Below are 67,354 nucleotides of genomic sequence, written 5' to 3'. Positions count from 1 at the left end.
GCTCGGGTGGGCTGCGATCTTACTGCTGCGGTCACAACGATGCCGGCTTCGTACATGTTTCTGGGTTCATTCCGAGGCACAAGGACGCCTTGGGCGACTGTCCTTGGCATGGTGGTGGCGGCCTCCTCCTTCGCCGGAGGTGGTCGGCTGGTTGCTGGGGTGGCGGATCACGAGATCCATCTACTTCGACGATGAAGATCTAGTCGACGACGAGCTAGCGGTGAAGGGGCCAGCGGTGAAAACCGCGCCTTGACATCGTTCTTGGCGGATGATGGCGACGGCTAATGGCGCCGTTCCCTTGCGAAGGCATCATCTTTGCTGGCCTCTACGCTGGCTCTTGCCGAGTTGGGGACTAGCGGTTGTCGGTGAAAACCGTGCCACGATTGGCGGGTGATGGCGGCGTTAAGCATCACTTCCTTCTTGAAGGCATCATCGTCGCAGTCTGCGGCTACTCACTCGTGCTGCTCCGGGGGAAACCCTAGATCTGGATCTCCCGGATCGGATGATGACGGTGCTTCCTGCGTCGTTCTACCTCTTGGGGCATCATTTTTGGAGCAGCGGCTGGATGGAGGTGGATCTTTGGTGGAGTGGTGTTCATCTACCACGTTAACGTCGATGATTCTCGGCGCCGTGGAGCTGCAGGGTATCGAAGATGGGCGCGGACCACAGGACACGTGCAGGATGGTGGAGCTGTCTGGCGTCATGGTGACATCGACGGCAGGTCTGGCAAGGTCAATGCTGTGATCCCTCTTAAGATGGGTGCGAGGAAGACGATGGTAGCGATTTCTGTGGCATGTGTGTTGGCGTGCGCTGAGAGTCTGCTTGACTGGATGTGCTTCTCACCTGCTATTGGGCGACTTGGGAAGGTATTTGGTTGTTTGGATGATGTGGGTTGTGTATTGTCACCCCTTCATCCCTCTGTAGGTTTAGCGAGGTGGCTTCGAGTTTGATCTTTTGTATTGCTCTTGTAAGATGTTGCGAATAATCTAATAAAAAAGCCGTGTGCATCCCTTGGGTGCAGAAGCTGGGGCAATTTTTTCCCATTTCGAAAAAAATCCCGTGGGTGGACAGTAGTTAGATCACCGAGATTCGAGAGAAGAATACATGACGCGTACCCAAACTTGGTAGCCTTGCCCACCTCCATCATCGTACTCAGGAATACGTATTCTACGGTAATTAAAGGCGGTTACAAGGCCCATCTACGGTCACTCGTGCGGTGTAGAGCAACGTACTCGCTGACGTGGCGAGTTGTGGACCCCAAATGACAGATACCAAATGGGTCCAGCCGCGCAATATTTGTAAAAAGCCCCCAAACCAACTATTGTTTCTAACTATAGGTCCCTCCTCAACTCCATCCCCTTCTTCCGGCTCCTCTCCCCTGCATCTGCCCCACCGGTGGAGCCCCGTCTCGCTGCCTCCGACCGGACACGCACCGGAAATGGCCAGCCACCGCTCCAAGTCACCCGGACATGCACCGCCGCTCAGGCCCTGCCTCCGACCCGCGGGCTCCACGCCAGCCACAAACAAACGCCCCAGTCCAGCGGCAGTTGGCCAACTTTCCCGTGCGCCGCGACGATCCCCGTCGTCCGTCGGATCCCGCAGGCGCGCCCCATGCTCTTCGCAGCCCTCCCCATCTGTCAGCGGGAGCTCACCGCAGGCCAATGATACGTCCATTTTGCATCACTATTTTATATCATAATTTGCTGTTATTCATTGATATATTTCATATTTGGAGATGATACTTATGTTATTTCATCTATTTTGCATGTTTCATGATTATTTGGGGATCGCGCACCGGAGCCAGGATTCTGCTGGAAAAAGCACCGTCAGATTGCAATATTTTGGAAGATCAACAGTTGACGGAAATTATATGAAAAATCCTATTTTTTCAGATGACGAAGGGAGCCAGAAGGGGGAGCTGAGGAGGGCCGCCATGGGCCCCCCTCACAGGCCGGCGCGGACCTTGCCCTGGCCGCGCCGCCCTGTGAGGAGGGGGCCCACAGCCCCCTCTCGCCTCCTTTTCTTCGCACACGCCTTCGTCCCGAAAACCTAAGCTCCAGGGGTACATCGAAAAGAGCCACAGCCGCCTCTGCGGGGCGGAGAACACCAGAGAGAAAAGAGCTCTCCGGCAGGCTGAGATCTGCCGGGGAAATTCCCTCCCGAAGGGGGAAATCGACGCCATCGTCACCGTCATCGAGCTGGACATCATCTCCATCACCATCACCATCATCTTCATCATCATCACCGCCGTCTCCACCGCTGCACCTCGTCACCGCTGTAACAATTTGGGTTTGATCTTGATTGTTTGATAGGGGAAACTCTCCCGGTGTTGATTTCTACTTGTTATTGATGCTATTGAGTGAAACCATTGAACCAAGGTTTATGTTCAGATTGTTATTCATTATCATATCACCTCTGATCATGTTCCATATGATGTCTCGTGAGTAGTTCGTTTAGTTCTTGAGGACATGGGTGAAGTCTAAATGTTAGTAGTGAAGTATGGTTGAGTAATATTCAATGTTATGATATTTAAGTTGTGGTGTTATTCTTCTAGTGGTGTCGTGTGAACGTCGACTACACGACACTTCACCTTTATGGGCCTAGGGGAGTGCATCTTGTACTCGTTTGCCAATTGCGTGGTTGCCGGAGTGATAGAAATCTGAACCCCCGTTGGTATATCGATGCAGGAGGGATAGCAGGATCTCAGAGTTTAAGGCTGTGGTTAGATTTATCTTAATTACTTTCTTGTAGTTGCGGATGCTTGCAAGGGGTATAATCACAAGTATGTATTAGTCCTAGGAAGGGCGGTACATTAGCATAGGTTCACCCACACAACACTTATCAAAACAATGAAGATTAATTAGCCGTATGTAGCGAAAGCACTAGACTAAAATCCCGTGTGTCCTCGAGAACGTTTGGTCATTATAAGTAAACAAACCGGCTTGTCCTTTGTGCTAAAACGGATTGGGCCACTCGCTGAAATTATTACTCTCGCACTTTACTTACTCGTACTTTATTCATCTGTTACATCAAAACCCCCTGAATACTTGTCTGTGAGCATTTACAGTGAATCCTTCATCGAAACTGCTTGTCAACACCTTCTGCTCCTCGTTGGGATCGACATTCTTACTTATCGAAGATATTGCGATACACCCCCTATACTTGTGGGTCATCAAGACTATTTTCTAGCGCCGTTGCTCGGGGAGTGAAGCGTTATTGGTAAGTAGAATTGGTAAGGGAAATTTCTACTTGTTTGTGCTGATTTTATTTCTGCCTGTCTGCTATAATTCATTATGGAGAGATCTTCTCTTGAGTGTTTATTTGGGAAATCTACTACTACCGCAAAGGTAGTGGATGAGGCTCCGAGTAAGGAAGAAATACCATACAAAATACCTATGAAAATTATTGAACGTGTAGTGGATAACCGTTATACAGGGGATGGAACTGTCCACCCCGGAGATCATTTACTTGTTCTTACATGAATTATGCGGTTTATTCAAGTGTGCAGGTATTGCTATGGATTAAGTGAGGAAGAAACTATTCTCCGTATCGTGTCTGCAGTAAGCGACGCATTGGTATAAATTATTGGATAATGGGGATTCTCTTGAATGGAATGATATTGTGCCCCGGTTTTATTCTAAGTTCTATCCTCCAAGTGAGATTCACAAAGATCGGAATCGCATATATAATTTTTGGCCTCATGAAGGAGAAAGTATTGCCCAAGCTTGGGGAGATTGAAGTCTTTAATGCTCAAATGCCCCATTCATGAGCTTCCTCGTAATATTATTATTGATAATTTCTATGCAAGACTTTCTTTTCAAGACAAGACCTTGCTGGATACTTCTTGTTCTGGATCATTTACACGCAACAGGGAAGAGTTTAAAAGGGACCTTCTTAATCGGATCCAAGAAAATACTGAAGGATGGGAGAACGATAAGGATAGAGAATCAGGTATAAATTATGATTATAAATGCATTGAAGCTTTTATGGATACTGATAAATTTCGTAATATGAGTGCTACTTATGGTCTTGATTCTCAAGTTGCTGCAAATCTTGATAAGGCTTTTGCTTCTCATTATGAATTGCCTAAGAAGAACTTTGATAAGTATCATGAACCGTATAAAGATAAAATTGATTCATCTATAAATAAATGTGTTGTAGTTGAAACTGTTGATCATGTTGTTCCTGAAGCTTATATTGAAAAAACTCCTTTCCCTGCTAAAATGAAGGAGTACCCTGTTATAAATAGTGCGGTTCATAAAAGTGAAAAGAAACCTATAGAACCTGAAGAACAAATAAAAGTTGAACCTGCTATTGCAATTATTAAAGATCTTGTGACTGAAAATGTAGAGGATGGTCATATATTTTCTGTGAAGATGCCTCTAATATTGTTTCACATTCTAATAAGTCTAGGAAAGCTAGTGTTCCTATGCTATCTGTTAGAATTGGTGATCATTGTTATTATGATTTATGTGATATTGGTGCAAGTATTAGTGCTATTCCTTATGAGCTTTACACGGAGATTATGCACGAAATTGGTTCTTGTGAACTTGAAGATATTGATGTGGTTATTCGGCTGGCTAATAGAGAAACTATCTCTCCAATTGGTATTATTCGAGATGTGGAAGTTCTATGTGGTAAGATTAAATATCCTGGCTGACTTTTTGGTACTTGGTTCTGCTGCTAGTAAATATTGTCCTATCATTTTTGGTAGACCTTTTCTAAATACTTGTGGAGCTATTATAGATTGCAAGAAAGAGAAAATTTTGACTAAATTTGTTGGTGAATCTTATGAGTTTAACTTCTCTAAATTTACCAAAACCCCTTATAAAATTGATTCACCTAATAGTGATTTTAAAGTTGAACAGTGTGCATCTATTGCTCTTGCTCCTAGTAATCCTTTGCAGCAACATTTGGAGAATAGTGAGAGTGAAGTTTTTAGGGAAGAAAGAGATGAACTTGATGAAATTTTCCTTCGTCAACCTATTCTTAAGCATGATTTACCGGTGGAAGATCCGGGTACAACACCACCACCAAAGGAAGATCCTGTCTTTGATTTAAAACCATTGCACGATAATCTTAAATATGCTTATATTGATGATAAGAAAATATATCCTGTTATTATTAGTTCTAAGCTTTCGAGTTTGAAGAAGAAAGGTTATTGGAAATACTGAAGAAACACCGAGGTGCTATTGGCTACACTCTTGATGACTTGAAGGGGATTTCTCCCTCTATTTGCCAACACGCCATTAATATGGAAGATGATGCGAAGCTCGTTGTTGAACCTCGGCGTCGTCTAATTCCTAAGATGAAGGATGTGGTAAGAAATGAGGTATTAAGACTCCTTGAAGCTGGTATTATATATCCTATTGCCGATAGTAGATGGGTTAGTCCTGTGCATTGTGTTCCTAAGAAAGGAGGAATGACTGTTGTGCCTAATGATAATGATGAGCTCATCCCTCAAAGAGTAGTTGTAGGGTATAGAATGTGCATTGATTATCGGAAAGTTAATAAGGTTACTAAGAAAGATCATTACCCTTTGCCTTTTATTGATCAAATGTTAGAAAGGTTATCTAAAAATACTCATTTTTGCTTTCTTGATGGTTATTCTGGATTTTCACAAATTGCTGTTAAAACTAAAGATCAAGAGAAAACCACTTTCACTTGTCCCTATGGAACTTATGCTTATAGACGTATGCCTTTTGGTTTATGTAATGCTCCTGCTACTTTTCAAAGATGCATGTCTGCTATTTTTCATGGCTTTTGTGAGAGTATTGTAGAGGTATTCATGGACGATTTTTCCGTCTATGGAAATTCTTTTGATAATTGCTTGCGAAATCTTGATAAAGTTTTGCGAGAGATGTGAAGAAACTAACCTTGTTCTTAATTGGGAGAAATGCCACTTTATGGTTAATGAAGGAATTGTATTGGGACATAAAATTTCCGAGAGAGGTATTGAAGTTGATAGAGCTAAAGTTGAAGCAATCGAGAAGATGCCCTATCCTAGGGATGTTAAAGGTATTCGTAGTGTTCTTGGTCATGCTTGGGTTTTATAGGAGATTTATTAAAGATTTTTCTAAGATTTCAAAGCCTCTTACTAATCTTCTTCAAAAAGATGTACCTTTTGTTTTTGATGATGATTGTAAGGAAGCTTTTGAAACTCTAAAGAAAGCCTTAACAACTGCCCCTATAGTTGAACCTCCTGATTGGAACTTACCATTTGAAATTATGTGCGATGCTAGTGATTTTCTTGTAGGCGCTGTTCTTGGACAGCGAGTAGATAAAAAACTGAATGTTATTCATTATGCTAGTAAAACTCTTGATGCTTGCTCAAAGAAATTATGCTACAACTGAAAAAGAATTGTTAGTCTGTAGTCTTTGCTTGTGATAAGTTTAGATCTTATATTGTTGATTCAAAAGTTACAATTCATACTGATCATGCTTGCAATTAGATATCTTATGACAAAGAAAGATGCTAAGCCGAGACTTATTAGATGGGTACTTCTTTTACAAGAATTTGACTTACATATTGTAGATAGGAAAGGTGTCGATAATCCTGTTGCTGATAATTTGTCTAGATTGGAAAATATTGCTTATGATCCTGTTCCTGTTAATGATAGTTTTCCAAATGAACAACTGGCTGTAATAAAGGTGAGCTCGCGAGACAGTCCTTGGTATGCTGATTATGCTAACTTTATTGTTTCCAAGTACATGCCTCCAACCTTTTCAGCTCAGCAAAGGAGGAAATTCTTTTATGACTTGAGGCATTATTTTTGGGATGACCCACACTTATATAAAGAAGGAGTGAATGGTATTCTACGAAGGTGTGTTCCCGAATATGAACAACAAGAGATATTGAGTAAATGTCATGGTAGTGCTTATGGAGGACATCACGCCGGAGATAGAACCGCGCAAAAGGTTCTACAATCAGGTTTTTATTGGCCAACTCTCTTCAAAGATGCAAGGAAGTTTATTTTATCTTGTGATGAATGTCAAAGGGTTGGTAATATCTCCAGACGCAATGGAATGCCTATGAATTATACTCTTGTTATTGAACCGTTTGATTGTTGGGGATTTGACTTCATGGGACCTTTTCCCTCTTCAGAAGGTAACACTCATATACTTGTTGCTTGTTGATTATGTTACTAAATGGGTGGAAGCCATACCTACAAAAAGTGCTTGATGGTGAGACCTCTTTAAGAATGCTTTTAGACATTATTTTTCCTAGATTTGGAGTGCCTAGATATATTATGACGAGATGGAGGTTCTCATTTTATTCATGGTGGTTTTAGAAAAACTCTTGCTAAATATGGTATTAATCATAGAATTGCTTCCGCTTATCATCCTCAAACTAGTGGGCAAGTAGAACTATCAAATAGAGAAATTAAATCTATCTTGCAAAAGACTCGTTAATAAAACTAGAAAGAATTGGGCTAGTAAATTGAAGGAAGCACTATGGGCTTATAGAACTGCTTATAAAAACCCCATGGGAATGTCACCTTATAAAATGGTTTATGGAAAAGCTTGTCATTTACCTTTAGAACTAGAGCATAAAGCTTATTGGGCTGTTAGAGAACTAAATAAAGATCCTAAACTAGCCAGTAATAAGAGGTTGCTGCAATTAAGTTCTCTAGATGAATGGAGAAGTGAAGCTTATGAAAATGCTAAACTCTTTAAAGAGAAAGTTAAGAAATGGCATGATAGAAGGATTATCAAAAGAGAGTTTAAAATTGGGGATAAAGTCCTATTGTATTGGTCTCGTCTCAGATTCTTTGCAGGGAAATTACTCTCGAAATGGGAAGGACCATATGTTGTTGAGGAGGTGTATCGTTCGGGAGCAATTAAAATTAGTTCTCTCCAAGGCAATGCCACGCAAGTGGTGAATGGACAAAGACTCAAGCATTATATCTCAGGTGATTCTTATAATGTAGATGTTGATGTTATTCGAGTGGAAACACCGGACGCTTTCATCAAAGATCAAATTGACAGTCCGCGTAACTCGACTTTGAATAGGTAATAGTACAGGTAATAAAAAGTTCGCGATTTACTTTCCGAACAATGTTTTTGCTGTTTTTGGAAACATGAAAAATTACGAGATCGAAACGGAGTGGAGGAGACGCACGAGGGCGTGTCCCCATAGGCCGGCGCGGGCCCCAGCCTGGCCGCGCCGCCCTATGAGGACACCGCCTCGTCGCCCCTCTCCGACTCTGGTTCGACCTGGTACTTTCCGTTTGTTGTGAAATTTTTTGCTATATAATCCCCCGGACCCCTGGAGGTCCGTATATCGTTTTCTCGACATGTTTTGTTTCGAGCTGTTTCTGCCAGGATTTGCTTCAGATCTAGAGGTGTCATGTCTTCGTCAGAAACTCCGAAGGACAGCTCCTGCAAGGACTTTGACAACTTGTACATGGACGAGCTGAGGATACATCCCAAGGAGTTGCTGCTCGTTGATGGGGAGCTGCAGATCAAAGATGTCCAGGGTCCTAAAGGAGAAGGAAGCTTGGAAGACAGGATGGAGAAGCTAGAGCAAGAGGTCTTCAACTACAAGAAGATGGCCGAGCGTGAAGTGGATATCTTCCACAAGATTGTGTCTGAACTCATTGCTGAACACGAGAAGGAAATTGCAAGGCTATGGGGCGACATCCTCTCACTTCACGACACCACCAACAAACTCCAAGCTCAACTCTATGACGTTCAGAATCAGAACTGTGAGTATGAAAATAGGTTTAAACACATAAGCCATGCTGCTAGTTTCAGGATTCCCGAGACCAAGATGTCATTTGTCGATGGAGAGCCTCTTCCTTGGAAGTCTGATGATGGGAGTTCATCACCACCATCGCCAAAGGAGTAATTCATCATCGGTATTGGCATCCCCTTGGTTTGTTCCAAGCTTGGGGGAGTGCCGCGGTATCACATCATCACTACCTTTTACTTTTTACTATTAAGTAGTGTCATATCATGAGTAGGGAAGTTATCATATAAGATGGGTTGCGGTATGGAAGTATCTCTCCTTTAGTTGGTTGTCTATGTATCCCTTGGTGTGAGTTATCGTTATGAAATATTAATGAGAAGTCTTATCATTTACATATTGCACACCTTATTTTAGTTTGCAATTTCTATTATATGATTGATCTTGATTTTAGTATTTGGTACCACTTTGGGAGCATTGAGTAAATCTATTTGGTTTTGGCAAACTTAGCATTGGTCAATAGCAACAACACCTTGTGGTTTAAGTAGAAAAGAGAAATACATATAGTTGTTTCATTGTCTTCCTTTCTTGTTAGCTCATAGCTTATTATTCTGAAGTTAAAATTGTTTGTGCTTGCAAGAAAGATGCATGATTATGTCTATCACATGTATATTTGTTTGTTTCCCTCAACTCTTATGCTTGCTAATTAACCTTGCTAGCCAAAGACACATGCTGAGAGGGAATGCTTCTCGTGCATCCAAACCTGAACCCAAACTTATGCCATTTGTGTCCACCATATCTACCTATCGCATGGTATTTTCTCGCCATTCCAAGTAAATACTTCATGTGCTACCTTTAAACAATTCAAAATTTATTACTTCTTATTTGTGTCAATGTTTTATAGCTCATGAGGAAGTATGTGGTGTTTTATCTTTCGGTCTTGTTAGGCAGCTTCCACTAACGGACTAGTGGCTTCATCCACTTATCCTATAATTTTGCGAAAAGAGTCGGCAACGGGGTTCCCAGCCCCAATTAATCAACTTTCATTAATAATTCTCTTCACATGTTTTGCCCTGATTCATCGGTAAGCAACTTAATTTTGCAATAGACACTCCTCCATGGTATGAGATTGTTGGAAGGCACCCGAGGATTCGGTTAGCCATGGCTTGTGTAAGCAAAGGTTGGGGGAGTGTCATCCTTAAATAAACTAAAGTACATGTGTAAACAAAAGAGAAGAGGGATGATCTACCTTGCTGGTAGAGATAACGTCCTTCATGGGAGCCGCTCTTTGGAGGTCTGTTTGGCAAGGGGGTTAGAGTACCCGCTACCAGTCGTTGACAACAACAAACTCCTCTCAAAACTTTACTTTTATTCTCTTTATATGATTTCAAAACTGAAAAATCTCTAGCACATGATTTAATCCCTGCTTCCCTCTGCGAAGGGCCTGTCTTTTACTTTATGTTGAGTCAGTAAACCTATTTCCCTCCATCTCAAGCAAGCATTTGAGTTGTTGTGATCAAACCATTACATTGTGATTTGCTTCATCATGTCTTTACTCTTCCTTGTTTAGTACAAGTTTTATCTGAATGAATATAGTTTTGAAAGTTATCAATGATCATTATGATTGAGTATGCAGGATGAGCCACATAATCTTTAACATGAGAGCGCTGCTCAATAGATAAGTATAATCTGTTAACTGTTCTCTGACCAAGAACGAAGTTTGCCATCACCAACTATGATTTCTTATGCACCTTTATTTGTGATTACCTTATACTTGTTTCAAGTTGAGTTATATGAGGAAGTTGTTTACTAGAATGTCTTGTGTGAATGAATATGATGCTTCTTGTCCGTATTTTATTTATCGACTCTTCACTCCATAAACATGTGGTCCTGTTTACCGAGTTCAGTTTCGCTTGGGGACAAGCGAAGTCTAAGCTTGGGGGGAGTTGATACGTCCATTTTGCATCACTATTTTATATCATAATTTGCTGTTATTCATTGATATATTTCATATTTGGAGATGATACTTATGTTATTTCATATATTTTGCATGTTTCATGATTATTTGGGGATCGCGCACCGGAGCCAGGATTCTGCTGGAAAAAGCACCGTCAGATTGCAATATTTCGGAAGATCAACAGTTGACGGAAATTATATGAAAAATCCTATTTTTCCAGATGATGAAGGGAGCCAGAAGGGGGAGCTGAGGAGGGCCTCCATGGGCCCCCCTCACAGGCCGGCGCGGGCCCTGCCCTGGCCGCGCCGCCCTGTGAGGAGGGGGCCTACAGCCCCCTCTCGCCTCCTTTTCTTCGCACACGCCTTCGTCCCGAAAACCTAAGCTCCAGGGGTACGTCAAAAAGAGCCACAGGCGCCTCTGCGGGGCGGAGAACACCAGAGAGAAAAGAGCTCTCCGGCAGGCTGAGATCTGCCGGGAAATTCCCTCCCGGAGGGGGAAATCGACGCCATCGTCACCGTCATCGAGCTGGACATCATCTCCATCACCATCACCATCATCTTCATCATCATCACCGCCGTCTCCACCGCTGCACCTCGTCACTGCTGTAACAATTTGGGTTTGATCTTGATTGTTTGATAGGGGAAACTCTCCCGGTGTTGATTTCTACTTGTTATTGATGCTATTGAGTGAAACCGTTGAACCAAGGTTTATGTTCAGATTGTTATTCATTATCATATCGCCTCTGATCATGTTCCATATGATGTCTCGTGAGTAGTTCGTTTAGTTCTTGAGGACATGGGTGAAGTCTAAATGTTAGTAGTGAAGTATGGTTGAGTAATATTCAATATTATGATATTTAAGTTGTGGTGTTATTCTTCTAGTGGTGTCGTGTGAACGTCGACTACACGACACTTCACCTTTATGGGCCTAGGGGAGTGCATCTTGTACTCGTTTGCCAATTGCGGGGTTGCCGGAGTGACGAAACTCGAGCCCCCGTTGGTATATCGATGCGGGAGGGATAGCGAGGATCTCGAGTTTAAGGCTGTGGTTAGATTTATCTTAATTACTTTCTTGTAGTTGCGGATGCTTGCAAGGGGTATAATCACAAGTATGTATTAGTCCTAGGAAGGGCGGTACATTAGCATAGGTTCACCCACACAACACTTATCAAAACAATGAAGATTAATTAGCCGTATGTAGCGAAAGCACTAGACTAAAATCCCGTGTGTCCTCGAGAACGTTTGGTCATTATAAGTAAACAAACCGGCTTATCCTTTGTGCTAAAAAGGATTGGGCCACTCGCTGCAATTATTACTCTCGCACTTTACTTACTCGTACTTTATTCATCCGTTACATCAAAACCCCTGAATACTTGTCTGTGAGCATTTACAGTAAATCCTTCATCGAAACTGCTTGTCAACACCTTCTGCTCCTTGTTGGGATCGACATTCTTACTTATCGAAGATACTGCGATACACCCCCTATACTTGTGGGTCATCAGCCACCGCTCCAATTCACCGCCGGGTCGACCAATAGGCTCCGGAGAGACCGCTACCGCGATGTAGGGCCCCTTCCTGCGGCGGGCCATCGTCGGCACCGATGCAGGGGAATAGGAGGCCGGCCAGACGAAGCAGCGGAGCGTCACCGGATTCTAGGCTCCCGCTGGAGGCGCGTGGTTAGGATTCTCTTTTATCTAGAGGAAGTGAGGAGGGACCTTCATTTGGAAAAAAAGAAAATTTAGGGTTATATTTGCAAAACAAAATCAATCGGGCACATGACAGACAGGGTCCACCACATGCCACCTCAGCCAGTACACTGCTCTGCACCGCACCAATAGATGGGTCTTGTAACCGTCTTTAGTTACCGTAGAATGTGGATTTTCGACCGTCCAAGCGACAGAACATAGCATAGCACGTGTCACAGGTGCCCTCAATCTTCTATAATGTGTCAAATGTGTCAAAGTAGCAAAAAATAGTTCGTTTGCAACAAAATCTATTTCTACTTAAAATCTCACTTTCGCTTCTATAATATTCCAAAGTAGCAAAAAATGGTTCGTTTGCAGCAAAAATTATTTGTACTTGAAATCTCACTTTTGCTTTCATAATATACTGAAGTAGCAAAAAAGATTGGCAAAATATATTTTCAATTAAAATTCCACTTTTGCTTCTTCCAAAGTAGCAAAAATTTGTTGGCTTGCAGATAAAACATATTTCCACTTAAAATCTCATGTTTGCTTCCATAATGTACTAAAGTAGCACAAAATTGTTTAGCAAAATCTATTTCCAATTAGTATCTCAATTTTGCTTTCATAAAAGCATGAGCATAGCAAAACCAATCCGATTTTAGCGAAAAAAAAGGTCCACCCACAAAACACAAAAGTCCTCACCGGAATCCTCGTCGGAGACATCGATTGTAGCAAAAATTTTAAACTATTGTGGCAAAATTACATAATAATCGTAGCAAAATCGGAGTTCGACGGAAGTATGGCCGGAGACATAGCAGCAACAATTTTACAGTATTATAGTAAAAATACAGAACAATTGTAGGAAAAATATATATTTCGCCGGATATATCATAGCAAACTATTTGTACTATTTTCGCGAAACGGGAGAACAATTGTAGCAAAAAAATGTACTCCTAGCAAAAAATGTCCACATGAGCATCGTTAGCTCTAGCAGTTGAACACGTGCTTGTATGACACCACGCAGCACTAAGAGCATCTCCACAGGCGCGCTATATCGCGGCGCGCTAAACCTCTGATTCTGCGCGCTGTAAACAGCTAGCGCGCGCTGGGCCGTATTTTCCCCCGCCGGACGCGGCAAAATGCAGCGCGTGCGCGGGCGGAAAAAATCGTCCTCCGCCGGGCGCGGCAAAATACAGCGCGCGCGGGCGCGGAAAACAGTTTTTTATACTATTTTGCAATCACAAAGATCAAATAATCACACATAATTCATGAAACAAATAATGTACCATAATTTAAGTGGACACAAAGTGCAACATACATCACATAGTTCAAGAACGACACACAAAATGACGTAGTTCAACAATGACACACGACATATGGTTCAAATGGACAAAGTGGAACACATATCACAAATGCATATCACACTTCCGCATTTTCCAAGTCAACAGCTTCTTCTTCTTCCTCGTCATCTTGGGTTGAAGGAGGAATAGTAGCATTCATGGAAGACACGAAGCCTCCCGGTGGTGCTCCCATACTCCCATACACACCACTCACCGAGCCTCCCATGGTCCCTCCAAAGACTCCTCCATAGCTTGGTCCTCCCATGCCGGCCATGCCTCCATAGCCTCCCATGCCGGCCATGGGCATGCTTCCCATGCCGGCCATGGGCATGCTTCCCATGCCGGCCATGCCTCCCATGGTGGGCATGGGCATGCTTCCCATGCCGGCCATGCCTCCCATGCCTCCTCCAAACGTCGGCATGCCTCCTCCAAACATGCCTCCTCCAAACATGCCGGTAGTGGAAGTGTTCATGTTGGCTACCAACAATCTCTTTTTGGCCAACACTTCATCGCGAAGAAGGTTGATGTACTCCTTTTGCCTCTCATCCATAGGGAAGTATCCATCAAGAAAAGCTTCCTCTCCTCCTCCGCTAGGCGTGCATGCTCCTCGGAGGCTTGCCTCTTCTCCTCCAAAGCCAACTTCTTCTCCTCGTTGGCGGCAATCCTCTCCTCCAAAGCGGCTCTCCTAGCTTCAATAGCATCCATAGCCTCTTTCTCCAAGTTTCGTTGCATCTTTCTATCTTCATTTGCTTGCAACCTTGCATTTGCAATCCTTTCCATGGCCATGGCAATGTCATCATCTCCGGCCTTCTTTCCCTTCATTTCCTTGGCGGTCTTCCTACCATGCACATTCCTCCGCCCATTGTTGACGGAGTGAGGAGTGGAGCTTCTCTTCTTCCCTTCATCACTTGAATCATCATCATCGATGATTGTTGCATCACCGGTAGCATGGGCCGCCATAGCTGCCGCATCCAACTTGCCACGCGTCTTCCACTTCTCTTCATTCCCTAGCACGTCATAGCAATGATGCAAGGTGAATGGCTTGCCAAGAATCTTGTTGCCTTTCTTGTTCTTCTTTCCCACATCCCTAAACAATCCTTGAGCCATGGAGTTCTACACATATGCGGAAAAGAAAATAGATTAGCTATATGAAGTAGAACCGTATTCTTCTCATATGAGCCATATGGTGAACATAGTAGAATGACTTACCCTATCATTCTCATTAGTGCCACTTGGATTGAGAACATCGATGTTGGCTTGCACGCCCGCCCATTTTTGGCAATCGGTGTTGATGCTGGACCAACGGGACCGAAGTGAGCGCATGGTTCGCTCGTTCCCACTTGTGTGTGTTGAAGTAGTCCGTCATCCTCATCCAATGTGTTTCTCTTGTTTGATCGGTACCGGTTGTTGGATCCATTCCAATTGTCAACCACGTCTTGCAAAGCAACTTGTCCTCCGCTATGGTGTAGTTGGCGGACCGACCGGGAGGCCGAGGTTCAATCAACCCTTCTCCTTCCTCGTCTACATCCTCATATTCCTCCTCTCCATCGGCGGCTTCTTCATGCATGAACGAGGATCCAACATTCATTGCCTCCATGAATGCCGCATCATCGACTCTACATTGCAATGAAATTCATCACTTCCCGGCTAGGTATGCATCTAAAGTAGAATTTGGACAAAAAGTAGTGTTTTTTTTACCCCTCGGGCATTTCATCGTGCACCGTATGTGCGCCCGGCGGAGGAGGAGGAGGAGGCGCCTGGTTCGTCGTCGTCGTCGGAGGAGGAGGCGCCTGGTTCGTCGTCGTCGGAGGAGGCTGCGGCCGGCGGGGGACGGGCGCCTTCGCTTTCTTCGGCGGCGCGACGGAGGCGGGACCGATGTGCGGCCGTTTGCTCGACGACGCCTTTCCCCTCCTCGGCGCGGGCCGCGCGCCCGCGCCCTGCGCGGCCATCTGCGCGGCGGCAGCGCCTGCGTGCAGTGCCCCGCGCGGCGGGATGAAGAGGGCGCGCGCAGCAACCGTTGCGTTGCCGCCGTCGGCGCCGCCGCTAGGGTTTGGCGGTGGTGCGGCGGAAGTGGTGGCGGCGGAGGGTGGGACGGAGTAGGGAGGGCTGCCCGAGGGGTCCTCCATCGTCGGGATTTCACCGGCGGCGCGCGGAGACGACGGATTGGGCGCTCGGGCGGCGAGGCGGAAGAGGAAGTTTCAGCGCGGGGGATTTTTCGCGCTTGGACGAGCGATGCCACGCGCTATAGCCGACGCGCCAGATATGCCGCTCCGGATTGTGCAAAACGCCGCGCGCCCTAAAATTTTTACAGCGCCGCGCCGTTTACCGCGCCTGCTGGAGCGCCACATTCTCTCCCGCGCGCGCTATATCGGACGTTTTTATGCCGCGCGGCCTATATAGCGCGCCTGTTGGAGATGCTCGGAGCCACTAACAGAGGAGGTCGAGGCGGAGCTCGACGCAGCGCGTGGAGCACGGCTTAGGCACGTCAACGGCGCGGCTGCTACAGGTGGTGGAGGTCGGGAGAGGTGGCGGCCGGCGCGGGGCAGACGAGGACACGAGGCAGAGATGGGAGGGCCGGCGGCGCGCGAGGGACTAGGTGGCGGCAGATATCCGGCGGCGAACATCTCCACACGAGGGCAGCACATCTCCATGAGGTGGGAAGAGGGGAGCAGCGGTAGGTCCGCCTCCTCCTTGTCTCGTATAGGCGGAACAGGGTCTCGCCGGACCGCACCTCCGCCGTGCGGCCGCAGATAGAGAAGGGCCTCGTGACAGGAGGGGCGAGATCCAGGGCTACTACTCCAGCAGGCATGGCCATGCCAGATGGGTGTGCGGCGGCGGCGCACGCGGGCTGCAGAGGGGCGGCGGTGGGCGAGCTGCAGTTGGGCAGCGGTGGGGGAGTGCGGCGGCACGAGCTGCGGGGGCCGGCGACGTCGCGCGCGGAGGTGCGCTGCGTAGTTGTCACTTCTCAGTTTCTCACGATGCAAGGACACGCGGAAGAAACGCGCTCGATCCCTGGGGGAGATGCAGCGTTTTGCGTTCGCAAACTGCTTCCAAATTCCAATGCAGGGAGTACTGCTTCGCAAACAATTTCCCCACCTCTGCTCGTGTGGTGTTTTTGCAATCGGATCTTCGAAAAAGCTCTAGTCTGCCGCGCTTGTTTGAGTCACGTCGCAACCAAGGGCGGTATTGGTGATGGCAGAGACAACCATTCGCGTACTGTGCTACTGCTAGGTAAAGGTAATTCGGCCGATGCAGCGCTGTAAATCACGTTGTCCCGGCAACCCCACGTCTCACACGTATTACCATTCCATCTACGTACGTCGCCGGCCGGCGTCAATCATCTGTGGCACGGATGCCTGCCCGCAAAATGTTGAATGCTGAGATCGGGTGCTAGGGTTATTCCTCATGTAGGTACCTGTCTAGCTAGTAACGCCTTGTGGAACGAAATGAAACCACATCCCTAGAGTTTCAGCATTTAATAGCGATATGTGAGCATAAGCCACTGAAATTCTAGCATCCACACAGTGAAGTTCAAAGCCCATCTACACAGGTCCCCGAAAGATATACAACGACAGAGATTACTACGGTAGTGTACTACAACAAAAAGAAGAAAAAGGGAAAGATACACAGATGTGCGGAGTTCACTTAAAATTCACGATGACGTGCTTCGGATCCTCCCTTAGCTGGCTGGAGACCTGCTCCATCAATCGTTCCTCGGAAGCCTCCAGTCTAATTTCCTTGAGGCTTGTGAGAACTGATAGCCCGGAGATTTTGCCCAGCTTTCTGCACCAATCAATTTGTAGTAGCTCGAGCCTAGACATTACGTCTTCTTCAAACATCACCGATTCAAGGTTCAGTAAGCGATAAAGCTCCAGCACCAGGAGACTCGGGAAAGCCGAGTTTTGGAAATGGAGCTGTTTCCCCATGAATGAGATCTCCTTCAGGCGTAGAACTGCAAGATTTGGTAGCACCCCAAGGGCTTGTATGGCATCATCTTGCTCCAAATTGCTATCCTCCAGCAACAACTTGCAGAGATTCTGAAGCTGATGGATCCAATCCATTACCCTGACGAGCTTGCCGTACAGCTTGAGGCTCTCAAGCCAGCTTGGTGGCGATAAACCCTCACCCGGACAACCATCTAACTCATCATCCCATGATTTCCCTCTCACTGAAAGAGATCGAAGATGATGGTGATCAGCAATGGCAGACCAGAACTCCATGCTGTTTTTGCTGTTGATACCAACCACTCCAAGCTTACGCAGTTCAGTAAGCTCTCTAAACTCTTTTACAGTGGCATTCCCCTCAACATAGGCACCATCTAGTTTGTGCAGGGCATTCAGCTGACCAATTCCTCTAGGAACTTTAGCACCACGCAGCTTGTTGTTATAAAGCTCATAGCGGAACAGATTGAGTACATCACGCCTTGTCAAACCACCAGCAAAAACTTGTGGTCTCAATAAAACAGGAACCGCAGTCATCCACAGGCAACAGGAGTTCCGATGCTCATGAACATAGCGACTATACGCATTGTGTATGTCACGCTCGGGGCTGTCTTCCAAATAATAAGAAGATGCACGAAGGTTCTGTAGCATCCCAAGATTGGTGATTGTTCTTGGCAACTCAAATATTCGTGTACCTCTAATATCAAGTGTTTGGAGGTGCCGCAAATTCCCCAAAGAATTAGGCAGACAGTATATATTCCAACATCCTCGTAGAGAAAGGTACTTAAGGTGATGGAGCTGTCCGACACGGTCAAGATGGTGATCTCTCAACCCTAGTGTGTCTTCCAAATCGAGCACTCGGAGAAACCTCATATTCTCGGAGATGAAAAACGGTCTCCAGTCTCCAAACACGGTCAGTGACCGTACGTGAGACAAGTCCAGCACACCCGGCAATGCATCTCCATCCCTTTTCCAGTTGCTGCCTATGACAAGATGGCGTATTGGACCTTGTGTGCTACTCAAACAACATCCATCCTCCAATTTAAAGACAAGGTTTTCCTCTCTCGCCTTTGAGATGCATATTTCCCGGATGATATCATGAAGTTGGCAAGAACTAATTTTGCCATTGTAATCATTTACATCTTCCCCTGGCAGGATCATACTCCTATCCAAAAGCTCTTCAAAATACCTACGACCGAGCTGCTCAGCAGTAATGCCATGAATATCTCGTGAGTATCCCTCTGCAATCCACCGCCTCACTAGACGATCCAACCTAATTACTTGATCTTCTTGAAATATTGATAGGTACAGGAAAGCTGACTTGAGATAATATGGCAAACCATCGTAGCTCCTCATAAGAACTGTCTTTATTGTCCTAAGTTCAGGATTGATCTCTAGTTCAGCACTAATACGGTCATTCATCATTCTCCATTCAACAGCAGTTTTTGGCTTAGTGGCTAGAAATCCACCTATGGTTGATATTGCAAGGGGAAGACCGTCACACTTCTTCAGTATAATCTGTGCTTGCTCCATCATTGCGGGGGCTAAATCAACTTTTTCAGTCTTGTCCTTGAATACCTACAATGAATATAATTTTACAAAGAGAAGTACTTTGATTAAATACTAGTTGTTGCTTAATTAAGACTATCAAATACTAGACTTGTTTGTGCTAGCTTCTGGCTTCGAACTGAAAGAGATTTAGCATATTTAATACGATATTATGTGAAGTAAAACTCGTGTTTATGTACAAGATACTAGGGTGTAAACATTAATTTCTTCCTTGAAACATGTCTCGCTAAACTTATAATCTTGAATTGAGAGAATTTTAAAGCATATTTAAGAGAATTTTAAAGCATATTACGTGAATTAAAACGCATATGAGAATGAAGAATGGATGCAAGTTACTAAAGTACCTTCTTTGTGAAGAGATCAAGTGCAGCACCACCTTTCAGACCTTCAAGACTGTACATGTTCTTGCATACTGTTGAACAGTGTTCAGCAATATTTCTTTCTCTTGTGGTGATTATGATCCTTCCAGCACTATCCAAACACCCTTTCACCAAATCCCATTCATAAATGGATGATATATCATCAAGAACAATAAGGCAATTTTGTGTTTTTAATAGCCGAGCTAATTCCACCTTCAACTCTTGAATTTTCATCAGTGATATTTCTTTAGTTGATGTTGCTCCAGCAGTATCTTCTTGAATACTTTTTTGAAGCTGCAAAGCCAAATCTCTAAGGAGTACCTCAGGGTTAAAAGGACGCAATGCAGTGACCCATGCATGCTTCCAGACAGAAAGATCTTGGCTTCGGTAGATGCTTCGGACAAGAGTGGTTTTTCCCAGACCACCCATTCCCCAAACTGAGATCACCTTACAACTTTGATTGTTATCGGGTTGACCAATTAATTTGATGACATTAGATTTCTCTGTTTCTCGCCCAGTGAGAACTCCATCAACCAGTGCCAGTGTACTGCTGCGATTAAACTTCTTTGTAGCAGTTGAATTAAAAACTTTATTGCCACCTGCAGGCTTAGGTCGTTCATCTTCCTGTTGTATTTCATTGGTTGGCATTCCTTCATGCACAGCCTGAACAAACAGCATATATTAGAAGCTTTGTACTTGTACTCTACACACTAGAAAAAAAAGTTTCACTTTTCAATCCTGAACTGTTGCGAAAGGTCACATTTGAACTTCTTAACTTTAATTTTTAACTATCCAATCAGTTTTATTTAAACCCTTGACTCTATCCCAAGCATCTCGATTTGAAACTTAGCAAACTTGTGGCATCACTTTTTAATGTTAGCATCTTGCGGTGTCAGACCTTTTACGTACAAAACAGCAGAAAAAAGGGAATACTTTTTTGATAAATCTAGAAGTAGAACTCTTAAAGTTTTGGGGAAATAAAAAAGTTAGCAAATATTAGCGATTTCAAAGTTGCAGACTATATATATCTCTGAATAATGATACCGGTTTCAGAGTTCAAGGTTGAAAACTAAACTTTTGCATTAGTTGAGGTTTAGAAGTGGACATTTATATGCTGTTGATTTTAAAGGACATGCTGTTAACTGTGCCCACCAAATTGCCTTTTTTAGATGATGACCCAAAAACCTTTGTATATAATTGCATAGCTCCAACTCAACTTCAACTGCCATGTCTTGTTAAATGATTTCTCTGGCCCCACAAAATTATTGTCTTTGACAAGGATAGTGTCAACCTTCAGAAATTTTGAGTATTAATACCTTCACAAATTTTTGATCGGGCACTTGAAAATCATAGATATGATTGTTTTCCTCAAAAAATACTTTGACTTATACATTTTTTATTTCATAATATATTTTCATTAAGTTAATGGAGAAAATTGTACTTCAAAGACCATGCCAATATCCAAAATGATTGGGAGGAAAAACTAGCATGCAAGGAAAAATGAGAACTCCAAGTGCATTGAATAATATGGTATTGTTTCGAAATATTTCCATCGTGAATGTTTTGGTTCAAATGGACCGAACTGGACACCTAGTCCAAAATATAAATTCTTTAAGATATTCAAAGTCATAATTAAATAATTGACATCATACATTGGGTCGTGTATTCATAAGTACATGAATATCATTATTTGTATTACAGTATTACTACGGTGACTCTCTCTTAGCATCTTTCCTAGGCTATAGTATATATTTATAGACAAAAATCCCGATGCATTGTACTCCCTTCGTTCCAAATTTAAAATAAAAACACCAGTTCATGTTAATTTTGATGAGTCTTCAAATTTCTCAACTGAATATGTCAATATTTTTGCACACCAAATTTACTAGGTAAAGTTCTGGCACGCATAGTGTGCTTTTGTGTGAGGATAAAGGGAACACACTCCATTCATTTATAGAAGTGCATATAATTCACAGGCATGTATTAAAAAAAAAGAACTTCGCTCGGCTGGAGAAGTGCAACCTTCAGTTTCTCTTCCACGTTAGTAAGCCTTGCTTCGTTAGTAGGAAACATCACCATACTAGCACTGGACATGCTGTTCTCCTTTGTATTCTGCAATTGGATGTGAAATGAAGAGAAAAATATATCATCTATATAGCAAACGGAACAAATGGATAACACAAGATATACCAGAAATTACCTTCTTGTGGAAAAGATAAATAGTTTGATCACATGACAACTGCCTGAGCTCCGACACTTGGTACGGTTTCCCGGTGCACAAGCTTGCCATTTCAACATTCTGCGTCGAAACAATGATTCTACTTTGTTTCTTGTTGTTGGGGAAGTATTTTTTGATGCAATGCCACTCTTCTATGGTTGATAGGTCATTTATCACAATCAGGTAACTATTGCTATGCAACTGTGCACTAAACACACTGATTAAATCACTTTGATCTATCTTCTCCATCTTTGCAAAACTATTAGCCCCGACATTTGTTATACTTTCTTGCTTTCCGACCTCATCATGAGATTTTTCATAGAATTGCCTCACCAAGCTCCGGAGGAACTCTTGCGGATTGAAAGGATACATCAACCTAACCCACGCACACAATCCAAACTTTTTTAATACCTTTGGATCGTCATAAAGCTCCTGGATGGCGGACGTCTTCCCATGATCACCGCTTGTTCCCCACAACGCAATAACCCTAAGATCCTCCTCCTTGCTGGTGATCAGCTGGTGGAGATTCACCTCTGTTTTTTCCTGCTCCTGAGTGGCAAGTGTTGCTTCGTTGATGCCAAGCATTGCAGCACTAGCAATGTTGGCCTGTTTTTTGGCCGCGGTAGCCTTGGAGTCAGAGTTATCTTTGCGGTCCTTGATGAGGCGGTAGCGCAGGTTCCTGTTGCTCACGTCCTCCACCTTGGCTCTCAACTCCTTCACTTCCTTGGCAATTCGGCGTCGGTCAGATAAGTTGCGGGGGATGCACCCCCATAACGGTTTCTTCTCCGAGTGGAGGCCAAAATCCATGAGACTGTCCTCCACTTTGTAGGCCAGGTCGCGGATCTGCTTCACCCAGGCCATGAACACCTTGTTCTGTCCATTGTCCTCATCAGCCATCTCCAGGAACGACTGCATCATGTGCAGCTCGTCCGTGATAAAGTCCACGTCGCGCTCGACACCGAGCTGCAGCGCGATCTCCTCCGCTGCCTTGGACTTGGCATAGCCCAGCGCACCATCAAGCACGGCCTTGCCCATGCTCACCACCGTCGCCTCCATGACTCTCCTTTCTTGCCGTGAGTGATATGGGGGTGTTGTGTTGGTGCTAATGGTAGATGTGGGTTTAGCAGAAGACCAAGACAGGTGGATAAATAAGGGGAATCCACTCCAGTGGCACCATGATGTGCGCTGGGTTACTTTTACGAAATGGCCAGCTGGCTCTGGTTAAACAAAGCACTAATTGATCCTAGATCATCAGAGTAACTGGCATGAGGACAAGAGGCTGAATCTCTGCCGGGGACAAGCATGCTCTGAAGCCTACTTGATTACAGTGTGAACAAATGAAAACACGAACGCTACTACTCGGGCAAAGTGTACATTACTCTATTTTTTTCCTGCCGTTGGGTGCCTGGCCCATCGTCCAAAGGCTACTACTGACCATTTTAATTAAATCTAGAAGGCCTGACACCCTCCCTTAATACTAGAAAGACACCCCAGCCGGTGGGCACAGATCGGTCAATGTGGAGTATTTAGTGTAACCCCAATGTTTCGGAAACAGGGATGTTAATATGAGATGGTCCGCATTCATATGCATCCAGCTTGCAGTTCACTTTAAGATGAGTTGTATAACAGAAGTACATGACCTGACTGTTTTTATTTTACATACAACGAATGCAAGATGGGCTTATCCAGAAATTACACATTAGTCAAAAAATAGTTGTGATATGTACAGAGATTAGTGGACACAGCTAGCTAGCACTAATGATCTTTGCTATAGGTAGAACACTATGAAGTAGGAGTAAGTACGGAACGTTTTTTTCTGGCCCTTCCATATGGGCACTCTCCATGTGAACTATAATACAAAATGGAGCATCCCATTCCATCCATGCAAATAAAGACAAAAATGATAACGTCTGATTCCCTCTAATTTCAAAATTCTAAAACTCTTTAACTTTCTAAGAGCATCTCTAGGAGATACTCAAAAAGTTTATATTCAAAAAGCGTTTAAGTAACGGCACGAGTCCTCACAGAAAAATACTCAAAAGTTGTTAATGCAAAAAAAACCATGTACACGTTGGCCCTTCCGTTAGTGGGGGTTTCCCTGTTTTTTTTTTCCTTTCCTACACATCTTCCCTATGGAAACCAACTCACACGCGCGAGCCATGGCCCTACGCCCTAGCCCCAGCCGTCCTGGTGCCACCCTTGCCTCGGCCGATCTCGTGCCACAGGTCGCACTACCGGCGCCACCCCTTCCTTACAAATTAGTGGAAAATAGTTGTGCTATGCACATAGATTAGTGGACAGAGTTACCACTAATGATCTTTGATATAGGTAGAACATGGAGTATGTAGTAGGAATTAGTACGAAACGTTTTTTTCCAGCAGGCAATCTCCTTCCCTAGGCTCTCCAAGTGAACTACTTCCTGATCGGAAGGAATAGCAAAATTGGAGCATACCATTGAATCAATCAAATAAAGAAAAAAAATAACAACCTCGTTGCCAGTGATTCTCTCTTATCTCAAAATTTTAATATACTTTAACTCTTTAACGCTACACACAATTTACTATCTTTTTTCACTTCTGTAACATGGAGGACTTTGAAGATATGTTAATTATTGGTTGTGTTCTTGTCATGCATGTGTATCTCCTCAAAATGTGTGTGAGGTCATGTGGTGAAAAGTGGAGTAGGGTAAAAGTTCAATGGAGTTGAGCTTTAGGGCGTGATCTAAATCTCTCTTTGATGCAGCTGCTAAAGCAGCACAGCGAGCTAACTAGCAAGTTCAAGTGTTTCACTTCTGCTTTCTTTCCAGCTTACAGCGGGAGCATGCATCCATGCTGTCAACATGTGCGAACGCCGATAAAAGCTCAGATTCTCCACCATCAGCGTCAGCACGCGATAAAAGCCCCCAACATATTTGGTGAATACTCGTATTACACGAACAATCTGCACGCTCACCATTAATCTCAATCTCCATTGAAAACAATCAACAGCGCGCGGGTTCAGCTCGTGGCCGGTTTGCTTCACGGCTTGACTTCTTAGCCTCTGGCTAGCGTGGAACGACAGAATACTGATATGCAGCTACATAGAGGAGCGACAAGTAATCTTGGTCCCTGGGCTTACAGATCCTCAAAGCCCAAGGAGAATCTACTGTTGTAGCCATCACTGCTAAGCTGAAGAATATGCCTTTTTTTTTGTGCATGCCGTCAAGCCAGAAAAAAAGTTTCTAGTGCACAATATGAACTTTACTAACAAAACTGAATCAGGCATAGCATCAAACATGTTATGTGCACGTCCATACACCACCAACTAGCACGCCACAGCACTTGTTCCAAAACCTATTTCGTCCCACACCACAAAACATACTTCCCAGATCGAATATATGGATGCAAGAAGACTGATTAGTGTAACCCCCGATGTTTCAGAAATAACAATGTTTAATATGATGAGACAACATTCCTATGCATCCAGCTTGCGTTTCACTTTGAGATGAGTTGTCCACATGGATAAAACCAGTCCATGTTGCCTATGAGATTAATTTAGGTGGGCGTGTAACTGGAGGACACCATCTGACTATTTTCATTATACATACAGCGAATACAAGCTGGGTCTATTTCTAACCCTCGCGTCAATGTAGATTGGAACAGACAAGCTGCCAAAGCCCACTCATCGATCGAGGAAAAAGGTAGCGGCGACAGAAATTACAAGTTATTAATGGGAAAATGCTAGTGCTACGGACATAGATTTTTTTAGTTTGTGGACATAATTAGCACTAACTGAGCTTTGCTATATGTAGAACCTTGTGTGTTTTGACTGTAGACTTTAAAAAATAAGCATGTAATTGTTAATACCGGCGCCTACTGTCGTTAATCCAGAAAAGTTTTCTACTAGTGCGCACATGAATTTCACGAACGAAAGCTGTAACAGGCATAGCATCGAACAGCTTATCTGCACTGCCATACACCAACAAACTAGCAAGCACTAGCACTCGATGTGTGAAACTGGGATGGAATTGTGAGAGCCAGAGATCAAGGTGACGAGAGACTTACGTCTTCGTCGTTGTTGAAGATGCAGCCCAGCATAGCTCATCAGATTCTATGGATTGGGCGGAGTGATACAAATAGAGGACGCAGTGATGACGGCGGCGGCGCCGTTTCTTGCCCTCCTCCCCCTCCACCCTCTCTTCTCCCGCATGTAACACCGGCCTACTAGCGCTTCGTCTCCATCGCCGAGGAGCTACCTACCCACACATCGACGTCGCCGGCTGCGGCGGCCGCCCGCGTCTCTGCGGTGTTACTGACGAAGTGTCGGATTCTTCAGTTATCTGTCTTCCTAGTAAGTTACGGGTTCTGGTTGATCCAACGACCCGTGAGCTTCAGTCATCAAGCAATAAAGTGATTTCTCTCGACACCATTGCCGAAGACAAAAGCAGGCTCATCTAGGTGCCCAAGATCGTCCAAAACGCAGTTGAAGACTGCTGCCAGCATGGATGAGCTGAATCTTCCCAATTTGCCTGTTTGGAAGCTGACCATTTCTGATGACAATCGTCCTGATCTGGAGCAAAGTGTGAAAGCAAAGGAAGCAAGGGCTACTGCGGCGACACCTCACCTTATTAAAGCAAAGAAAGGCTCATCAGAAGACAGTCTTCTGTCTTCGCCTTTTAGTTTCTCAATTCAGAAGAGCAGGATAGCACTCCCTAGTCCATGCCTGAAGACAGCATTGCGAGGCAAACAACATGTGTTCTCTCCAATATCAGAGGGCTCAAGCAAGGACGGTGTTCTCAGTGCTGGAGCAGCTGAGAGTGACAACAAGCCTTCTGCAGCCTCTGATGACATGTTGTCTGATGAAAAGGATCTGGCGTCAAGGTATCCAGACATGTATGGGTTTAATCTACCCGCTGGAGATATAAGCCGAAGGAGAGAAGCTGATGAGGCTCTTGACTGGTTTTTGTCACCCCTCAAGACCTGTGTGTTAATGGATCCCAGTCCAACGGATGATAAGCCTATTCTAGCTCCAGCAAAGGTTACTCCTTGGAAAGGTCTGGAAAGCAATAAAATGAAGGGGAGACAGGAACTTTCAGATCACAATTCCATCCAAACTTCAGCGGTGCATAGGAAGGCCTTGCTTGGTACTCCCCGGAAAGGCTTGGAAAGTAATAACCTGAAGGGAAGGCAGGAAGTTCCAGATGACAATCCCATCCAAACCCCAGTTGTGCATAGCAAGGCCTTGCTTGGTACTCCCTGGAAAAGCTTGGAAAGCACTAACCTGAAGGGAAGGCACGCTGGTGAAACCACATTCAAGAAGGAACTCTGGACCAGATTTGAGGCGGTCTCGACCAATGATCTGCACTTTGATAAGTCAGTCTTTCAGAAGTCAGATGGAAGGCGTTTCATCGACATGCTTGAGGAGGAATCATGATTGCAGAGACTGGAACTGCGGTACTGGCCATTGATATCCAATCCTTCTGTCTATAATGGTACATCTTGTATGAGCGGCCAAAGCCAAACCTCAGTGATCAATGTATCAGGAACGTGTCACCAAGCCTTATGTTCCAAATTTGAGACTAGCCGTGCCTTTCTGCAGAAATGCATTTTGTATTTATTCTTCATTTTCTGATGTCAAAGTGCCACACTCCTGCCAGATTTTTCAGTGAACATGGGGCAATGGTTGATTCATCTCACAGTAGTATGTTCCATACAAGAACTGGGTGGTTAAAATATACTGCTACAAGGCTGGCTTGAAACTATAGTTGTACATGGATGATGCAGGGGTACAATGATAATGTTTTATCTGCTCTCCAGTATAGACAGCGGTATGGATGATTTCTGTGCTTTATGTCATTCTGAAACTATCGCTATCCTTTAAGTCTTATTTTTACAAGAAACGTAAAAATTGAAAAGAACTACACGAGGTACGTTCAAATAATGAAATAAATATAGGCATTATACTATCGAAACTGTGGATGATATACCGAGATACAGTAATAACTTATCCGAGCTGCCTATTTGACTAGATTGAGTGCATCTTCTATCCATGATTAATCCTAATCGATGATGAGTAGAGCAATAATAAGATCTAAAGTTTGTACGCCCATTTACAAAACCCTGGCTCCACGAATCCTGGCGCGTGTTTCTACAAGAGGCATAAACTTTCCGACGTTTTTTTTTTTTCCAGAAATTAGAGCATCTTCGGTCGCGTCCCCCAAACCGGGTCCGGAAAATGTGCCAAATCGGCCGAATGGCTGCCTCCCATTTCTCGTGGATCATTGACTCCAACTTTGTCCTCAGCGTCGGCGCCTTCCGGGGCTTCGTGAAGAGCACCTTCACCCCGTTCTTCGCTGGCGCCTTGTCCGATGGCTTGGCTGCCGCCTTCTTGGGATTATCCGATGGCATGTCTACAAGTGGAGGCGGCGATCTGGGCGGGAGGGATGAGCAGCGGGAGGGACAAATGAAAGAAGCAGCTGGAGGGAGAAATGAAAGAATGCGGGGTAGAAATGGGAAATCTACTTTGGCTCATATGTGTAGATGCACCCACTATTCAAAATCATATTTTAAAATGTCTAAAAATTCTGAAAAAAATCAGGGTGTACACCCGACATTCTATTTTCGCACACTGAGTTTGATGAAAAATATTATTTTTTCTGGCTAGTGTAAAAAAACAATTTCCAGCGCTCCAAATTTAACGAGACATTTTTTTATCTTTTTTACATAGTTCACACAAATTTTTTTTTTGCCAAACTTTTGTTACCTAACATAGAATATGTGTGCACACTCAGGATTTTATTTCGAAATTTTTAAATATTTTGAAATAAATTTAAAATACATTTTTTTATAATAGTTGCATCTAGACCTAGGAGCCAAAACACCATATTCGAAAGAAATGGATGACACCGAAGACCTGCCACTCGCCGCTTGGCTTTTAGTTGTGTCCGGCGCCCGGCGGGGATGACCTTGGGCAGCACCTGATCGAATAGGACTTTGAAGCCGTGTGGTAGAGGTGGTCAAAATCTCTTTAAGGAATGGTTTAGGAAACATGATTGGAGATGTTCTTAGCTAGGTGGTGACATTGTTTTGCAGCCCAACGAATGCGACACCCATATGTTTTATATGGGCATAGATGAAAGCGGTTAATGCATTTTTTTTTGTTGCTGTTGGCTGCAGACTGCAGTGCCATGCAACATGTTGGGCATGGCTGGTGCCGCCGCGAAGAAGGCGCTCCTCTGAAAAAGTAGGAGGTTGTGTGATACTCCAGTTGTATAGTATATCCAGTTGTGGTACTCTTTCTGTTATGGATTATAAGATCTCCACGTATCTCTATATTGTAAATTTAGCTAATAATCTAATAAAGATATATATTAGAAAACATATAATATCATTAGAACGTTTAGATGTTCTACTTTCTAGTGACATAATTTTTGTATTGTAATGTTATGTTGGTTAAATTGGCCCTAGAAAACCATGCCGGCCTTATAATCCCTAACAGAGGTAGTAATGCAGTACGGAGCACTTCATTTTTTTACCAACACCAACCACACATGATCTCTGCATACAGTTTCTCCCACAGACGTTTTATTGCGAGTACCAAACCCGTATTTCCAAGGAGATGCCAAAGTTCTTCCAATGCGCAAACTGCTTCCGACTCGGTCGGTCGCCTTGGTCTGCAACTGCAAATGCATATTATCTGCTGCTTCGAAAACAATTCCCATTCTCCGCTCGTGTGGTGTTTTGGCGGCAATCAGAACTTCAAAAGAAGCTCTAGTCCGACTCCGATGCACTTGTTTGAGTCACGCCGCAACCAAGGGTGGCACTGTTTATAGGTGAGGGTGAGACAGCCATTCGGTAAAGGTAATTCGGCCGATGCAGCGCAGTAAATCAATCACGTTTTCCAGGCCCACCTACTTGTCCTGTATTTTCATCTCCCTATAGGCTAGTAGAGTTTCAGCATTTAATACGTACTAGACGAAACACGTAAGTGTTTCTAGTGTTACCATCTGTGGTGGCACTCCATGTTTCTCGGTCGCCTCTTGCTTCTCAATGAGGATGACCTAGAGGGCTGACCGGAGGATGAAATACAAAAACAATACATTCCTAGGTCAGTTTGGAGCGTGCTTGCTTTTGAGGACCAGCTAATCCATCCTAGTTTTTGCATTAGAATATATATATTTCTTGGTCGCCTCTTGCTTCTCGATGAGGATGGCCTAGACGGCTGACCGGAGGATAAAATACAAAAACACATTCCTAGGTCCAGTTTGGGGTGTGCTTGCTTTTGAGGACCCATGCATTGCCCACATTATAAAGCCGCCCCATATCTAAAACCAGTTAATCCATCCTAGTTTTTGCATTAGAATAATTGAGATATTCATGTTAGAATTTACATTATTACTAAGCTTTCCATGTTAAAAAAAAACATCATAAGTTATTTTTAGAGATTATACAATTGCTCATATTCATGCAGCAAAGATTAGTAATAATGTGACAACTGATTCTCCAAGTAAATTTTGTGTATTAAGTGCATACTCCAGTGGCCAAATAATCAGCTCACAAATACTCATGAATGTGTAAGCATGCAACAATGACAATGGTACTGGTATAATTCACGCTCAATTTCTGCAGAAGAGTATCTAACCCAACTTAATGGGTACAAATAATTAAATTCAAGAAAAATATAAAATTATTGTGAAATTTTGAGGCAAAGTGAGCAGGATTTCACCATCGATGATGTGGAAATTCACAACATTATCGTCATCACTCATCAGAGGACCAGAAAACATATCATAGCGAATTAATGCATATCAAAAACTTCGTAACAAGTCTGATGAGCACCTCTAGACCTAGCCACCCACTAACAGACTAACTCCCAGTGGTGGCTAAACCGCTAAAGAGATACAAAAAAAAATGATTCTGAACAGTGGGGAAACCCACTGCATATTTCTAAACTAAGAGCTAATAAAATACATGGCTTTTTGGCCTCTAAGCTAAAGGTTAAGGGAAAGAATTCACCAAAGCTATGATGTCAGTATAAGATTTCCTTGTGGAGAGGCCTTGCCAAGGAGGTCTAAGTCATCCTTAAAAAAAGATACGATATATCATAATAACAAAATTCATATCACACCAGCCTGATTGGGCAAATCAGATGATTTCATACGAAGATCTAATGACTGTAATACATCTCATGGGGATGCCCTGAGTAGCGAGTAGTCAGGTCATCCACTCAGCTTAAAGTTTAGAGGAGTTACATTTCGATAGAAACCAACGGTACGTCACGTGAAGTCTAAGCAATAAGAGCTTCGATCTATGAGGTTACATTGTCTATGCCAACCCATTGTTGCATAATAGATACAGAATTATGACACACGAGGCATGTCCATCTCGAGGACCAGTAAACTGCTGGCAGTATGCTTACTCACGAAATACTCAGTAGATGACTACCTGAAGAGAACATATAATCAGAATATCACTGCAGTAACTATAACCAATGTTGATTTTTAACTTAAGTATCTATCTAACATTCAAAACATGATCAAACAAACTATATCAAATCTGTTTTTTTCTTACACCAGGTTTGATGCCAAAGACGTAGTGACTGAGGATTTAGATATATTAGCTTTCTTAGCACCACCAACGGCAGCAGGTATATATGTGAGTGAAAATGCAGAAGAGACAACATAAACATGCACAATGGTTTCAAAGAAAAAACAGGACATCAAGAGGTGAATGCATGATTTGAAATCACCAGCTGCAATGATCGTAGCGACTTCCGTGAATCGTCTTGCCACCATCAGGTGACCAATAACACCCAATCGGCCACATCAAAAAATAAGTAGGAGCAGCAACAAAGTACCGCAGAAAAAACCCTGAGATAAGAACAAAAATTAAAGGATGGGGACATATTGTGAAAAAGAAAGCACGCAACCACGCTACCAGCAACCTACAAACCACTGCCATCAACAACCTCACCTAGCCCTGTCAACCTACATACCACTGAAATAAACTGCAGGTATAATACTACGAAAACATATGAGATCATGCATGAACCTGCTCATGGCAGAACATTTCCTTCAATACTAAAAAAAATCATAGTTTACTTTACTTTTTGATAGATTTGAACATCAACTCATAATTGACACGTGGAAGCCAAATGGTTGAATTTAGGACATACTTCCTTTTTCCGAGACATTTGTGCCAGTTTATAACACTTGCAAATACGAAACACATTCCATTAGACATAAATCCTAATTATGGAAAGACAAAGCAGCTTCTTGTTGTTATTTAGAGTTCTGAAAGATTTAATAGTTGTACTTAAGAAAAGAAGATCTCATATGGTGAAAAGTCCATAAACAAAGTTTAAATCTGGGATAAGAATCTATGTGTCACTTGTAATATACATATCACTTTTACCTTTCCAGCCTATATTATTCCTACCATAATCATTGAATCAACACATTCATAGGATTCCGAAAAAATATTAAGGGTATTGATGTTTCATATCTGGTATAAAGTCAAATAGCTGCAAAGAGAGAGATATCATATTGCTACGGAGAGCACATGATACTGAATGGGCAAATTTATTTGACTTAAATAGAATCACTTAGCTTTAAAATTCGAATGTTACCTTGCATCTCCCAGGCAACCGAGAAGATAATTAAATCTTAGCAATCTGATGGAAGATTGATAGAGAATAAATCATGAAGACACCATGTTCTTTTGGTCAATAGTGTAATAATATAATATATAGTCACTAAAATCAACGGGTTCATTGCAACATAGGCCTTTAAGCTTGTACTTATCCTCTTATGACTCCTATAGCACTTTCAAATGAGCAATTATTTTTCGGCTTCTAAAATAACAATATTAAGGATGCATTTACCGCAGGAGGAATATTTTAAATCGAACTGTAGTCGCAGGCATGAGTTATGAATTAAATTCACACAATTCCATATCCATATGTCTATGTGTAAATAAAGTGATATCCAACAAACTTTAGACCATTTTTAGTGAGAGAATTAACTTTAGATATATAGCCTAATCGGTTTATCCATAGTAAACAAAAAGCTAAATGTAAATGACTCATAAAGAGCGTGCTTCTTGTAATTAGGTTATTAGGACAAAGCCAAGTATGTCAAACTTTTATGTTATTATTAAGAAATGAAGACACAAGTTGGTCCCCGAACCATGCCATACTGAACATCTTATTCAGATAAGTAAATCTAAAGTACCCAACTCATGAACTGTGAATTAATTTCCAATTTATGCAGCATTGTTCTCCAGAACACTATGTGGTTGTTGATTATTTTATTAAGATAATCTTTTCCAAACATAGTATGTTGTCCATTTACAAACTTACATTTCAAATAAGCTGATATTAGTTACTGATAAATAAGTAGCAAATAAACTTGCAATCTAAAAGCAAACAAATCCTAAGACACCTAATTGTGTATGCCAAGAAAAAAAGAAAATGAAAGAGGTTCTCATTGATAATTAATGTAGACATGTTAAGAAACAATGAATTAAACAAAGCATGAAATGTATTTACCACTACAGACGTTTTCTAGGGAGTTCGGTAAAGCCATCATCCTGCAATTTTCATACTGTATTTGAGAACTTCCGAATCTTTCTTTTGGTCAATGGAAAAGAGACACATAAGTTAGCAACAACAATAACAAGCCAGCGATCACCAATACTAATGGACATAATCGATGCTGAGTAAAGTGTCGGATTCTTAACACATCTTAGTCCTCCTACAATGAAAGCAAGACGCCTGATTATTTGTCTTTTATTCATACACAAATGCTTAAACATAGAATAAAAAGTAAATTTTGAAGCCATAATTCATTGAACGGATCACTTAATGGTAAAGAAGAGGAGCTAAAAAATTGTGCATTTTAAACGAATAACCTGCTACTGCAGTGTACTATCTTTTTTCCTTTTTATTGGCATCTTTTTGGCGTTTTGGTGCCCAAGCCAAAAGGCTTCCACATCGTCAAATATCTGAAAACCTTGAATGCATTGTTCCAAGGACTGGGATAGTAGCAATCGCTACAACAAAACAATATCGAATAGTCTCTACAGAATCTAAAGTAAGTCTCATGGTTATACAGCCCAGTTTCAGAGGGGCTACCTAATGAAAGCTCTCTTATAGCTGAATAAAAACTAATCCGCAATAAGAAATTAAACTGAAAATGAAACGACGCTGATGAAAAATAGCTAGCAACAAAGATATATAGTGGCTACCTTGGAAATATGCACCCGAGGCTTCTATGAGCCACAGAACACTTAATACAAATGAACGCGCTAAACGTTAGTGACCTGCAAACACCACAACATTGGAAGATTGAAAAAGTGCAGAGCCGAAAATAAGATGCAGGTAAAGCCTGTAAACTTCACAGCTCTGAATTTAATAACTATTTGGGGTTGCAATTCCAGGTGAAAGCCATAAGGGAAAACCTGGTTGATTATTGGCTCGGTCGCTAGTTCCCGTATTGGCACCTAGTTGATTGGTTTGGTCGCTGGTGGCCATCTATGGCCTATGTGCCTGACGACATGCGGTCTGCCCGCAACTCCGGTTGGAATCAAACGCGAGGTCGCCGGAGCCACAACTGCATACCGAGCAGAGCAGCCACACTGCGGCAGGGATCGAGGCCGGCGGACCAGAGGGCGCTGGGCGTGGGCGGCGAAGAGGGTCGTCCGTCAGATCTCTAGAGGCCGGAGGCGCGAACTGGGGCTGGTCGGGTGGGCCGGTCCGCCTGTGCCGTGCGGGGAGCAGCAGAGCAAGGGTCGACCGCCGGAGTTGGCGAGGAGGCGCGACCTGGGACAGGAGGGAATCCCTCCGAGGGATTGAGGCGAGGGAGGCGCGACCACTCGACCACGGAAAATTTAACTCTGCCCAGAAAAATATGCTCCAATCGCAAAAGGATTACATGTTTAGAATAATAATGTAAATCAGCCATTATAAGTTCGGAGCCCATCTACACTGGTCCCCGAAATATATACAACGACAGATATTATTACGGTAGTACTACTCCAACACGAAGGAGAAAAGGGGGATATACAGATCTGTGGAATTCATACATCTTTCACGATGACGTGCTTCTGACGCTCCCCTAGCTGGCTCAGGATATCTGGCTTCAATGATTTCGCAGAAGCACCCAGCCTAATTTCCTTGAGGCTTGTGAGAACTAATAGCCCGGAGATTTTCTTCAGCCTGCGGCAAGCACCAACTTGTAGCAGCTCGAGCCTAGGCATTGCGTCTTCTTCAAACAGCACCGATTCAAGTTCCCATAAGCCATAAAGCTCCAGCACCACGAGACTCGGGAAATCCGAGTTTTGGAAATGGAGCTGTTTACCCCAGAATGAAGAAACCTTCAGGCGTAGAACTGCAAGATTTGGTAGCATCCCAAGGGCTTGTATGACATCATCTTGCTCCAAACAGCTATCCTCCAGCACCAACTTGCAGAGATTCTGAAGCTGATGGATCCAATCCATTACCCTGACAAGCTTGCCGTACAGCTTGAGGCTCTCAAGCCAGCTTGGTGGCGACAAACCCTCACCTAGACAACCATCTAAGACATCATGTCGCTTCCCTCTCACTGAAAGAGATCGAAGATGATAGTGATCAGCAATGGCACACCAGAACTCCATGCTGTTTTTGCTGCTGATACCAACCACTCCAAGCTTACGCAATTCAGTAAGCTCTCTAAACTCTTTTACAGTGGCATTCCCCTCAACATAGGCACCATCTAGTTTGTGCAGGGCCTTCAGCTGACCAATTCCTCTAGGAACTTTAGCACCACGCAGCTTGTTGTTATAAAGCTCATAGCGGAACAGATTGAGTACATCACGCCTGTTCAAACCACCAGCTACAACTTGTGGTCTCAATAAAACAGGAACCGTAGTCATCCAAAGGCAACATGAGTCAATCTGGGAGGGGACAATATCATGAACGTAACAATCGTACGCAATTTCTATGTCAGCCTCTCGCTTGACATTTTTGCTGAATAATATATTATCAGATACGCGAAGGTTCTGTAGCAGCCCAAGATTGGTGATTGTTCTTGGAAACTCAAATATTTGTGTACCTCTAACATCAAGTGTTTGGAGGTGCCGCAAATTCCCCAAAGAATTAGGCAAACAAAAAATATTCCAACATCCTCGTAGAGAAAGGTACTTGAGGTGACGGAGTTGTCCGACACGGTCAAGATGATGATCTCTCAACCCTAGTGTGTCTTCCAAATCGAGAACTCGGAGGAACCTCATATTCTCGGAGATGAAAAACGGTCTCCAGTCTCCAAACACGGTCAGTGAGCGTACGTGAGACAAGTCCAGCACACCCGGCAATGCATCTCCATCCCTTTTCCAGTTGCTGCCTATGACAAGATGGCGTATTGGACCTTGTGTGCTACTCAAACAACATCCATCCTCCAGTTTGAAGACAAGGTTTTGCTCTCTCGCCTTTGAGATGCATATTTCCCGGATGATATCATGAAGTTGGCAAGAATTAATTTTGCAATTGTAATCATTTGCATCTTCCCCTGGCAGGATCATACTCCTATCCAAAAGCTCTTCAAAGTACCTATGACCGAGCTGCTCGGCAGTAATTCCATGGATGTCTCGTGAGTATCCCTCTGCAATCCACCTCCTCACTAGACGATCCAACCTAATTACTTGATCTTCTTGAAATATTGACAGGTACAGAAAAGCAGACTTGAGATAATATGGCAAACCATCGTAGCTCCTCATAAGAACTGTCTTTATTGTCCTAAGTTCAGGATTGATCTCTAGTTCAGCACTGATACGATCATTCATCATTCTCCATTCAATAGCAGTTTTTGGTTTAGTGGCTAGAAATCCACCTATGGTTGATATTGCAAGTGGAAGCCCACCACACTTCTTTAGGATAATCTTTGCTTGCTTCATCATAGCCGGGACAAAACAAATTTGTTCAGTGTTGTCTTTCAATACCTACAACAGATATAATTTTCAAATTAAGTACTTCAATTACAGAATAACTATCGCTAAATTAAGACTATCAAATACTATACTTGTTTGTGCTAGCTTTAGCCTGTGGCTCGTGGAAGCTGAACTAGGATAAAGCCATTGTGAAAATAACAATAGGAGCTCAAGTAAAAAAAGATCATATTTCTACATTTAAAAAGTTGTCAAAAAATCTCACGACTTAACTTTTGAGTACTGTTTGGACACAAATTTTCTTGATTCTATTTATACATAACTTGAACGCTTTAAAAAAACAATTTTAGAGGTGTTAGTAACTTAGAGCAATCCGTTTGCAGCACTTTTTATTTTTGCACGGGAAAAACTATGCGAGTCTTTCCCATGATATTCATAGAGAAACTAGTACTTAATATTTTGTTCTTTTAAAATATTACATATATTCTGATTTAAAATGCATTTTGAAATATAATTGCTATGGAGCTCACGTGTTCCTAGGAAAAAAAAAAAGAACACGATGTTTCGCATGTGGAACAAGGTTGATTAAGCTTCCATTGAACTAGGAATCCCTAGATAAGATGAAGACATCCAGTTATAACTCTTAGAAATAAATTTGTGTATTTCAACACAAACTTTGGAGATAGATTATCATGTTTCTTTGCGAGAATTAAATTTAAATGTATCATTACTTCTCTCGTAATCCATGTCTCCCCACTATAGACCCCAACAAGAATAGTTTCATACAATGCACGAAAATTCATATAATTTCCAATATCACTTACTCTCTCCTTCCGCGTCGCGCCACCCCTGGGAGATCGATTTCTTCTCCCCGGGGACATGTCACTAGACCAATTAAAGATTAGATTGTCCCTCTGATTAGTGTAAATCCAACTTAGAAATTCCAATTCCCAATCCAGATTTCCCCGACCTTCAAATTTCGGTGAACATAATGCAGAAATCGGCACCAAAATCAACATGCTTGTAGGCATGATCCCATTGCGCAACAGAACACGCAAGATAGCACGGTCGACTGAGGAGTAAAATTCCTCTAAAACCGCACCTAACGGATCATTTATACCATTAGATGAGTCAAAATTATAAGAGTCGGTCCCCAAAAGGAGGCCAACTATACTCAATTGTGCCACCAGCCGAGTATATTTTCCCCTCCCCCACCCTCCTCCCCACCTTGCCACTGTTTCCGCATCCCCGCCTCCTCGCTAGCGCCGACGCCCCCGAGTCCGATCTGGAATGGAAGTGGCGCTCCCTTCCTCAATCTCGCCAAGCCACCACACTGGCTCAATACCTTCCAAGTCGACCTCTATGCCCATGGTTTTTTCAAGGAAGGTCGCGGACAAAAATCACGGTGAACGTCACTACATGGGAGATGAAGGACAACGGAAAGGGTGCGGCCAAGGTCACCTCGCCCGAAGCCACGACTGCTCGCACCCCCTTGTTCTGGAAGGAGCCCGACGAGAGAGGAAGCTGACAAAGGCGATGAAGAGGCCCGGCGGCCCAATGTCCACTTCGGTGGCCGAAGCGAGGAGGGAGGAAGAGCATAGGCTTGCACTAGAGGAGGAAAGGTTAGCAAAAGAGAAGAAGGTCGAAGAACGTTGTCTCCCTTTTTTCGAATGGAGGGTGAAACCCCCAGCCTCTGCATCGAAATGATGCATACAACCATCTTTATTAAGTTATTCAACAAAGGACATACAAAGAGTATAAATAAAAAAAACAAGACTCATGTCAACATGTCTTATGCCCGGAAAACACCGAAACCCCTCCATCAGCTAGGAACCGGAAACATGGCATACCCCGATTTAGCATACACTTAGTGAGCACCTCATGTACCCACTACAGAAGTTATCACCTCCATCGAACCGTTGAGCAATCTTCATAGTTAAGATCTGCACAAACTTCGCAAATCCTGCCGATGAAGCCACCATGGCGCCAGACAACACCTCCTCCATGTGTGCGCACATTAGGTCGCATCTTCCATTGAGACTCTGCGATGCCACACTGCAAAGACCCACCGTCATTGACGCGGTAAGAACCATGCTGCAGCACCCCACTTGTCACCTCCATCCAACAGCTACTCCAAAAACAATGCCCTCATGATGGAGCGTGGCGTGGAAAGCGTCGGCATCGTCCAATCTAGGATACCCAAATCTGGGGTTTCGCCAGAGCATCACGAGTGAGTAAACGCAAAATGCAACGACGATGTGTTAAACAAGGTAACGGCGTGTATATGCCGCCATGACCGGAGCCTTATCTCGGTTTTCACCAGCAACCGTGTCTCCTCAAACTCGCCGCGGAGACAAGATATGGAATCTAAGAATGATACCTTCGGCAGAGAAGGAGACAACCACCATGAAGCCTAAGAATAGCGTCCCCGGCTTCCTCATGCTACAGGCATAGCCCAGTATCGATCGGGCTGATGATAAAGACGACAAGATGAAGAAGTAATTTGCATGCGTGGCCCGTCCGAGCCTATCTAGGCCTAGATCGGGCCTTCTTGCATGATGCCACCACCTCGGGCAGCCTACAGCCGCAGGAACACCATGCTCCTGGGTGCCGCTACCCGCACCAAGGGCACGGGAAGGGCCGGCGATACACGCCACCGCGCCCCGAACTCCGACCAGGAAATCATCCACGCCGTACGGGCTTTGCCTGGCGACATCGTGGGCGGCAGCTTCGGGAGGGGAGGTCGAGGAAGGAAAGTGCTAGAGGAGGCGCCGGTGACCGTGTGACGCGCCTCCGCCACCCGGGTGCGAGAGGGTTAGGTTGTGGGTGGTGGTCCTATTGTCGGCTGGTGCAGAAGGGTTAGGTCGCGAGTGCGCTGACTTGGAATGGATCCAAATTAACATGATAGATGCCATGACAAGAATCTATTATGAGCGCACTCCCAAGATATCCTAGCCCGTGATGGTGGTTGTTCTGGCCTTGGTGGAGGTGGTATTGGTGGTGGTGGGCCGTGGACATGGAGGTGGTGACAACATTGATGATGATTTCCTTGGCGGTGATTAGCACATACGTTCTCTAAGTTGTTCGGAGGTGATGCTAGTGGCAGATGTGATGGTTTTTGGAGAGCTACATGCATCCCGATCGACGTGCTTCCATTTTAGATGAACTTAATCCATGCGGTGCTTTTAAATGGTCTCTTTGTCGACTCCATGTGCTTGAGGGAGGGACATAATACGGCCACATACATCAGCTCCCTTCTCCAATTTTCTATACGGAGCCATGCAATGCACTAGAGTCTAGAGGGCAACTCAGACACGATGTCTTGCACTAGTATAGATATGCACGAGGAGCAAGCGAGAGGCTCCGCTATGCACGAGCACAAAACTCATCGACATGCATGGCCGAGGACCACGACACAACACACGCAACTGCCCGACTTATGTATTCTGTTTGGTGCGCCAAGGACCACTTTTCCAAGCGCCCGGGGGCCAGACCCTGCCGATTTGATCCGAACTAGACGACAAAAAAGCCCCGAGATGCCACGTCTGCATCGACACGAGGTCTTCATCAAACGCAAGACTCGGACCCATGATGCGCCGACCCGCTCCTCATCACGGCATCGACAATCTCAGGCTGAACCACCTAGACCGAGCAATTTATCTCTCAAAACGATCCAGGGTCAAGCCAAGCAAACATTGGCATCTACCGTGCCATCCACACCCGAGCTGTATGACCACATGATCATCACCCCGAGACTACATCCAGTGCATCCACGAGGAGCACATTAGCATCATCCATACACCAGCCTGTGCCATCTACTTCTTGGGTGATGGTGACGCTTAGGTCAACATGGTGTTCATAGACATACCCCCGGCACATCGCCCAAATTAATGGGCACACATCATCAGCTCAGCGATACCGATGACGGCATTGACCACGTCACAAAAACAACTACGTCGACACACCGGCATCACTAATTATGATAACACCTAAAATCACGCAAACGGTTTTTCCGAGACCGTTGTGTGCTTGGTGTGATTTTTCCAATTCTAACAAAACTGGTGGTCTCGCGATCGTGCCCTCTGACATCTGCAAGTCGCCTCCACACGGCATCTCCGATATCTGCAAGGTGAAAATAGTCTACAACTATCGCTCGATCTGTTCATAAACATAGGGCAATTTTGTTTTGTGCCCCCGGCCATGTCTATACAGACTAGATAATCAACCACAACTACCTCGATCATGGCTACTACAGACTAGATAATCATGATTGGATACATCGATATCACGACTATATTTACGACAACGCATGGACAACAACTCCATTGAAAGTGTCAGCGTCATCACTAGAGTCCGCGAACTCCCAATTTGATTGCGGGAGGTGATATAGGAGGGATAGGGAGGATGCTAAAGGGGACAGAATCATGGCCCGAGGTGCTAACCCATCATAATTTAATTGATAAATGACGGAGCGCAGAAGACGATGGAAGCAATACAAGACTTCAAATCCAGCTGCAACCGCCCCGCTCCGCTCTTACTACGACTAATGGTGAATGTTAGAAGTATATTTAGGTGTGGTTAGAGATAAAAGATTACTACCTACAAACTATAGAGATAGAGAGAGATTAGTTTAAAAATAGCATTACTTGTCATGTACTCCATGTCTCCCCACATGTACCAGAGGGGAAGCTAGGATGTCTTTTGATTGGGTTCATTGCTTTATAATACTAGGTTCAGAGTATGAATAAGCAGTAAATATGTAGTGACTATAAAGGGACTAATCAAATTTTATTGGGTTCATGTGAACTCAATGGTTACATGCTGGCTCCGCCACTGACATGTACTCTATATAAACCGCATGAGGACCAGATCAATACAATGCACACAAGTAGGGTTTCATACTATTTTGAACAATAAAGGCACACCATAGGACGAAGTCATCCTCCTTTTCGAAAAAGGTTCTAATGGCATATTTGGCCCCCCTTTTTAGGTTTAAATTTGATTTTATTCAAAATTCAATAAAGTAAACCGGGGTATGATCTCCAAGGCACATGAGTTCTCGTCTATATATGGTTAATTATTAGACATCCAAATATCTGTTAAATTCAAGACCTCAATTTTTTACCACTCTAAATAGAAAATGACTCTTTCCTCTATTTGGAATGGTGTGGAAATTTTCCAAGACGCGTTCTTTTATGTATATACAAGACTATCGAGGCGTAAACAATAATTTCTTCCAAGAAGACATGACTTTCAATTTTTTTATATTTTAACTGAGAAAAAATGTAAAGCATAGTAAAAATATTAAGTGGACAAAAACTCATATGAAAAATAAGAAAGCAAGTTATAAAAGTACCTTCTTTGTGAAGAGGTCAAGTGCATCATTATCTGTAAGACCTTCGAGACTGAACATGTTCGTGTCATCTCTTGAACAATGTTCGGCAACATTTTTTTCTCTTGTGGTGATTATGATCATTCCAGCATTATGCAAACAACCTTTGACCAAATCCCATTCAGAAGTGGATGATATATCATCAAGAACGACAAGACAATTTTGAGTTTTCAGTAGCCGGTCTAACTCCACCTTCAACTCTTTACTATTCATCAGTGCTATGCTCTTCTTTTTCTGCTGCTCAGCAACAAAAATGTTCTTCTTTGGCACTCTGGTTGATGTTTCTCCAGGAGCATCTTCCTGAATACTTTTCTCAAGCTGCAAAGCCAAATCTCTAAGGAGTATTTCGGGGTTAAAAGGACGCAGTGCGGTGACCCATGCATGCTTCCAGACAGCAAGCTCTTGGCTTCGGTACACGCTTCGGACAAGAGTGGTTTTTCCCAGCCCACCCATTCCCCAGACTGAGATCACCTTACAGCTTTGGTTGTTGTCCGGTTGACCAACTAACTTGATAACAACAGATTTCTCCGTTTCTCGCCCAGTAAGCACTCCATCAACCAGAGCCAGTGTTCTGCTGCGATCAAACTTCTTTGTAGCAATTGGCTTAAATACTTTGTGTTCACCTGTAGTCTTGTGTCCTTCATCTTCCTGCTGTATTTCGCGTGTGGGCGTTGATGCATGCCCAGCCTGAACAAAGAGCATTTCTATGAGAACTTCTGTGCTTGTACTCTACACATATGTAGAAAAAAGGTCCACTTTTCAACCATGAATTGTTGCAAAAGGTCATACTTGAACCGGTTCTTTTTTAGTTTGAACTATCGAATCATTTTACTTTAACCCTATGGCCCTATCCCCTGCACTTGCCTAGGCTTCCTAGCTGCGCGCATCATGCGTGAAACGATTGTGCTTGCGTCTCGTGCCAGCGATTGTAATAATTAGTTAAACTTTGGGTGATTAGCGTGACTGGTTGTTGCACATCACTTTTGAGCCTCCAGTTGTCCACGATGGTGGGCAAACCGGCCAGGCTGATAGATCGATCGAATTAATCCAAATCAATGCCCCATTCAGGCACCTATCGACTCCTGGCTGGAAAAGGGAAGTAATATATTCGTGCAGAAAAGTTAGGTGTGTGTGCGACAAAATTTCATCCTACTTGCAGCTTTTGGCCAGGCTTCCAAAAATTACTGGGTCCGCCACTGACGTCATTTATGCACGTATGCATCTTGCCGTTTCAGAATTTTATGCATAAAAACAGAAAAAGGGGAGCAATCTTCAGAATAGATCTGAAAGTAGAAAACCCAAATTTTTGGGAAAATAAAAAAGTAGCAAATATTGATGATTTCAAATTTCCAAGCTCAAGATGATCTTCCTTGGCTGTGCAGGCGGTTTCAACGAAATGCTGATTCGGGCATTCATGTAGCAAAGAACAAATGACACATTGGTCTGTTCGGTTGTAGAATTAGGTGGAATGGAATGGAACCATTCCATTCCTTGGAGCCATTCTCGCGTTCGGTTCAGGGACAGGATGGAATGGAACCGTTCCTCGAAAGGGAATATTCCACCCAGATGCGGAACGCACCCGTCCGGGCAAATCGGCCGGATGAGGTGGAATGTCTCGATCTGCATGCTAATCCCTCTCTCTCCCATGTGCTAACCCCTCTCTCTCTCCCGGCCGGAGCAACGCGAGACGGAGCACGCCGCCCTTGCCGCCCCAATCTCGAGCACGGCCGGAGGCGCGGCGACCGGAGTCCGCCCCAGCCACGGCCCGAGGCGCGGCGGCGCGGATGCGACCAGCCACGGCCGCGGAGGTCGCCGGGCGCGGGCAGGCGACGGAGCGGGGACGGTGGCCTCGTCCAGGCGTGGAGATGGCGGCCTCGTCCAGGCGCGGCGCGACGGCGGCCTCCACCAGCTCCGGCCCCGAGCCTCTCTCTCTCCTTGCTCCCGCCTGGCCGCCACCAGCTCCGGCCCAGAGCGCGCCGGCGCAGCCCGACTCCGCCACCCGGCCACCTCCTGCTCCGGCTCCATGCGGGACCTGCACCCGAGGTCGCCGGCGCCCGGCCGCCGCGCTCCCCCAGCTCGCTCCCAAGCTTCCTCGACCAGCGCAAGGACAAGGCCGCCGTCCCCACGCCTAATTAGGCTCTTTTTTTTGCGAAACACAGTACAATCAAAGACGCTCATACATACGCGCACACACTCACCCCTATAAACGCACACACGCACACCCTACCCCTATGAGCACCTCCAAGAGACTGCGTTGAAGAATTGATCCGGCGGGTCTTGAGATTGACGAAATCACCACAGGCGTCTCGCTGTCGACGGGAACGTCGCCTCCCACTGAAGAATATTCCGCCTTTATGAGACACCAAAGTGTCAAATATGGGATTTGAACTCTGGTGGGCTTGGGTGCCACTGCCCTCCTAACCATCCAACCACAGGTTGGTTCTCTAATTAGGCTATAATGAATAATGTTTAGATTAATTAGGCTCTAATTAATTAAATTTTAGATTAACTCCATGTGGTTCCATTCCCTCCTTTCCACATCAACCGAACGCAAGTATAAAGTGGAATGGAATGGAGTGGAATGGAATGGAATGGAAATTCCATTCCACTTCATCCTAAAACCGAACACATGATATTGCTTTTGTTGGACTGGCGCCTCATTGATCTTGGCTATTCGGGCTAGCCGTTCATTTGGATAACCAGAGGGAATGTGTTCTCATTATACAGCGGACTTCATCCATTTGTTTCCTAGGACAAGTGACCACTTCATCCATTTGTTTCCTAGGACAAGTGACCATTCCGCGCTACTCAAGGTGGTTGAAAAGTCTGATCATCGAATGTCAAAACCACGGGATTTTAATTACCTACGTACTAGAGATGTGGACCAAGCACGATTATATTATGATAAGATGGTGCAGTCAGCATGTGGGGAGAGTCACGTTAAGGGTCATGAACTCATGATTTACCTGGCGTGTGGTTTCGACTATGAGAGGAATCCTCCCATATGAAACGCTGGAGTTATAACACCTTTAGTTCTGTTTGCTTACACATTAAAAAAAACTTCGGTGCGCCCTCGACTAAGCTAAAATCAACACTCTAGTGTCTTGATCTTCAGGAGTCCGGGGCATTGAAAAGGAACTTCATGAGGTGTATGTGTGATAACCCAGATTTTTTTGTTTGTTTATTAATTTGACTTGTAAAATATTTAGCTTCTAATCATTTACATTTTTGGCTAATCTCTGGTATTTGAATTTAGATTTTAATCGCTACTTGCAATAAAATTTGGAGTAGTCAATCTAAATGGAAATAACTTGACCTGATTTGGGTGTGTATATTCTCCACTACAAATGCATGTGTCAGTGGAGCTACTCGTGTGTATTTGTAGAAACATTTAACACTGCATGTATCATTATCTAGTGTTAGTTCTAGACGTGAGATGATTGGCTAGAAAAGGCAACGTGGCATCTTGCTAGAGGAAGTCAGCATTTGTGGCAGCACATCAGCTACGTGGACTCGCTGCATGGGGTTCAGAAAGAAATGGTGCTCAGTATGCTCACGGCAGGACGTCGGCAACGATTCTTTATTCAGTACGTGCAACCGGCAAGCGGCAGGATATTTTGGCTAGTGCCGTCGATCAGCTCTATAAATACCTAGCGTTGCTACTCGGTGAGAAATCACTGTGTTCACCGGTCTACCAACATATACAGCGAGTAAGGTAGGGCTTCCATGCTGAGAAAGAAATATAGAAGAAGATGCTGAATAGACGCCGAAGAAAGCCATGCCTTATACAGTGGAGAAATTTAGTCATAGAGTGTATGCATATTTAACCTGGCTAATTGATCGATTTGGAGTCGTGCTGACATAGTTCATTCTCTTTATACCGAGGCAAGTAGTGTCTTTTCCTAATCCCTTGATCTGAAAGTAGTTGTTCTTCTAATCCTTTGGTTCTGCTAGTAGATGCTCTACTAGTTCCTTATTTTCATCTCAGATGTATCTTATTTTAGATCATGCAATCTTTGTTATCCTATTATTATTGTTGCACCATGATTCATGATCATGTTTGATCTCATGTTGTGGAGAGAGACGGGTAGTCTTCTCCGGCTTATTGGAATCGCGTAATCTGCGGGATCTCATGTGGAGCCTTGAGGCTATTGTATTTACCTCAAGATAGTGATTATATCACTTATCCCTGCTATCCTAGTCTTCGGTATTGGTATCACGACGGCAAACGTATTGTACCGGTCACAGTTCAAGTATGGGACTGTCTGTGTTCTCCGCTGGGGACGGTCTCTGTTCGGGAACGTGTCGGTGATGGATCCGTAGGAGCGACCGACATCAGTAGGTCAAAGTGTCCGGGTCTTAGCGGGTAAAAGAACACTGCTTGACTAGCGCAACCTAGTCAAGACTGTCGATGTCGGAGTACCCCTCTGCAGAGTGTAAAAGCGTTAATATTAACTCCTGTGACTCCCGGGTTGGGAAGCTTGCTGTCATGTGTGATGTCAATCGCTTCCGTTTCCATTTTTGTTGAACTTATCTTTCGTTATTCCTAAACTCAATTCCGTGAATTCATTTCAGCTAAAGATCTTGTTGACATTCCTTTGATTTCCGCTAACCCCTTGATCATCTACTGTTTTCTTGTTGTCCTACTTGCTGAGTATGGTCTCATACTCACCCTTGCTTTCTCATTTTTTTTTACAGAAGTGGCTATGATTTGAAGATGACAGCGAAGCGTAGGAATAGTACTACGGGAAGGGAGAATAAATGTGTATCTTGATTCGTGTAATAGAAAAGATATTGAATAAAGTGTTGTTTTAGCTTGTAAATATGTCTTAGTTTGAGCCTTACATGTTTATAATCGCAAGATTATAAATATGTGGCGTTGTCACGACTAGGCCCGGTTTCGGGGCGTGACAGTATGAGCGGGAGCAGTTGATGTACAAGCAGCGGTCACGCCACGATTGGATCAAATATGGCGACAGGAATCCACCTCTCCCGAGCCCCTTCACCTAACCCTAGCCGACACCCTCCCCATCTCCTTCCTCACCACTGCCAGAGGAGGCGGCGGGGCCCTTCTCCACCGGCGGTGAACCCCTTCATCTAGCGGCGGCGGGTGGGCAGCGGGGTTTCGGTGGCACGATGCTGCGGATCTCCATAGGCGATCTCGGCGCATAAGGCGGTAGTGGGGGCTCCATCCGCCCAGTGGTACAAGCATGTAGCTATAACCAACGGAGCTCAGGTCGGTGGCTATAGGCGGCGGGGTGATTTGTCCTGGCTGTGAAGGCTGCTAGGCACCATGGTGGTACATACCACGTTGACGAGCTAGGTGGCCATGGCCATGACGTGGCCCCTCATGGCGCAACAACTTCGGTGATGGTGGCAGCACCGACCTCGCGATTGGTGGTGATCTAGTCGGCTGAGGGTTTAAGGGAGGCGAGATGCCTGTGAAAACTTACTTTGGTCGTGGTGGACGTTGGTGGCACCTACGCGTCGCTACCTTGTTGAAGGCATCGTTGATGCAGCCTTCGTCTTCTTGACCAGGCTGCTCCATAGGAAGCCCCAGATCTTGGTCTCTCGGATCGGACGATGGCAACGCACGGTGCCATTCTCCCACCAGGGGGCATCTTTTTTGGCGTAGATGCTGGCTCGAGGAGCTTTGATGTGTGGTTCTTACCGCGTCGATGATGGTGGGTCTCGACGGCGTTGCGCCGCGGAGTCTCGATGAAGGAAGCGTGCTGAGGTGCGCGCGCAGGAAGGAGGCACCGGCGCTATGGTGGCATCATCGGTAAAATCGACGAAGTTTTTATGCAGAAGATTGCTTGGCGGTTTGATGGCGGTGAAGACATCTGTGGCGTGTACATAAGATGCTCGCTAAGATTCTGCTAAACTAGATAAGCGCTCTCGTTTCATCTAGAGGGTGTTTCGGGTTTGCGATATATTCCTGATGCCAAGCCGATGGAGGAATTTTGTTGTTTTCTAAGCATAAGGACCCGTTGACATGATGTTCATCCATTGCCACTTTGCCAGGTCTGCTAGGTATTGTGTGGAGGCTTCATGTTTTTTGATATATGGTCTTTATCCATTTTTTGTTGGATAAATTTATAAAGAAGGTCGTATGCATCGAAAGCAGAGGCCAAGGCCCAAGGGTTTCGAAAAAAAGGAATACAAAGTATTTTCAGAACAAAGTAACCCATCAGAACTGGAAGAATAAATTTTGTTTCTTGACGCATGAGGATGGTAGTCCTTGTTCAACAGATGATGAGATGCGGGATTGGCCCACAACTTTTTATAGCAACGTACCTATCCTGCTGACTCATGTCACACATTTGAGTTGTTTTCCTCGAAGCTACACCAGGTAGCATGCAAACCTTGCGGATAGTACTACACTACTATAGGACTATGAGATCAGTTGTGGTCAAAGAGATAATTTGCAGAATTTAAAGGTTCAATTTTTTTTGCAGAAATCTTCTATTTTCCTTGGACCAGGATGCAGAACTAAATTAAATAACAATCTTAAGTCTCCCATCGGTACATGTGAAGCATTCTCCCAACACTACCTAGGACTGCCTACGGTAGTCGGTGGCTCAAAATATAGATGCTTTTAACATCGGGTAAAGTAAGGGTTTGAAGGGAACGGCATGTCCAAGCCGGCCAAGGGAGTTATTGGTAAATCTATTCTCTTGGATTACCCAATGAGTTGCTTCAGTTTCTCGAAGAAGCAATTCAAGAAATTAAGTTTGGTTTCCTCAAATTTTTGGTTGGGAGACACATATGGGCAATGGAAGGTCATTGGATCGGGTGGGACAGGAAATCCCGTGCCAAGAACTCGGGGCAGCCTCGATTTTAGAGATTTTGAAAGCTTCAATCAAGCGTTTCTGGCTAAACAAGGTTGGTGCATGCTTACTGCCCCGGACTCACTCTGTGCAAGGGTGCTTAAGGTTGAGGTACTTCAAATATGGGGAGTTTTTGTATGCGGGGCTTCGTATACTTGGTTGAGCATCATCCATGGAAGAGCTCCTTAGAGAAGACCTCATGTGGTGGATTGGTGATGGGTCAAACATCAAGGTTTTGTAGGACAAATGGATCCTGCGGAATAGTGATCAACACCCACAGGGGTGTAAGAAAGATGTTTGCCATGACAGACCGAAAGATTTTCTTCTCCAGGTGGGGGAGTGTGGGAAGAACATCAATTGCCTCTCTATTTTCATGATCAAGATGTCCGATATATTTCGAAAACCCATGTTGGAACACTAGGTTAGGATGATTTTCCTACTTGGAACCACACTAAATCTGGACTTTTTCAGTCAAGTTGGCTTATCATCTTGCTATTCAGCGTAAGAGACAACATAAAGACTCACCTGAGTCCTCCCGGTCATGTGATCAACACAAGGGATAGAGGCTGAATGAGAATGTCCTAGCAGTGGGAACTGAATTCAAAGACCGGCAAATTAAAGACGGAATTTCATGTCTAGCGTGCGGCAAACAAGATAGTTTGGTTCACCACTTCTGAAACTGTTCACACTCAGCTGTGTCCTAGAACATGGTAGCTTAGGATACGGGTGTCTTGAACTCTCAATGGAAAAAAACGCAGTCCATCTGTCGTGCCACTATGATCTCGAAAGCTGGTTATTGGATTGGACTGGAAAAGGGAAAGGGGAGAAACCCAAAGTCAATCGGGAAGAAAACTGCTGCATGGGTAGTGGAATTGTTGCACATTCATGGTCCATCTCCAACAGCACCAGCCAGGGTTTTGGAGCACTATTTCCGGCCTGCTCACGGGCTGGAGTAAAGTTAATGTCGATGGTGCCTTCAGATCTGCAGAGAACAAGGGTGAGGGTGGTGTAGTCATTCGTGCCTGCCATGGTAGCTTCATCGCAGGAGCTTGCCATTGTTTTCTCACACTGCTGACAAGGAAGGTGTTGAATTGATGGTGTGCAAACAGGTTCTACAAGTTGCGAGCTTCAGCGTGATGTTTCGAAGACAGGAGGTACTGACGTGGCAGAAAAAATAAATAGGGAGCGCCACGGTCGATCGAACTACGGTCCGCTGGTTAGTGAAATAAAAACCCTTCTTTATAGTTTTGAACAAACCATAGTTCGTGCGGTGTGGCGAACGGGAACAAAGCTACTCATCAAATGGTGAAAGATGGCTGCGATGATAATAATGTGTGTAACGTGTGGTTTAGCGTTGCACCAGATTGTATTATGAACCAAATTGTACTAAATTCAGCTACGGCTTAATATAATCGCAGCATTTGATCTAGAAAAGAATCAATAGTATCAGTTTTAGAGTTCAAGGTTCAAAAGTAAACTTTGGCAATGTTGGAGATTTAATTGTGGATTTTTTATTTACATTTTGTGGACTTCAATTGCATGATTTAAAATATGCTCTCCAAATTATCTTTTTCATAAGTACCTAACAATCTTTCTAATTAATTTTTTGCCCCAACTCAATTTTAGCTACCATGTCTTTTTCAAGTAGCATATGCTTTGACAGAAGGCATGTCTCAGAAAGTTAAAATGTCTCAATTTTATCTTCCATCAATTTTGATTTTTTCGTTAAATACTCCTTCCGTCTCACAAATTATTGTTTAAGAGAAGGATAGTGTCAACCTTTTGAAATTTTGACTATTAATGGATGCATGAAATTTGGATTGGTATACGAGTGATTTTTTCTCCAAAATTATTTTGACTAATATTTTTTTTTGGATTTTATAATATATCCTGATTAAGCTAATGCATGGCCAAAGCAGTATTCGCCAACAAAGTAAAAAATCTAATGGCCAAAGCTATATTTAGTAGACTGTCTTAATATAAAAATTGATTAAATTTAGAAGACAAGAAGAAATATCTCTTTGCACCAGATTTAACTAGTTAACTTAACTGAGATTTTATAAGCACACCAAGTAAGTTTCTCAGAGGTAAGAGTAGCATCTTGCTTGTCACTGCAAGATATTGCTAATCATGAGTCATCTAACATATAAACACGTAGTAGTTCATGTAATTTGGATGCATCTTCAAAGTTTCCACTAATTCAATTTATTTGCACATCAAATTACTAGGTAAAATTCAGGTTCATTTAGTGTGCATCTATGTGTGGATAAAAAGAACACATTTTGAACATTTATAGAATCCCATATAATTCACCGACATGTAATTGAAGAAATTAATTTCGATCAGCTGGAGGAGTCCAACCTTCAGTTTTTCTTCCATGTCGGTAAGCCCTTCATTGGTAGCAAACATCACCGTTCTAGCACTGGTCATGCTGTTCTCCACCGTCTTCTGCAATTATATGTGAAATGAAAATAAGAAGGTATCATCAATATAGCAAACGAAATAAATGTATAACAGAAGATATACCAGAAGAAAGATTTACCTTCTTGTGGAAAAGATAAATAGTTTGATCACATGACAACTGCCTGAGCTCCGACACTTGGTACGGTTTCTCGGTGCACAAGCTTGCAATTTCAACATTCTGCGTTGAAACAATGATTCTACTTTGTTTCTTGTTGTTGGGAAAGTACTTTCTGATGCAATGCCACTCTTCTATTGTGGATAGGTCATTTATCACAATCAGGTAGCTATTGCTACACAACTGTGCATTGAACACACTGACTAAATCACCTTGATTCATCTTCTTCATCTTTGCAAAAATGTTAGCCCCGACACTTGTTTCGCTTTCTTGCTTTCCAACTTCATCATAGGAATTTTCATAGAATTGCCTCACCATGCTCTGCAGGAACTCCCGTGGATTGAAAGGATATCTCAACCTAACCCAAGCACAGAACCCAAACTTTTTTAATACCTCTGGATCATCATAAACCTCCTGGATGGTGGACATCTTCCCATGATCACCGCTTGTTCCCCACAGGGCGATCACCCTAAGATCCTCCTCCTCGCTGGTGATCAGTTGGTGGAGGTCCACCTCTGCTTTGTCCTGTTCGAGGGTATTAAATGCTGCTTCGTTGATGCGAAGCATTTCTGCCCTAGCAATGGTTGCATCTTTCTCGGCCAGGGTAGCCTTGGAGCCAGAGCTATCCTTTTGGTCCTTGACGAGACGATAGCGCAGGTTCCTGTTGCTCACGTCCTCCACCTTGGCTCTCAACTCCTTCACTTCCTTGGCAATTCGGCGTCGGTCAGACAAGCTGCGGGGAATGCATCCCCAGAACGGTTTCTTCTCCGAGTGGAGGCCAAAATCCATGAGGCTGTCCTCCACTTTGTAGGCCAGGTCACCGATCTGCCTCACCCAGGTCATGAATACCTTGTTCTGGCCATTGTCCCCATCAGCCATCACTAGGAACGACTGCATCATCTGCAGCTCATCAGTGATAAAGTCGACGTCGCGCTCAACGCCAAGCTGCAGCGCGATCTCCTCCGCCGCCTTGGACTTGGCGTAGCCCAGCGCGCCATCAAGCACGGCCTTGCCCATGCTCACCACCGTCGCCTCCATGACTCTCCTTTCTTGCCGTGAGTGATATGGGGGTGTTGTGTTGGTGCTAATGGTAGATGTGGGTTTAGCAGAAGACCAAGACAGGTGGATAAATAAGGGGAATCCACTCCAGTGGCACCATGATGTGCGCTGGGTTACTTTTACGAAATGGCCAGCTGGCTCTGGTTAAACAAAGCACTAATTGATCCTAGATCATCAGAGTAACTGGCATGAGGACAAGAGGCTGAATCTCTGCCGGGGACAAGCATGCTCTGAAGCCTACTTGATTACAGTGTGAACAAATGAAAACACGAACGCTACTACTCGGGCAAAGTGTACATTACTCTATTTTTTTCCTGCCGTTGGGTGCCTGGCCCATCGTCCAAAGGCTACTACTGACCATTTTAATTAAATCTAGAAGGCCTGACACCCTCCCTTAATACTCCCTCCGTCCCGGTTCATAGGGCTTGCGCGTATCCCTAGATTATCAATTTGACCAACATAATATGATTTGTATAATATAAAAATTATATCATTAAAAAGTAGAACATCTAAGCTTTCTAATGATATATATTTTGTAATACATATGTTGCATTATCATCATCAAATTTACGACATAGAGATACGCGTAAGCCCTGTGAACTGGGACGGAGGGAGTACTAGAAAGACACCCCAGCCGGTGGGCACAGATCGGTCAATGTGGAGTATTAGTGTAACCCCAATGTTTCGGAAACAGGGATGTTAATATGAGATGGTCCGCATTCATATGCATCCAGCTTGCAGTTCACTTTGAGATGAGTTGTATAAGACTGCTCATAGTGGGAGTAACATACCTAGTAACATCACACATCTCAAAGTGTTTTGGTGACATGGCATGCTAATAAATGAAGAAAGAGAGTGAGGTGGTAACTAGCTATGTTACCATAACATCACACACCTCAAGGCAAGATGAGTCTATAACATAATAAATGATATAATGTATGATACCACATATAAGTTACTACCCACTATGAAGGTAGTAACCTAGACTAGTAACATGGCATATGTTACTAGTCTAAGTTACTCTCCACTATGACCAGCCTTGACCTGACTGTTTTTATTTTACATACAACGAATGCAAGATGGGCTTATCCAGAAATTACACATTAGTCAAAAAATAGTTGTGATATGTACAGAGATTAGTGGACACAGCTAGCTAGCACTAATGATCTTTGCTATAGGTAGAACACTATGAAGTAGGAGTAAGTACGGAACGTTTTTTTCTGGCCCTTCCATATGGGCACTCTCCATGTGAACTATAATACAAAATGGAGCATCCCATTCCATCCATGCAAATAAAGACAAAAATGATAACGTCTGATTCCCTCTAATTTCAAAATTCTAAAACTCTTTAACTTTCTAAGAGCATCTCTAGGAGATACTCAAAAAGTTTATATTCAAAAAGCGTTTAAGTAACGGCACGAGTCCTCACAGAAAAATACTCAAAAGTTGTTAACGAAAAAAAAACCATGTACACGTTGGCCCTTCCGTTAGTGGGGGTTTCCCTGTTTTTTTTTCCCCCTTTCCTACACATCTTCCCTATGGAAACCAATTCACACGCGCGAGCCATGGCCCTCCGCCCTAGCCCCAGCCGTCCGGGTGCCACCCTTGCCTCGGCCGATCTCGTGCCACAGGTCGCACTACCGGCGCCACCCCTTCCTTACAAATTAGTGGAAAATAGTTGTGCTATGCACATAGATTAGTGGACAGAGTTACCACTAATGATCTTTGATATAGGTAGAACATGGAGTATGTAGTAGGAATTAGTACGAAACGTTCCTTCCCTAGGCTCTCCAAGTGAACTACTTCCTGATCGGAAGGAATAGCAAAATTGGACCATACCAATGAATCAATCAAATAAAGAAAAAAAATAACAACCTCGTTGCCAGTGATTCTCTCTTATCTCAAAATTTTAATATACTTTAACTCTTTAACGCTACACACAATTTACTATCTTTTTTCACTTCTGTAACATGGAGGACTTTGAAGATATGTTAATTATTGGTTGTGTTCTTGTCATGCATGTGTATCTCCTCAAAATGTGTGTGAGGTCATGTGGTGAAAAGTGGAGTAGGGTAAAAGTTCAATGGAGTTGAGCTTTAGGGCGTGATCTAAATCTCTCTTTGATGCAGCTGCTAAAGCAGCACAGCGAGCTAACTAGCAAGTTCAAGTGATTCACTTCTGCTTTCTTTCCAGCTTACAGCGGGAGCATGCATCCATGCTGTCAACATGTGCGAACGCCGATAAAAGCTCAGATTCTCCACCATCAGCGTCAGCACGCGATAAAAGCCCCCAACATATTTGGTCAATACTCGTATTACACGAACAATCTGCACGCTCACCATTAATCTCAATCTCCATCGAAAACAATCAACAGCGCGCGGGTTCAGCTCGTGGCCGGTTTGCTTCACGGCTTGACTTCTTAGAGCATGTCTAACAGGTCCCGTATTTTTTCGCCCCTTAAAACACGAGTAGAGAGCCCTGTATTCGTTTTTCACCGGCCAAAAACGCGTCCAATCTAGCAGAACCTGTAAACTCACCCTGTAAAATAGAATATTCCCAAAGTATGCCGAATCGAAAAAAAAACTGGTTTCATCTTCTTCCTCTAGCCAACTCCCAGCCAGGCCACCGTGCTCCCCCGCCCCGGGCATGGCCGCCCCGCCCCCGCCCGCCCTCTCCTCGCCCCGCTCCGGCCCCGGCCGCGCCGCCCCCGGCCGCCCTCGCCCGCCCCGATCCCGGCCGCCCTCGCCCCGCCCTGCTCCGGCCATGGCCGCGCCGCCCCCGGCCGCCCTCGTCCCGCCCCGCCCCGGCCCCGGCCACGCCGCCCCCGGCCGCCCTCGCCTCGCCCCGTCCCGGCCCCGGCCGCCCTCACCTCGCCCCGCCCCGCTCCCGACCGCGCCGCCCTTGCTCCGCCCCGGCCATGGCTGCGCCGCCCTCGCCCCGCCTCGCTCCGGCTCGCCCCGCCCCGCTCCGGCCGTGCTCGCGCCGCCCCCGGCCGCTCTCGCCTCGGCCCCGGCGGCGCTCGCCCAGCCCCGCCCCGGCTGCAGTTTAGTCCATGCCCCGGAATTTAGCCGGATTCCGGCGAGGCAAATCGCGAAACGGTTAGATTTTCTGAAATTTCAGCCCGCCACGAGTGGGGGGTTGGCCCTGTATTTGGTCTCTCACCCCGTACAAGTAAGGGGCGAAGACCCGCCCCGTAATCGAAAACAGCAAAATCGAAGCGGGGGCCGTTTTTACGGGGTCTGCTAGACGGCCGGGTAGAGCTCAAACCCGTATTCTGGCAGTTATTATACACGTTTGGGTGTTTTAAGGGGTCTGTTAGACCTGCTCTTAGCCTCTGGCTAGCGTGGAACGACAGAATACTGATATGCAGCTACATAGAGGAGCGACAAGTAATCTTGGTCCCTGGGCTTTACAGATCCTCAAAGCCCAAGGAGAATCTACTGTTGTAGCCATCACTGCTAAGCTGAAGAATATGCCTTTTTTTTAGTGCATGCCGTCAAGCCAGAAAAAAAGTTTCTAGTGCACAATATGAACTTTACTAACAAAACTGAATCAGGCATAGCATCAAACATGTTATGTGCACGTCCATACACCACCAACTAGCACGCCACAGCACTTGTTCCAAAACCTATTTCGTCCCACGCCACAAAACATACTTCCCAGATCGAATAAACTGGCACTCCATTGCTCCTTCTGCTCTGATTAAACAAAAACGTACAAATCACTGGTAGAAAAATGGCCTTCCGTCCAGCCCCATTAGTCGCCAAAATATAGGAACCGCGACTAATGTGTCTTTAGTCGCGGTTCGGGTGGCGAACCGCGACTAAAGAGCTGGGCCCAGCGCGCTCGCTGGCCAGCTGGTGAACGGGAGGGGCTTTAGTCGCGGTTGGCCTGGCCCGAAGGCCTTTAGTCGCGGTTGGCCAGACCAACCGGGACTAAAGACCCATCCCTATAAAAGGGCCTCAGCTCACAGCACTTAGCCATTTGGTGCCACTTCTCTTCACAAGCTTCACAAGGGGGTGTAGGTTTGCTTTTGGTTCCTCTTATGCACACAAGGTGTTTGATAAAATGCCCCAAGAGCATGAAACAAACATGATATGAAGTGTTGGAGCCACACTTGAGCTTCCTTATTTATTTTTTCCTCCTCGATCGCGGTTAGCAACTTGAACCTTTCATGTGTCATTGATAAAATATGCATGTGTGTAGTTCATTGTTTAATTTATATTGTTTGTAGCTAGTTAGTTTAACAAATGCATGATGGTTAATTATATATTTTATATTATAATAATGCAGATGAATCGGCAATGGATGTACGGTAACCGACTCTCCGGCGAGTTCACTACGGGTTTGAAAGATTTCCTCGTAGTGGCTAATGCGAACAAGCAGGGGGGTTTTGTTATCTGTCCATGTGTTAACTGTAAGAATCAAAAGGGTTACTCTTCCTCAAGAGATGTTCACATGCACCTGCTTCGGCACGGTTTCATGCCAAGCTATAATTGTTGGACCAAGCATGGAGAAAGAGGGGTTATAATGGAAGAAGATGAAGAAGGGGATGATTTCATCGATGAAAGCTATCTTGCTCATTTCGGTGATACTTTCATGGAGGATGCTGAAGGTGAAGGGGAAGGTGAAGGGGAAGGTGAAGAAGAGGCACGTGATGATCCCGTTGATGATCTTGGTCGGACCATTGCCGATGCACGGAGACGCTGCGAAACCGAAAAGGAGAGGGAGAATTTGGATCGCATGTTAGAGGATCACGTAAAGGCGCTGTACCCCGGATGCGACGATGGTCCGAAAAAGCTGGGCTGCACACTGGATTTGCTGAAATGGAAGGCACGGGCAGGTGTAGCTGACTCGGCATTTGAAAACTTGCTAAAAATGTTGAAGAATATGTTTCCAAAGAATAACGAGTTGCCCGCCAGTACGTACGAAGCAAAGAAGGTTGTCTGCCCTCTAGGTTTAGAGGTTCTGAAGATACATGCATGCATCAACGATCGCATCCTCTACCGCGGTGAATACGAGAATTTGAATGAATGCCCGGTATGCACCGCATTGCGTTATAAGATCAGAGGCGATGACCCTGGTGACGATGTTGAGGGCCAGAAACCCAGGAAGAGGGTTCCCGCCAAGGTGATGTGGTATGCTCCTATAATACCACGGTTGAAACGTCTGTTCAGGAACAAAGAGCATGCCAAGTTGTTGCGATGGTACAAAGATGACCGTAAGTCGGACGGGGAGTTGAGACACCCCGCAGATGGAACGCAATGGAGAAAGATCGACAGAGAGTTCAAAGATTTTGCAGCTGACGCAAGGAACATAAGATTTGGTCTAAGTACGGATGGCATGAATCCTTTTGGCGAGCAGAGCTCCAGCCATAGCACCTGGCCCGTGACTCAATGCATCTACAACCTGCCTCCTTGGTTGTGCATGAAGCGGAAGTTCATTATGATGCCAGTGCTCATCCAAGGTCCGAAGCAACCCGGCAACGATATCGATGTGTACCTAAGGCCATTAGTTGATGAACTTTTACAGCTGTGGGGCAGACCTGGTGTCCGTGTGTGGGATGAGCACAAAGAAGAGGAATTTGACCTACGAGCGTTGCTTTTCGTAACCATCAACGATTGCCCTGCTCTTAGTAACCTTTCGGGACTCGTCAAATAAGGGATACAATGCATGCACGCACCGCTTACATGAGACCGAAAGTGTACATTTGCCAAATTGTAAGAAGAACGTGTACCTTGGGCATCGTCGATTTCTTCCGAAAATTTATCCAAGAAGAAAGAAAGGCAAGCATTACAACGGCAAGGCAGATCACCGGCCGAAGCCTCGCGGAACACACTCGGTGCTGAGGTATTTGATATGGTCAAGGATTTGAAAGTCATCTTTGGAAAGGGTCCCGGCGGACAATCGGTTCCGAAGGGAGCCGACGGGCACGCAGCCATGTGGAAGAAGAAATCTATATTCCGGGAGCTAGAATATTGGAAAGTCCTAGAAGTCCGCTCTCGCAATCGACGTGATGCACGTTGCGAAGAATATTTGCGTGAACCTCCTAAGCTTCTTGGGCGTGTATGGGAAGACAAATGATACAAAGGAAGCACGGCGAGGACCGAGCAACGTTTGAAAGACCCCGATGACCGGCATCCGAAATGGTTTCAAGGTCGTGCCGCCTACGCTCCGACCAAAGAAGAGAAGGTCATCTTTTCCGAATGCCCGAGCGATATGAAGGTCCCGTCTGGATTCTCGTCCAATATAAAGGGAATAATAAACATGGCGGAGAAAAAGTTCCAAAACCCGAAGTCTCACGACCGCCACGTGATTATGATGCAATTGCTTCGATTGCTTTGAGGGGCTCTGCCGGAAAATGTTCGAGTAGCCATTGTGAAGCTATGTGCATTCCACAATGCAATCTCTCGAAGGTAATCAATCCAGAAGTTCTACCGCGGTTACGAACGATGTGATCCAATGTCTTGTCGAGTTTCGAGTTGGTGTTCCCGCCATCCTTCTTCAATATTATGACGCACCTCCTGGTTCACCTAGTCGAAGAGATTTCCATTCTCGGTCCCGTATTTCTACACAATATGTTCCCCTTCGAGAGGTTCATGGGAATATTAAAGAAATATGTTCGTAACCGTGCTAGGCCGAAGGAAGCATCGCCAAGGGCTATGGAAATGAGGAGGTAATTGAGTTTTGTGTTGACTTTGTTCCCGACCTTAAGCCGATTGGTCTTCCTCGATCACGGCACGAGGGGAGACTAAGTGGAAAAGGCACGATCGGAAGGAAATCAACGATATGTATGGACGGCCATTCTCCGATCGAAGCACACCACACAGTTCCGACCAATTCCAGCTTGGTGGCTCCGTACTTTGAGAAACACAAGAATATTTTACGCTCGGACAACCCTGGGAAGCCTGAATCCTGGATTAGGAAGGCCCACATGGAGACTTTCGGCAGTTGGTTGAGAAAACATTTAATGAATGACGATCATGTTGTAGATCAGCTGTACATGTTGGCCAAGACACCATTGATACGTCTCCGACGTATCGATAATTTCTTATGTTCCATGCCACATTATTGATGATATCTACATGTTTTATGCACACTTTATGTCATATTCGTGCATTTTCTGGAACTAACCTATTAACAAGATGCCGAAGTGCCGGTTCTGTGTTTCTCGCTGTTTTTGGTTTCAGAAATCCTAGTAAGGAAATATTCTCGGAATTGGACGAAATCAACGCCTAGGGTCCTATTTTGCCACGAAGCTTCCAGAAGACCGAAGAGTCAACGAAGTGGGGCCACGAGTTGGCCAAACCATAGGGCAGCGTGGCCCAAGCCCTGGCTGCGCCGACCTAGGGTGTGGCCCCCTCGTGATGCCCCTTGACCTGCCCTTCCGCCTACAAATAGCCTTCGTCGCGAAACCCCCAGTACCGAGAGCCACGATACGGAAAACCTTCCAGAGACGCCGCCGCCGCCAATCCCATCTCGGGGGATTCGGGAGATCGCCTCCGGCACCCCGCCGGAGAGGGGAATCATCTCCCGGAGGACTCTACGCCGCCATGGTCGCCTCCGGAGTGATGTGTGAGTAGTCTACCCCTGGACTATGGGTCCATAGCAGTAGCTAGATGGTTGTCTTCTCCCCATTGTGCTTAATTGTCGGGTCTTGTGAGCTGCCGAACATGATCAAGATCATCTATCTGTAATTCTATATGTTGTGTTTGTTGGGATCCGATGAATAGAGAATACCATGTTATGTTGATTATCAATTTATATCTATGTGTTGTTTATGATCTTGCATGCTCTCCGTTACTAGTAGATGCTCTGGCCAAGTAGATGCTTGTAACTCCAAGAGGGAGTATTTATGCTCGATAGTGGGTTCATGTCTCCGTGAATCTGGGGAAGTGACAGAAATCTCTAAGATTATGGATGTGCTGTTGCCACTAGGGATAAAACATTGGTGCTATGTTCGAGGATGTAGTTACTGATTACATTACGCGCAATACTTAATGCAATTGTCTGTTGTTAGCAACTTAATACTGGAGGGGTTCGGATGATAACCTGAAGGTGGACTTTTTAGGCATAGATGCATGCTGGATAGCGGTCTATGTACTTTGTCGTAATGCCCAATTAAATCTCACAATACTCATCATAATATGTATGTGCATGGTCATGCCCTCTTTATTTGTCAATTTTCCAACTGTAATTTGTTCACCCAACATGTTGTTTATCTTATGGGAGAGACACCTCTAGTGAACTGTGGACCCCAGTCCAATTCTCTTTACTGAAATACAATCTACTGCAATACTGTTCTACTGTTTTCTGCAAACAATCATCATCCACACTATACATCTAATCCTTTGTTACAGCGAAGCCGGTGAGATTGACAACCTCGCTCGTTTCGTTGGGGCAAAGTACTTGGTTTGTGTTGTGCAGGTTCCACGTTGGCGCCGGAATCCCTGGTGTTGCGCCGCACTACATCTCGCCGCCATCAACCTTCAACGTGCTTCTTGGCTCCTACTGGTTCGATAAACCTTGGTTTCATACTGAGGGAAAACTTGCCGTTATACGCATCACACCTTCCTCTTGGGGTTCCCAACGGACGCGTGCTGTACGCGTATCAAGCTCTTTTTCTGGCGCCGTTGCCGGGGACGTGAAGGAAAATTACACCACAGAGATTTCTAACTCCCACGTCAACTACGCGCCAGCAGCTCTTTTTCTGGCGCCGTTGCCGGGGAGATCAAGACACGCTGCAAGGGGAGTCTCCACATCCCAATCTCTTTACTTTGTTTTTGTCTTGCTTAGTTTTATTTACTACTTTGTTTGCTGCACTAAATCAAAATACAAAAAAATTAGTTGCCAGTTTTACTTTATTTGCTATCTTGTTTGCTATATCAAAAACACAAAAAAAATTAGTTACTTGCATTTACTTTATCTAGTTTGCTTTATTTACTGTCGCTAAAATGGGTACTCCTGAAAATAATAAGTTGTGTGATTTCACAACCACAAATAATAATGATTTCTTATGCACACCTATTGCTCCACCTGCTACTACAGCAGAATTCTTTGAAATTAAACCTCGCTTACCGAATCTTGTTATGCGAGAGCAATTTTCTCGGTGTTAGTTCCGATGATGCTCGCTGCCCATCTCAATAATTTTGTTGAATTGTGTGAAATGCAAAAATATAAAGATGTAGATGGTGACATTATAAAATTAAAATTGTTCCCTTTCTCATTAAGAGGAAGAGCTAAAGATTGGTTGCTATCTCTCGCCTAAGAATAGTATTGATTCATGGACTAAATGCAAGGATGCTTTTATTGGTAGATATTATCCCCCTGCTAAAATTATATCTTTGAGGAGTAGCATAATGAATTTTAAACAATTAGATACTGAGCATGTTGCACAAGCATGGGAAAGAATGAAATCTTTGGTTAAAAATTGCCCAACCCATGGATCGACTACTTGGATGATCATCCAAACCTTTTATGCAGGACTGAATTTTTCTTCACGGAACCTATTGGATTCAGCTGCTGGAGGTACCTTTATGTCCATCACTCTTGGTGAAGCAACAAAGCTTCTTGATAATATGATGATCAACTAGTCTGAATGGCACACGGAAAGAGCTCCACAAGGTAAGAAGGTAAATTCTGTCGAAGAAACCTCTTCCTTGAGTGATAAGATTGATGCTATTATGTCTATGCTTGTGAATGATAGGACAAATGTTGATCCTAATAATGTTCCGTTAGCTTCATTGGTTGCACAAGAAGAACATGTTGATGTAAACTTCATTAAAAATAATAATTTCAACAACAACGCTTACCGGAACAATTCTAGTAACAACTATAGGCCATATCCTTATAATAATGGCAACGGCTATGGTAATTCTTATGGGAATTCTTACAACAATAATAGGAACACACCCCCTGGACTTGAAGCCATGCTTAAAGAATTTATTAGTACACAAACTGCTTTTAACAAATCTGTTGAAGAAAAGCTTGGGAAAATTGATATACTTGCTTCTAAAGTCGATAGTCTTGCTACTGATGTTGATCTTTTGAAATCGAAAGTTATGCCTAATGAGAATCATCATAATAAAATTGTTACTACAGCAAATGCCATCCAAGTTAGAATTAATGAGAATATAAGATTGATGGCCGAATTGCGTGCTAGGTGGGAAAGAGAAGAAAATGAAAATGAAGAGAATATAGCTAAAGTTTGGACCATTACCACCACTAGTAATGCTAATGCTACACAAGTTGCTGCACCTCCTACTATTAATGGTAAAAGAATCGGTGTTAGCAATGTTTCCACTTCTAATGCAAAGCGCGAAAAACTGCCTGAAACTGCTAAAACTGTTGAAACTGCCTGTGATAAAGCTGCTGAAATTTTTTCCAACATTGGGAATGATGATCCCATTGCTTTAGATTATAATGGTTTGAATTTTGATGATTGCCACATCTCTGAAGTTATAAAGTTCTTACAAGAACTTGTTAAAAGTCCTAATGCTAGTGCTATAAATTTGGCTTTCACGAAACATATTACAAATGCTCTCATAAAAGCTAGAGAAGAGAAATTAGAACGCGAAGCTTCTATTCCTAGAAAGCTAGAGGATGGTTGGGAGCCCATCATTAAGATGAAGGTCAAAGATTTTGATTGTAATGCTTTATGTGATCTTGGTGCAAGTATTTCCGTTATGCCTAAGAAAATCTATAATATGCTTGACTTGCCACCGCTGAAAAATTGTTATTTGGATGTTAATCTTGCTGATCATTCTACAAAGAAACCTTTGGGGAAAGTTGATAATGTTCGCATTACCGTTAACAATAACCTTGTCCCCGTTGATTTTGTTGTCTTGGATATTGAATGCAATGCATCCTGTCCCATCATATTGGGAAGACCTTTTCTTCGAACTGTTGGTGCTATCATTGATATGAAGGAAGGTAATATTAAATATCAATTTCCTCTCAAGAAAGGTATGGAACACTTCTCTAGAAAGAGAATGAAGTTACCTTTTGATTCTATTATTAGAACAAATTATGATGTTGATACTTCGTCTCTTGATAATACTTGATACACACTTTCTGCGCCTAGCTGAAAGGCGTTAAAGAAAAGCGCTTATGGGAGACAACCCATGTTTTTTGCTACAGTACTTTGTTTTTATTTTGTGTCTTGGAAGTTGTTTACTACTGTAGAAACCTCTCCTTATCTTAGTTTAGTGTTTTATTGTGCCAAGTAAAGTCGTTGATAGTAAAGTTCATACTAGATTTGGATTACTGCGCAGAAACAGATTTCTTTGCTATCACGAATCTGGGCTGTTTTCTCTGTAGGTAACTCAGAAAATTATGCCAATTTACATGTGTGATCCTCAGATATGTACGCAACTTTCATTCAATTTGAGCATTTTCATTTGGAGCAAGTCTGGTGCCTCGATAAAATTCGTCAATACGAACTGTTCTGTTTTGACAGATTCTGCCTTTTATTTCGCATTGCCTGTTTTGTTATGTTCGATGGATATTTTGATTCCATTGACTTTCAGTAGCTTTGTGCAATGTCCAGAAGTGTTAAGAATGATTATGTCACCTCTGAACATGTATATTTTGATTGTGCACTAACCCTCTAATGAGTTGTTCTAAGTTTGGTGTGGAGGAAGTTTTCAAGGATCAAGAGAGGGAGATGATACAACATGATCAAGGAGAGTGAAAGCTCTAAGCTTGGGGATGCCCGGTGGTTCACCCCTGCATATATCAAGAAGACTCAAGCGTCTAAGCTTGGGGATGCCCAAGGCATCCCCTTCTTCATCGACAACATTATCAGGTTCCTCCGCTGAAACTATATTTTTATTCCATCACAGCTTATGTGCTTTTCTTGGAGCGTCGGTTTGTTTTTGTTTTTGTTTTGTTTGAATAAAATGGATCCTAGCATTCTCTGTGTGGGAGAGAGACACGCTCCGCTGTAGCATATGGACAAGTATGTCCTTAGGCTTTACTCATAATATTCATGGCAAAGTTTCTTCTTCGTTAAATTGTTGTATGGTTGGAAACGGGAAATGTTGCATGTGGTAGTGTATAATAAAATACTTGTAGAACATTGAGCTTTGATAACTTGATTCTTTGCAAATGTTTTGAGATATTTAGATGGTAAGGCTTGCTGGATAAATGAGTTAAAATTAGTAGTGGATTGTTGTCTTTAAGCTTGTGCCGTACTACAAACTCTATTTAAATAGTTGAAGGCGTAGTTGGACTTGATAGCTTTCCATGTCTGAGAGTTCATCGTAATAACTAAGTTGTGCTGAAGGTCGAGGGAGCTAGCGGGGTACTTGTGCCACCGTGAACGGCCCTCCTTGGAGTAAATTTTAATCATGCTCTTAATGATGAACCTGCTAGTTGTTTGCAATAAGCTTGTGAGTTCTTTTTGACTAATGTTAAGCTACGGTTTTTGGCACTTCCACCATCCAAATTTGCTAGCCTCTTCGGTACTCGTGCATTGCCTTTTGCTCACATTGAGAATTGTGCATACTTCACGGTACATCCAAACCCGTGGGAGAACTTTCTCTTGTTCTCCTACACATAAGCCCATACATCTCCTCAAAACAGCCACCATACCTACCTACCGCAGCATTTCCATAGCTGTTCCGAGATATATTGCCATGCAACATCTATTTTTACATTACATGCCATGTTGTCATTTATTATTTATATATTGCTTTGCATGATCATATACGACTGATGTGTGGTTTACCCATGTTACGCTAGATCATTGCACATCCTGCTACATCGCGCGAGGCATACAGTTTCATACATCATGTTTCATTCATTATGAGTTATTTGTACCAAAAAGTGTGTTGTCATATTAGGATGTTGCCCCTAAAAATGAAAAGAGCCGTGGAGGCCATCAAAAAGAAAAAAAAGAAAAAAAGAAAAAAAGAGAATAAAGAAAAAGGGGGCAGCATTACTATCTTTTATCCACACTTGTGCTCATGTTTTAGCACCCTCATTATTCATAGTCATCATTTGTGCTCATGTTCAGCACCTACATTCATATGAGAGAGTTTTCATGTTTTACTAGTATAACTATGTGGGGAATTTACACTAGAACTTGGGTTGTATATTCCAATGATGAGCCTCCTCAAAAGTGCTCTAGGTCTTCGTGAGCAACCAAGTTGGATGCACCCTCACTAGTTCCATTGGAGAGCTTTCATACACATATAGCTCTATGTGCATCCGTTGCATGTCAATCACTACTCCTTGCATAGCTTCGATCATAAGGCTTCCTCTTGTCTAATGGTCATTTACAGCTTTGCAAGCCTTTCTTCCATTTGGCCTTCCAAACCCCCATTAATGTTCTTTATGCCATAACATCCTGGTGCTAATACCAAATGCTTGCGCTCACCGGTTGAGTAGACTTCGAAACAGTTGATTCATGACGTTCATGTTTATGTTTACTTGACTGAATTCTTCTTATGTTGTGAAAATTTACTTGATGCTTGGAATGAAGGATAGAACTTCTATGTTGAATACATAATACATCTTTAATGAACTTTGTACGGTTGCATGTCTTTAAAGCAATAGTTCATGAAAACTTCTAGCTTGTCTAACTCTTGCATTATCATCTCTTATGTCAATATAGATACTTGCTTTGAATGATTTGATATCAGCTCATATGCTTTACAAATAGTATGATCAAGATTATGATGGCATGTCACTCCAGAAATTATCTTTGTTTATCGTTTACCTGCTCGGGACGAGCAGGAACTAAGCTTGGGGATGCTGATACGTCTCCGACGTATCGATAATTTCTTATGTTCCATGCCACATTATTGATGATATCTACATGTTTTATGCACACTTTATGTCATATTCGTGCATTTTCCGGAACTAACCTATTAACAAGATGCCGAAGTGCCGGTTGCTATTTTACTTGCTGTTTTTGGTTTCAGAAATCCTAGTAAGGAAATATTCTCGGAATTGGACGAAATCAACGCCCAGGGTCCTATTTTGCCACGAAGCTTCCAGAAGACCGAAGAGTCAACGAAGTGGGGCCACGAGGTGGCCAAACCATAGGGCGGCGCGGCCCAAGCCCTGGCCGCGCCGACCTAGGGTGTGGGCCCCTCGTGACGCCCTCTGACCTGCCCTTCCGCCTACAAATAGCCTTCGTCGCGAAACCCCCGGTACCGAGAGCCACGATACGGAAAACCTTCCGGAGACGCCGCCGCCGCCAATCCCATCTCGGGGATTCGGGAGATCGCCTCCGGCACCACCTGCCGGAGAGGGGAATCATCTCCCGGAGGACTCTACGCCGCCATGGTCGCCTCCGGAGTGATGTGTGAGTAGTCTACCCCTGGACTATGGGTCCATAGCAGTAGCTAGATGGTTGTCTTCTCCCCATTGTGCATAATTGTCGGGTCTTGTGAGCTGCCGAACATGATCAAGATCATCTATCTGTAATTCTATATGTTGTGTTTGTTGGGATCCGATGAATAGAGAATACCATGTTATGTTGATTATCAATTTATATCTATGTGTTGTTTATAATCTTGCATGCTCTCCGTTACTAGTAGATGCTCTGGCCAAGTAGATGCTTGTAACTCCAAGAGGGAGTATTTATGCTCGATAGTGGGTTCATGTCTCCGTGAATCTGGGAAGTGACGAAATCTCTAAGATTATGGATGTGCTGTTGCCACTAGGGATAAAACATTGGTGCTATGTTCGAGGATGTAGTTATTGATTACATTACGCGCAATACTTAATGCAATTGTCCGTTGTTAGCAACTTAATACTGGAAGGGGTTCGGATGATAACCTGAAGGTGGACTTTTTAGGCATAGATGCATGCTGGATAGCGGTCTATGTA

General features: G+C 44.1%; 3 protein-coding genes across 3 annotated transcripts; 1 reads left to right on the top strand and 2 right to left on the bottom strand.

Moving 5' to 3' along the window:
* Nucleotides 1-16,170: 16,170 nt before the first annotated feature.
* On the bottom strand, nt 16,171-22,813 carry LOC124648057 (disease resistance protein Pik-2-like). The gene is made up of 6 exons (XM_047187881.1): nt 21,740-22,813; nt 21,562-21,651; nt 19,525-20,202; nt 18,211-19,189; nt 17,327-18,114; nt 16,171-16,617 (listed from the first exon to the last, which is right to left on the bottom strand). The coding sequence occupies exons 1-6, from the start codon at nt 22,811-22,813 to the stop codon at nt 16,171-16,173; spliced, it is 4,056 nt and encodes a 1,351-aa protein (XP_047043837.1).
* Nucleotides 22,814-26,155: 3,342 nt separating this feature from the next.
* Nucleotides 26,156-27,577, top strand: LOC124649126 (the record flags this gene model as incomplete). The annotated part of the gene is made up of 1 exon (XM_047188796.1): nt 26,156-27,577. A coding segment is annotated over one exon (1,014 nt), but the record flags the coding sequence as incomplete, so codon positions are not given.
* A 7,235-nt stretch (nt 27,578-34,812) lies between these two features.
* On the bottom strand, nt 34,813-42,259 carry LOC124648055 (disease resistance protein Pik-2-like). Its single transcript, XM_047187880.1, has 3 exons — nt 42,011-42,259; nt 35,764-36,708; nt 34,813-35,667 (listed from the first exon to the last, which is right to left on the bottom strand). The coding sequence occupies exons 1-3, from the start codon at nt 42,257-42,259 to the stop codon at nt 34,813-34,815; spliced, it is 2,049 nt and encodes a 682-aa protein (XP_047043836.1).
* Nucleotides 42,260-67,354: the final 25,095 nt, after the last annotated feature.

This window comes from Lolium rigidum, chromosome 4 (assembly GCF_022539505.1).
Source record: "Lolium rigidum isolate FL_2022 chromosome 4, APGP_CSIRO_Lrig_0.1, whole genome shotgun sequence".
Lineage (NCBI taxonomy): Eukaryota > Viridiplantae > Streptophyta > Magnoliopsida > Poales > Poaceae > Lolium > Lolium rigidum.
Note: the sequence above shows the minus strand (reverse complement) of the source record. Positions and strands in the feature narration are given on the sequence as shown.

Excerpts from the sequence above, each read along its gene's own strand:
- LOC124648055 (XM_047187880.1), bottom strand. The coding sequence starts at position 42,259 with ATGAATAGTAAAGAGTTGAAGGTGGAGTTAGACCGGCTACTGAAAACT. Across the intron at positions 36,709-42,010 it reads TTGACCTCTTCACAAAGAAG|GTATTGAAAGACAACACTGA; the intron begins GTACTTTTATAA and ends TATCTGTTGTAG. Across the intron at positions 35,668-35,763 it reads GGCTGCTACAGAACCTTCGC|ATTGACTCATGTTGCCTTTG; the intron begins GTATCTGATAAT and ends GTCCCCTCCCAG.
- LOC124648057 (XM_047187881.1), bottom strand. The coding sequence starts at position 22,813 with ATGGAGGCGACGGTGGTGAGCATGGGCAAGGCCGTGCTTGATGGTGCG. Across the intron at positions 19,190-19,524 it reads TTGATCTCTTCACAAAGAAG|GTATTCAAGGACAAGACTGA; the intron begins GTACTTTAGTAA and ends TATTCATTGTAG. Across the intron at positions 16,618-17,326 it reads AGGATCCGAAGCACGTCATC|CGCACCTCCGCGCGCGACGT; the intron begins GTGAATTTTAAG and ends ACAACTACGCAG.